The sequence below is a fragment of the Lissotriton helveticus genome, chromosome 1_1 (genome assembly GCF_964261635.1).
Source record: "Lissotriton helveticus chromosome 1_1, aLisHel1.1, whole genome shotgun sequence".
NCBI classification, from domain to species: domain Eukaryota; kingdom Metazoa; phylum Chordata; class Amphibia; order Caudata; family Salamandridae; genus Lissotriton; species Lissotriton helveticus.
Window position 1 is genome coordinate 1,990,105,432 of NC_136057.1, and position 72,089 is coordinate 1,990,177,520.

The following is a 72,089-nucleotide window of genomic DNA, read 5'->3' on the forward strand; positions in this document are numbered from 1 at the left end:
CGAATGGACTTTAAATTCTATGAAACGTCTGTCCTCTTGACATATATTTTGATGTCAGATGCTATTTTAAATGCCTTTGTCTATATACCTATCTGAATTTAAAGCCAACAGATTGCAATTGAAAAGCTGAGGATGATAGGTGCAATATGACTAAACATTGAGAAGGAATGCCTTTAATATTCTGTCACATACCTGGAGAGTGGGCCCAAGTGTAGCTGTCATTTGGGAAATAACTCGTGCATGAAAACTTACTTTAGAACATATACACCTTGGAGAGTTTAATCCTCAGTTTAAAACACGAAACAAAAAAAACAGATTCCAATACATGATGGGATTTCGACCGTGGAGTGGGGCGCATATGTGCTAGTTTTGTTTTAGTCCTTTTGCTTTCTTCCTTTGTAATCCTAACTGAATACTTGACATCAGGCATCCCCTTAAGAAGGGGTGTGTTTTTGTGATGTAACATGGCATTTCATATGTCCTCTGGAGTGCTAGTAGGTCAGGTGTGAAGCTTTCTATCTCTGGCTCGTATTTTCCCAGTCTACTGGAGGCCATCGAGTGTGGAAGCACTTGTATAAAAATGCCAAAAGAACAGCACATTCTCGTGATTCAGAGTGTCTGTTCATGTCTGCTTGATACACTTGTGGATGTTTAATGTGATGCCAACAATGTTTTGGTGGTTTTGTGAATTTTCATATTTAGAACTCGACTATTATAAGTTTTTGCAGTCTAGTTCTGATGTCTCAATGCCTGCTGCCTGAGCCAGCAGCTGAGGTGAAAGGCAGGTCAGGTCATGGAACGTAATTGAAGCAGGTGTATAAAGCAACGAAAACAGAATGTTGCTTTTCTGTCTTCTGCTCTATTTTTAGGCCGAGCCTGGGCTGCGCATGCACTGCTCTGCAAGGCATGCTGTATTTGAGTATGGAGTTGAAGCTCCATCCATTCTCGGCCCATATTTTTGATTGGCTTGTGCCATTGTCCTTTGTAAATGCTGGTTTCTGATTAGTTAATAGGCTTGTTAGTCCCTCCTTAGTACCGCTTCGTCTTCATTTGTAACCTCCCTTGAGGTATGGCCCTTTTACTTCTCTTACACGGTATGTCTTATTTAGCCTGTGAGCACTATTTTCTATAATGAATTTCTTCTACTGCTTGCACGACCTGCTTTCCTGCAACATTCAGCGTGCCATGCGCGCTTTCACTTTTTAAGCAGCCAGGAGGCTGCTTCTTTGAAATGAAATGGGTCTTGCATTTACATGAGTTTCAGCTATTGGCATTGTAAATGACAATGCCTTTTGTTTGCGTGTTAATTATCAAAACAGATAAATAAAAGGCATTGTAATTTACAAAGCAAATAGCTTGAACTCTGGCACATACAAGGTCTATTGCGTTGCAAATGCTTGTTTTAGCTTACAATGACTAGCAGAGAGAACATGTTTATTTTTTGCACTCATTAGATAGTTATGGAAATGATACAATGTTTACGCATGTTTCTACACATTACAAACTAATGCAGCTTTTTTTTTTAAACTGACTTCTATTGAACTGTTTCTAATATCTGCTTGAAATAAATAACTAATAGGTTTTTGGTGTGTTTAATTTTGCACTACATGTTTTATTTTTATTCTTCATGTTCAATCAATCAACCAATCAAGGTTTGTAAACCATGGCAAATCACCTGTGAGGGTTTCAAGGTGCTGGAATAGCTGCTTCTTCATGGTAATCTATTGATTCAAATAGTCAGGTCTTGAGTCCATTCCTGACTTGCTGCCATGATGGGGTGCTCCTGAGGTGCAGGGGAAGGTCGTTCAAGGCTTTTGCCACCAGGTGTGAGAAGGAGCGTCCTCCATTGTTGCTTCCGGAGACCCAGTGTTGTCAGCGCAGAAGAAGGAGGCGGATCCCTGGTGGGTTGGTGGAAGGTCAAGTGTTTGTTGATGTAAACTGGACCTTCTTTGTGCAGGGCTTTGTATGCATGGGTCAGCATCTGGAACTAATATCTTTTCTAGATCAGGAGCCTTAGTAGCCTCTTGAGGTGGGGTTTGATGTGGGTACATCTGGGTGAGTCCAGGGTCCTTACAAACATGCTCACTCTTTCATATGAAAAAGCTACGCACCAAGGTTTAAAGTGGTTTGTGGGAAAGGTAGTGGTGTGACTATGTATTTTATGGGTTAAAGTACCCCCTGGCATTCAAGGGTATTGCAAGTCACCTCAGAGTTCCATAACCTTATAAAGGAACTATTCCAGAGATTCTGCAGAGTCACAGAACTGTGCTTGGGATCATAGAACCTTAGTAGGCAGGGACTGTGTCATCCAACCACCTAAGTACCCATGAGCCCGGGGACCGACAAGCTATGGAGTCTCACTTCCCCTCCCATGCACTCACAGAGAAACAAGTGATTAGGCACCCTAGAACACAACACTCCCGACCTTCTCAGGATTCGAGGTTGCAGGGCACACCCTTTTCCTCTCACTCTCAGAGACACTAGAAAAGTTTATAATGTTTATTTTAACTAACAAGCTCTAGAATACAGTATACATGCCACAACAAGTAGACAAATGCCTAACAAAAATACTATTTGCATAGCAAGTAGTCCCTAAATCATAAAAGGTACTGTCATTGTATACAACTCTGGGGCCTAAACCAACCCCTCCCCATATTATATATTAAAAGAGATCTGGGTGTTTAGCAGCAGACCCCGTACCTCAGTCTATAGATGGAAAATCTACATCACAGGGGCTGTCACATTTCCTTCTCTGGAAAGATCCCTCTCTAACTATGTGTTACCCACCTGTGTGTACCTATTTGACTAAAGTACATGTTCCCAAACAACAGCTGCATATGTGTGTTAGGTGCCAGGACCTGACCAGAACAGAATAACAAGGGGCATTGTTGTTCGACATTGTCTACAGTGTTCAGACTAAATCCCAGGAAAGAACAGAAAGTAAAAACAACAGCAGGCTCAGTGTGAAAGTTGCAGTGTGGCACAAAGTAAAATATGGTCGTATAGTAACATGCGCAAAGCTGAGGACAATGTGCCATGGGCTCATGCTAACATAGGGAAAATGACAATGACCACCTGGACCACGTGACAGAACTCGGCCTACGGCCACGTTCCTCTATATGGTTATGAACCTCATGGTGACTTGCAATATACCTATATTGTACAGCAATGGGTACTTATATACTCAGTGACTTGTGATGTACCCAGTTGCTGATTATAAAGAAAATACATCAGAATTTCACTATATCATTTATCACAATCGAGTTCTGATGGCACAATGCGTGCTGTCAAAGCCAGCAGCTGAGGTGAAAGGCAGGTCAGTTCATGGAGCATAAGTGAGGCATCTGTTTAAAGCAATGAAACTGGAATGTTGCTTTTCTTTTTCTGCTACATATTAGTAGCTTGCAATGACAAGCAGAGAGAATTTGTTTATTTTTTGCACTCCTTAGATAGAGAAATCCTAAAAACTTTCTGCATGTTTCTACACATTCCAAAATACTGCAGCTTTTAAAATAAAAGAAAAACTGACTTGCATAGAACTGCTTCTAATATGTTTGTGCAACAAATATCTAACAGGTATTTGATGTTTTAATTTTGCACTAAATCTTTTATTTTGATTATTCATGTTTGCAAACATGCTTGCTCTTTTATGTGAAAGTGCTATACACCAAATTTTTAAGTGGTTTATGGAAAAGGTAATGTGTAACCATGTATTATAAGGGGATAAAGAACCCCCTGCCCTACATTATAATGACATTGCAAGTCACCTTATAAGGAACATAGCCTTAGGTCTTGTTCCTCTATATGGTTATGGAATTCCTCAGTGACTTGCAATGTATGGCAGTGGATATTTTCTCACTCATATAAATGCCGGCTAAAGTCGTCAAAGGCTAGACAGCCATTCCAGAGTGCCTTAAGTCTCTGTTCTGAAAGGGACTACCTAATTTAGATGGTAATACATGCCTAACATTTGCTGTAGTGCATCCCTTCACTAATGTGTATTTTTTTCATCCTGCAAGGTGAACGATCCGATGACTTTAGCCAGCAATTGTTTACATTTAGTGATTTTGTATACACTGCATTCATATACATCATCTTGCTGTTTAGTCAAAATCTCACTTCTTGTATATGCCCACTCAGAGGCTAATTTCTGGTGTAATTAAATAAACCTGCCAATCCACAGGTTTTACCTGTTATGTAAATATAATTATCTAGGCATGCCGGTACATTGATTTAAGGCACCACCCCGAACAGATATCCTCAAACAAATCAATTTTGGAATGCCTATTGTTGGTAATTTGCTAGTGATACAGGACTGCGCAAAAAGTTCTTTTTATTCTCCACATTGGATAACCTCTTCGAAACCATTACTGTAAACGATTTAGGGCCAAATTGCGATCTAATTGGTGCCACCACCAGCCCACAGCAACAGTGGTCAGGAGAACCCTGACAAGCCGGGGGCATCCCGACTGCTGCATAATAAGATGACCGATGGGCTGGCAGTGGAACTGCGGTGATTCCATGGCGATATCATGCCTCAGCTCATAGAGAGAGCCTGAAGCACCATTTGTACGTCAGGTGCACTATGTACTATGCACCATGTTGTGCCTGAAACACCGTGCACGCACGACAGTGTCATGTCCCCCCATGCACAGTCTTCAATGGCCAAATTCGCCCAGGGGTTCTATTTGGGGCCTCTTCCCTGCCCTTCCACCAACCTTTCGATGGAGGGATCCCTGCCATGAAAAAGTTGGTGGAAAGGCAGGTTGTGATACAACATAGTGGTGCAAGCATGGCCATCGCCTCCATGGGCCACAACTTTCCCCACTGTCACGGGATCCAAGATCCTGGTGGTGGTGGCTGTCTTGTGGCGGTTCGACTGCCATGCTTATAATTGAGCGGTCAGACAGCTGAGGAGTTTATTTATTTATTTATTTTTAACATTTATTAAGCGCGAACAATTGCCCGCAGGCGCTGTACTTTTATTACTCTCCTGTGTGATCTTATAATTTTCAGAGGTCAAATAACCATGTCGATTGGAACGTCATTGGCAGTATGGCAGTATAGGAACTGCCATTCTTGTAATCAGCTCCTTAGTTACCACTCTCTAATATATGCTTTTGCTGGTGCGCAAGAAATTTCCTCCACACACATTAAGATTTTTGGGAGGATCAGCTCTGGCATATCAATTATGTAAGAAACGTAACTGGGAGTGTGTGTTGCAAGGGCTTCACGTTCTGTGTTGAATAGGAATAGAAACAGGGATTAAAGCTTGGGGACCTCACCCTGCCCCAAGAACATGATCTGTTCTTCAGATAACTAAAATACCACAGAGGTAGCAAGAGGTAATTCACATAAAAGATATCTGCTATGAGGGTTGTCCATCCCCAGTACTTCACAGCAAACAAAAACTGAAATCACCAAATGAACATGCATGAAATAACTGAAGAGATCTGTCAGACACTTCTTGACAATTCTGAGGACTCAATTTAGTCTACCCTTGAAATTTGCAAATATCTACATACTGACCACTTCTTTACATCTCATATGGGATGATTATAACAATGCTCATACGAATAGATCTCTCCAATTTTCTCTCAATCTAACTATGCCAGCCCAGGACCACAACTATAAACACAATTTCAGATTAGGCAACACAGTGCAGTACTCAGCTAAGCAGGTTATAATCATAGGAAATACAATAAAGGTACCTGCAGAGCTGTTCAAAGATGCCAGCATAATGAAAAACACAAAAATGTGTGTCTGTCTCTCAAACTTCATCAGCCACCACACAGCCACATGCTGGATCCCATAACACGATAAATGCACCTTGGTGGTCTTCACACATGATATGAAATACTTAGGATAAAATCAAAGACAGCATCCTTCTAATCACACTATCTATATATTCTAGCGTGCTACTCATGGAGGAAAGGGCTTCGTTGTCACACAGAGAGGTAGTAAGCACAAAAAAAGATTGCAGTACAATACAATACAACACAATAGTTCCAAATTTAAAAACAAGAAGTCATATATCTTTTTGTACAATTTAAATACACGGATGATTGCGCTACAGTTAAGTAAGACCCCCATTGCAGATGGGGGTCTAGGACTAATATGACTCCTACCCGTCTTGAAATAAATAAATAGCGCAATATATCATAAATTTGATTTTTGTAAACACTGGATCACATTCTCAAACTGGGCAAAAAATCTCTAGTTATGATTATGTCATAAACGAATTTGGCCATATGATCCCTCAATAGTATCGTAATTGCAATACTTCTTTCAGGTGGAAGAACAATACCGACAGTCAAGTGGTACAAAAATTATGAAATGATGGCATATTAATATATGAGTGCCATTTTTAGAGGACACATATTTTAAAGTGCATGCTCGTGTCAAACAGGTCAGCCACCTTGGTGCCAATAAAAAGTCTTTCTGTGGTATATTGCAAGCTACTTGTGTTATTTGACCATCCAATGTGCACTAAACTAGTGTGTACAAAATTGATACTTGAGAAGAGCACAGGCAAATAAAATCTAAATTCATGCTTAAAAGAAAATGAAAAATGCATATGATAATTGTGGCAGGCATGTTAATGAAGTTAAACTCACTTTTAAGCACTCTGGTCAAGTCGGATTCTAGCAGGATCTTCTCTTGAATGAGAACACAAAACTGTTCAGTCACATGCCGCCTGTTGCCAGGATAAAGGACTGACCCTTGCACCATGGACATAGACAAGGCCTTTGTGAATGTCTTGACAATGTATTGTAAATGGTCTGTTTAAATGTAACTTTTCATTTATAAGAGCAGTTGTTACTTTAAAGAAATGATGTCCCTGTCTTTCCTACTGGTGAAAGGGTCATGACAGGGGATCTCTGTTTTACTTCCTGCTTTCCCTTCTGATGTTGGAACATTAATATATAAAATTAAAATAAAACAGCAAGTGGCTGTATCAGATCTTGAAGTGCTTGAAGGTACAGAGCTCATTTTAATCTCTACATTCTGTCAAATCCTGGATAGTTTCCCCAATACTGCTCATGTGCACTGTAGGTTATCTAAAGTTGTATGTAACTAGAAGGTCAAGTCAAAGGAGGAGCCCTTGGACACTAAGTTCAACGGACGATCACTAAGGCAACACAGAACAAAATAACCAGGATGGTCTGATTAAACATTTAGCAGCTTGGCATGTGTAAGGATTGGGTTTATTGGTTGAGGAAGGTGAAAACCCTACTCATTCAACAACCACAATTTTTATAAGGGTGAACTATCAAAAATCACTGAATTAACCTGTGCTTAGCTCTCTGACACACAAGCAAACAGACCTAACTTTGAGGTAATGTGTTATGTAATTATGCAGCGCATAAACAGTAATAAAGCGAAAACACAACACAATAGAAGCCCATCACCAATTTAGAATAACAAAGAACACATTGATGAATAAAATGAGACAAATATCACTAAAATCCATTCAGTAGTACCAGAGGAATGTCATTTTAAAATTGCAGGTGTGTATAGCACCTACAAGGGGCCACTCATGTTCATCTGGTTGAGTTAGAATGAGAAAAAGTCACAAGTTCTTGTCAACTGCCATGGGGCGTGGGCCAGACATAGGGACCAGGTTAGCCTGCTGAAAAAGTTACCTTCTCAAAGTCCAGTACAAGCAGTTCAAAACGTCACGATTTCACAGGAGGAGCTCAACTGATGCCAGCCAAGGTTTCAGGACCTGGGGAGCGATCTATTGAGGATCAGGAACCCACTCCAGCAGAGGCCAGCAGGGCTCAGATCAGTCCAGCTGCAGGTCGAGTTGCAGGACCAGGCAGGGCAAGTTCCAGGTCCAGGCAGGGCAAGTTGCAGCAGGTCAGCTGGGCAGTTGCATCGTCAGCATATAAGAGGACTAGTAAAGCTAAAGAACCCATCTGAGGGGATCTCCTTGTGCTTCCAACCAGGCATCTAGACTATTGACATAGATGGTTAAAATAAAGGGGGCAAAAATGCACCCCTGTGTCACACCTCTAGTGATGGGGAATCTTTAAGTGCAGGTGCCATCTTCCCTGAATCTAACAGAGGCAGACATGTCCATATGCGTGTCTGCCAGAAAAGAGTCTAAGGCTTGCTACATCCCTACAGACAGTCACAGTGGGCACAGCTTTGAATGGTTCACCCAATTAAAAGCCAAAGAGAGATCAATAATCCTAAAAAGTGGGGACTTCTTTTGGCCAATGTGTATTTTTGAATTAGAAAGTGTAAGTTCAAACATTGTTCAATTGTGCCTTGACTAGGCCTGAACCCGTACTGAGAGTTAAAAATGATGTTCTTATCTTAGGTCCAGTTAGAAAACTTTCTAGGACCACCTGGCCCAGAACCCTGACTGTAGTGTCGATGAGTGAAATGGACCTATAGCATTTTGGGTCTATTTGGTCACCTTTTTTAAATACTGGCACTATGATGGCTTGGGACTAGGAACTTCAGGGGCCGATTGATGTGGCAGTCTTTAAGATGTTTGACAACAAGGGCCTCCAGATTGCTACATTAATCTTGGAAAGTTCCGCTGGCAAACTGTCTGGCCCAGGGGCCTTATTACAGGACAGGCGCCTGGTAGCACAAGTAAGAGAGTAAAGGTAAGCTTTACCTCGGCACAAAATGCTGAGAAGGTGGTAATAATGTCCTTACGACAAAGGTCTAGGTTAGGACAGCCTTCCACCTTTAGGCTTAACCGTCTGGAAAGAGTCCCACAAAGTTCCTCTGGAATCATTTTATAAACCTCAGGCATCCACCACGAGCCGCAGGAGTCAAATTTTGTAGACTAGGGATTGATGAGGGAGAGTGCTGACTCTGATATTTTAGAACTAGCACCAGAGGCTTAGGGTCACTCCACCCTGAACGTTTAATCTGGTAACACCCGAAATGACTAGAGAGTGTAATGGAAATCAGGATAGAAATAGATTCATTCATTTTACCAATGTAAGTGGGATCTACCTGAAAACTGGGTATAACCAGGTGCTAAGAATGAATCCGACAGTTTAACTGTTCCCCTTAAGGCAAGTGTTCAAAGTGGCAAAGTGGGAACTCATTTTTGACAAAGGGGACCTGATAAACATAAGCAGTGTCCTCTACAACTGCGGATATTAAAATCGCCCATTACCACTATTGAGACCTTTTTAGCTGTTTCAGTTCATTGGTGGATAACAAAGTTCTTAAACATCTCTATAAACAGAGCCAGCAGCCTGAAATGGCATCAGAATGAATTGAGTGACCATTAGGTGTGTAGGTATTCAAAATTAACATCGGAGAATGATCTGAAAAACTGACTGAAGCCACCCCTATATATGACAGTTTATCTTCAGCTCAGTCGCTACACAGTTTAATGCCAGGGAGATTAAAATGCACAACCCAGCCTTGGCTTGACCAGAGGGGTAAGTTATCTCAGGCAAAAAGAAGTGGGCAACATTGTGTAGAAAGTGGGTGGTTTTAAGAGCCCAAGATTCCTATAATGCTAAAATATGAAATAATACAATCTAGCCAGTCTGGGTCCCTAATCTTGGCTTCTAACCCGGCTATACTCCAGGAAAAGGACCCAAATGGTTACTAGTTTGAGACTCTAGGGAGCCACCCCCCACCTCTTCTTCTGCCAGTTTCTTCTCAGCCCAGAGTTCAATGCTGGGTAGTCAATCTATCCCCTCCAGGGAGCTAAGTATTTTAAATCTATTAGATGAATTGAAAGGGACAAGGGTCTCCCCAAGGGGCCCACAGTAAGACACTGTGGGATCCTGAGAGCCTCATAATGACGGAGGTTGTTGACCCCTGGACCAGAGAAAGATCCATATCTTTCTCCCAGGTGGGCTTACTGTGCGTAGCTTGAAAAGTATGAGGCACCCGGTCAATTTGAGGGGTCACTCTTCGCAGATCTATTTCCTGGTTTATAAAAGAACCCCAACAGGCACACCTAATTCTCAATCCCTCTAAGCCCTAGAAGGAAGCAAAACTCTTGCAGCAGCCCACCTGTTATTAGAATTCACCACAACAGATTCTCACTTAGACAACTTGGGGCTTCAGCCCACCCACCGTACTCTACCAACCATATTTATCTGTGTGTGGATACTACCATGGACAGCCAGTGGGACACCTTGTTCTTGAGCTGTAAGAACTCCTCAAATGTGTTTGGATTAAATGGAGGCACATGCACTACGACCACCACGGAGGGACTACAATTAGGCGGAAGAGCTTAAAGATGTCCCCTACAGCAAAAGGCCCCGGGACTGCTCTCCATCGGTGGTGCAGGGTGAGCCTTAGTATAGGTCGTAGATTGAGTGACCCTAGTAGTGGCATGTCTTAATGTTAAAGGGTAAGATACAATGTAGTCATTAGGGTTACCCATGTCTGAATTATCGGAGCTGGCGTTCCTACTCAGTTGGGGGCCCTCGTGTCTTACTGGTGTGGGGGCCGAGGCAAGACTTATGGAAGCCGTTAAAGCCACGCTCATGAAAGGGAGCGAATGGTCCCTATTAGCAGGGACATCCAACTTTGAGTCCCCAGGGCCCGGGGTGAGGGGGTGTAGTTGTTTCGGAAGGTGATGCATTAACACAGAGATGATTGGTACAAGGCTCCCTTTCCTTAAGCTTTACCAATAGACCATTATCGATTCTAATAAGATTCGACACCCTTGAATCTAAAGAAAGGGCAACATCTTTAACAAGCTTAAGTTTGGCTCTAAGAAGTACAAAAAAGCTCTTGAGACGGTCTGGACAATCAGTGGCAACAACTGCATAAACCAATCCAGATCCCTAATGAGTACTAGAACTAGTAAAATCAATAGAGGCAGGGGCATGGTAAGGAGAAGGTATTGATATAACCTGAGAATCTGGAGCAGACAGCGTCCCAGCTAACAAGGCATCAGTGGCAATGTTGGATGAGAGGTAAAGGGGTGCAGTCACAGTCCCCATAGATCCTGACCCTTTTCCCAAATTAAAACAGGTCCAGAGAAGTCTTTGTCACATGGGCAACCTTCCGATGCATTGTCTTTCCCCCTTATAACACTGAGTGATCTTAGTTTTAGCTTTCCTAGATACAGGCATGGCCAAGACAGATCTCCCACTACTAATCATGTCCTTGACTTCCACAATTAATTTATCAATTACTTGAAGAGGCAGTTCTCAGCTGCATGCCTCCTTGCAGATTTGGACTCCTTCCCAGCACCTAGAGAATTATCAGATGCTTTTAGTTTGTCCATATTGTTTAAGAGGGGCACAAATAGTAGACAAGGGCAGAGGCAAGACACATCCAGCCAGTCAGGCAATCAAGCAATCATGACGGATCAATTGAGTCCAGTGGAGAGAGATGGGGCCACAGAGAGAGTGCTTACCAGGCAATGGTCAACCGATGTTGTGAAAAGAGCCAATTGAATTGGCCCTGCCCTGCCTCTTCCCGGAGCTGATGGGTACAGGACTGGCCTACCCTGGGCCCAGGCTTTTCCTGGGTGCGAGCCATGCAAGTCCTGCTCTGCATGATTGCACAGAAAGCATTTCAGTGCATGGCTGACCATTCCACCTTTGAGCAACACCCTGCAGCTGCACCTTCTGGTGCATTTTGCGGTGGGGATGGACTCCCGTTGATCAGGTAGGGTCAATAGAGGCTGGGTACCCCCTTAATGTGAGCCAAAAAGCCTCACACTGCGGGATTGCAGGGAACGCTTTTCAGTGCATGGCTGATCCCACTCCTTTCCGGCAACACACTGCAGCTGCGTCTCCTGGCGCATTTTGCAGTAGGGGATGGAGTCCTCTTGAGCAGGTAGGGTCCTTGGAGGCAGAGCAGCCACGCTCTGTGTGCCGAAAAGTCCCATGCTGCGGGATTTCAGGGAGCACTTTTCAGTGCATGGCTGGCCCCACCCTCTTCCAGCAACATACTACAGCTGCGTCTCATGGCGCATTTAGAAGTGGGAAATGGAGTTCCCTTGAGCAGGTAGGGGCCCTGAAGGCTGTGTACCCCCTTACTGTGTACCAAAAAGTCCTATCAATCATGAATATATTAGGAGGAATGTCGACACAGTGCTTTGGCGGGTTCCAAGGTTCACCCCACCTTCATCAGTATATATATATATATATATATTCACTGAAAAAACCATAGGTTATAGACCATATATAGTTAGGAATTAGCATTTACAAAACCTTGAAAATTCACTGAAAAAACCATAGGTTATAGACCATATATAGTTAGGAATTAGCATTTAAAAAACCTTATTTTACTCACACAAAACCATTGAAATTCCATATATAGTTAGTTGCACTAACTATATATCGCGCACCCGCAATCCACTGCTGATCATGTCACATATTACATCATTCATGACATGGTCAGTGACATCACTGATGACATCACTGATGACATCTCAAATGACATCACTGATGACATCTCAAATGACATCACTGATGACATCATCTAGTGTCTGTGTGTTTTTGTAAAGTTTAAATATGTTTTACATATTGAAGAATGAGTGGATGTATAAGTGTCTGGATGAAGGATTTAGTAGGTGCGTGACTGACTGTATGAGTGAGTGATTAAATGTGTCTCACTGAATGCATGGGTTAGTGACTAAACTGTCTTAATTTGTGCATCATTATGTCTGTTGTTCTGTAAACTGCTGCATGTGTTGATCATTAGCTATACGAGAGGCTATATGTGTTATTAATTGGTTGCCCAAGTATTTCTATGGGAGATTGAGTTTGTGTAGGGGTGGCTGGAAGGTGTGCGACTCTATGCATAGATGTGTGAGCAGTTTATTCACTAGGTGTATGAGTTCAAGAGTGCATGTGGAAACAGCTACATGGGCAGTTGACTGTGTGCATGAGTGTATTGATGAGTGAATGGATATCTCAATGCTACATGTCATAGTAAGTACATATGTAAAACACAGTACATGTGAGAGTTGGCATATATAAATAACTGTGCATGAGAGCCACTGAATGAGTGAGTAGTTGTATCGATCATTGTGAACTTGTATCAGGGATTGTATAAGAGAGTAAATATGTGTTAGTATATGTTTCAATAAGTAAGGTGTGTTTAACTGTATAGTTGAAGAAATGGAGGTGAGATTGTTTCTTTGCATGACTGACTGGGTGTGTGAGTAACTCCATGGATGAGTGGCAGTGTGTGAGTGTCTGTATACACTGAGTGTATCTAAGGTTATATTAGAGTCTGAAGAGGTTTATCGTATTAGCACAAGAATGATGTCAAATGAGATGTCATCAGTGATGTCATCAGTGATGTCATTTGAGATGTCATCAGTGATGTCATCAGTGATGTCACTGACCATGTCATGAATGATGTAATATGTGACATGATCAGCAGTGGATTGCGGGTGCGCGATATATAGTTAGTGCAACTAACTATATATGGAATTTCAATGGTTTTGTGTGAGTAAAATAAGGTTTTTTAAATGCTAATTCCTAACTATATATGGTCTATAACCTATGGTTTTTTCAGTGAATTTCAATGGTTTTTTAATAGCAAATATCATAAGCTGTCGAATGTCAAGTACGTGTGAGAGCATATTTACAAGCAATTTGCGCCACATAAATCATAATTTTCTCCTTAAAGCACACTATTCTCTATCTAAATTAAAGAAATATTTTCTCACCTTAGCAAATACTTTGAGTTTGAAAACAGTCTAAGAAACACACCAATTTGTCTTCAGCAGAGCAAAAGGTATGCACTCCAGAGTCTGCAGCTATCAAAAGCACAGAAATGCTGTAATTCTTCACACATATTTCTCATGTCACCCAATCAAAACTCTTCCCTCACTTTTTTTCAAATGAAAACCCTTCCCCCTCTGCCCTTTCTGCCTATTTTCCATAGCAACCACCTCTTGGAAAAACTCTGGTGTTTGCAAGTTCACACAACAATGTTGCAATTGAACTCTGAACTCTCAGTGCACCTGCATATCCAGTGCATTCTTTCATTTAATGATTTTTTATTGACCACTCAAAATACATCTTTCAAAGAACACATCTGTGCACCCTAACTTTCTGTTTTCATCAATCAAAATCCACCAATCACTGTTACTGCTTCATGAACACAGAAACTCCACAGTTTTTTTTTCATTTTACACTCTCATTTTTTCAACTGCCATTTCATTGCCACACTTCATCTGACTGCAGGAGAACCTTCTCTCACCATGTTTTCTGTCTGGATTGTTGGTCATAGTTATATTCACTGGGCTCATAGGTACGTTGAAAGCAGGAATTTACCTAACCTCAATTTACAAGATGTGGAAATTAAGTGGTTTGGCCACAGAGGATTAAAATGTCACCAATTGATACCATTGGTGAAAACCTTTATGCATTTGCCAAAACCTGACCTGTTAATTGTGCACTGTGGAGGTAATGACTTGGGCACTTTGACTGGTGTAGGTCTGGAAATGCTTTTAAAGGACACCTTTGAGCAATTAATGGCACTTTTTCCTCAGACTGCCTTGGTATATTCAAATATATGCCAAAGACAGAAATGGAGGTGGTCAAACCAATTTTGTCCACAAATTGAGAAGTCGAGGAAGCATGTAAACAAATCTGTTTCAGCTTACATGAGAGACCATGGAATGGGCTCCCTGTACAACAATAACTTGCGTTACTACATGCAAGATATCTACAGAGGAGATGGAGTTCACTTCTCAGATGAGGGCAACAGAGTTTTCACTCTGAATTTAAGAATGTGCATTGGTACCTACTTATAAGTACCTAAATGTACCATAAACCCAAAAGCTCTTCTCAGAGCTACCCTACATCTAATCACTCACAATTATTATTTTACTCTAACTTTTTTCACTAATTTTCAACAAAGTACGCTCCCTGGGGCGCTACCCGGTACGCGTACCGGGAGCTAACCTCGCGAATTTTTTTTTAAAAAATGTTTTTTTTTCGCACATATAAACCTCCTCAGCCACCCTCAGAAAACCTAGGGGGTCAAGATAACTCTACCGTGCCCCCTTCTACCCATTCCGAACATTAATTGCCCTCCATCTTGTATCTTAATTCGACCGAAACACAAAATGGTGGACTCCCGGAACGCTTAAGGTCCGCGAACCGAGGCGCTCAACGGTTCGCGTACCGGGTCGCTCCCTGGGAAGATAAAGGAAATAAAAAATAATCAAAAAATCCAACAATCAATTAACATACAGCATTTGAAAAGACTATCATTCATTTTTCATTGTAGTACGCTCCCCAGAACGCTTCCCGGTTCGCGGACCGGGCGCTAACCACGAAAAAAAACAAAAAAAAAATTTATTTTTTTTTGCCCCGCGGGGCCCCTTTAAAACCTCCACATTAAACCTAGGGGGTCAGCGAGGATCTACTATGCCCCCTTATAGTTATTTCCCCCTTTGTTTTGGCCTCCTCTTGTCTCTCGATCCTACCGAGAGACAAGATGGCGGCCGCTCCGGACTGTTTAGAATGTTGACAGACACCGGAGAGCCAATCAGCTTCGCTACGCGAAGTTCCGGTACGCTTAAGGTCCGCGAACCGGGGCGCTGCCCGGTCCGCGCTTACAGATATATATCTTTTTTTGAACGTTAATTTCTCAAAATCCACTGCAGCACATATATTGAGACCTACAAAAGGCACATCGGGCTACCAGTCCCTACAATTTTGCCAAGTTTCGTGCAAATCCATTCAGCCGTTCGGGCTAAAAGTGAGGCTAACCGCCCTATGGAAAACTCAATGTTAAAAACACGTTTTGGGACCCCCCTTTTTTCTCGGCCCCCCCTGGACGAACCCCCCCCAAATTTTCAGGGGCTCCTCAGAAACAAAATGTTCCATTTTCCAGAAAATTTCAGCCAATTCCGTCCACAAACGCCAAAGTTATTAGACATAGAATTTTCAAAAATCCCATAGGGAAAAAATCCTAACTATATATACCTACTGGCGACCGCCAGTAGGTAATATATATATATATATATATATATATATATATATATATATATATATATATATATATATATATATATATTGATTAAAATGTATTGCACACAGCCCAGAAGATACATTTGAGGTGTGTGTGCTGTTATGAAGGCCTTTAATACTCACTTCCTTTACTTTAGATTATTTTGCATGCCTGGAGATGTATTTTTTCTTTGTTTATACGTGTTTTCTCCATACTCCTTCCACCTCCACTAGAGACAAATGCATTTCTGAAATCCCCCAGCCATTATGCAATCAGTAAAAAACATACATCTGTAATAGTGTCAGTGCGCAGTTTCGCATAGCAGCAATTCTTCTGTGTACTGAAGGCACCATGACATTTTTTAATACAAAGAAAAGTTGCAGTAGTTTTACAACACCTAATATAAAGTTTTATTCGCAAACCACTTTTGTAGTAGGTGACACGTTTGAGTAAGTTTACTACTTTCTGATATACAAAAGCTGCACTTTTGTATTAACTTACACTTTTGTAGTAAATTACACTTTTGTAGTAATTTACACTTTTGTAGTAAGTGCCTTCCTCCATTTTTTCTATGTAAGAGTGTTGCAAAACCAATCGTTGGCAATGTGGAGTGCTGGCCTTACTACAAAAGTGGAATTTATAAAAAAAAAGTGCAGTTTGTGAATATCAAAGAGTAGCAAAGTTACTCAAAAGAGTAAACTTACTCAAAAGTTTGTTACGTTAGCGAATTAGGCCCTGATAGTTCTTCAACTCTATTAAGTTATGCAACACTGGGGTTGGGTCTGATCAAAGAGGCACGGACTCTACGAATGCATGAGCAGATGCTGTTAAAGAAGGGCAGCTTATTTGGCCTCAAATATTAACACATTTACATTTTAAAATTAATTCTTGTGAATACATTTCTCCTCCTCGAAAAAGTTGCCATTGTCTCTATTTTCAAACAGTACGTTCAGATTCACCCCAATATAACTAGTTGATCACAATCCTAGACTATGTTTTAGTCTGTAAATACGTTTTGCAGAAACTAAAGAGTGCATTCACTAAAAGCAAAATCTTACTGTTGAGCAAAACTGTTCTTACAAAACGCCATTTTACTACAGGCAAGTTTGAAGTCTTAAATAGAGACAGTAATAATTGAAAAATACACAGGTATATATCCTGGCTCTTTAGGCCTCCGCACATTTTATAAGTTTGCTGTTAGTATAGGAAGTTAATCCCTCTTGCAAGTCGGGTTAGATACAAAAGGGCAGTCTTCAATGAAATTCCCTCTAGAAAATGAGCATACACTGCCTTCCGCAGTAACACACTGTTTTCAAATTTATGCATGTCCGATTTGTTAGAGCCCCATTGAAAATTTCTGCTTTTCCACCTTAAAAATAGGATAATGTATACATTCAGATATTGACATATGCTGATGACACATGATATATCAATCACAAAGCTAGACTGGAGAATTGATTTACATTTTTAGAAGAATATTGTGTCTTAAATAAACGATGCATGAATTATTGGAATAGTGGTATGCAAACATTATGACCAAAGTCTTGAATTAGTGCATACAAATTTAGAATCCATTTGAACTCAAAATTATACTGAAACAGGTGGAATTTTTCAGCTAGCAGGCACTGGTGGCTGAGAGCATACATGCCTTTTTCTGATTCCCTATAAGGCGCACCATATCTCAGTTAATATTGACCATGTTATTACATATGCATGAAGCCATTATGTAAACTGCTTGAGCAAATATAGATATTGTAAAACGAACAAAGGGGCATATTATCAAGAACAACCTTAAAATTATCGCTGGTTTAGCGGCAGAAAACTGCCGCTAAAGCGGCGATAATGGGCTTGATAATTTGCCCTTGAGAATTCCAATAGAAGCCCATGTTCACACCAGACCATGGATTTCTATTAGAATTCACAAGGGCGTATTATCAAGCCCATTATCGCCGCTTTAGCGGCAGTTTCCTGCCGCTAAACTGACGATAATTTTTAACGCCGTTCTTGTTAATATGCCCCAAAGTTTCCGATCGGTCCACCTTGGTTCATTCACTAGGGGGAGTTCTATTGGTGACAGAGGTGAACATAGGGCTGGTGGTGCTGGCACATTTTGCATTATAGATTAGGTGCCAGGCTACTGCTCCAGCCAGTGAGAGCACCTATTGAAGACTATGTGGCAGGACTTTCAATGACATCTGCATCCAGAGGAAGGCCTATGAATACTCCTAACCTCCTCTCCCTGTTTAGGTAGGGGCTACATTCACAATGTGCAGTCAGGATGGAGACGCTATTGCAAGAAACAGAAAACGGCTGGGGGTTGTGGTGCCCATAGAAACTCCGATCACCCCTCCCCCCAGCCCCCTGTCAAAAAAACTGTGCATGGCTGCTTTATGATGCAACTAAGGTGGGCCAAGCTTATTTGTGGAGTTTGTGTGCTTAGAAGAATGAAAAGCAGAGCTGCGTTTAAGAGGCGTCGACTGCAAACCGACGTCACTGCTACTGATGACTGCTGTTTATTGGCATCAGACTTAGCCAATGACAAGGACCAGGCCAACCTACTCTCAGGATTTCTGGCCGACACAAGAAGATGCCCTTGACCTCTTCACCCTTGAGCTGGATGCTCAGGGACAAGATATTTAATAGGCATTGCAGTGTCAATCTTATGTAGAAGACACCGGAGGTTTCCAGGTGGTCCCTGTAAACATGACTCAGTGGGCTAGTCAACACACGCTGGCTAAAAATGCATACACTGTACCTTCGGAGAGAAATACAATTTAAACCAATAGAGTGGAACAAAATACCTGGATTATAGAGGAGTAACAGCTACAAACCTCAAAGCTAAAGAGGCCCAGCACAGCACATGATCAAAGCAGGTATAAAAACAAAACATGAGAAGAGACAAGAGTCGTGCATGATGGTAGGCAAAAGTGGCACTTTTTCAATTCAGGAACGAGACATTTCTTAGAAACTGAAGAAAACACTAACTACACAAGATAAGTAGCAGAGAACTCGATTTAGCACGTAAAATATCACTAAGAGAGCAAAACAGCAAAGAGAACACAGAAATTGTTGCCCTTATTTGAGTACTGCCATTCTACTCAATGAGCACACATCAAAAGGCGAAACTTCAAAAATACAAATGTCAAACTAGCAAACCAGCAAAGTTCCTAGTACAAAGTGAGTAAAGGAATGTGATGCTGAAAAACAGGGCACTCATGGGAAGTATGTAAGGGTAGCGCAGTTCACACACACACACACAAGGGATCAAGAATGAATGAAAGAGGAGAATTACTTATTGCTCGGATTACTTACTGGTAACATTCATTTACTGTGCACTGCATTTACCATAATGCACCTGAGCTGCACCAACAATGGTGAACACTAAATAAATTTACTGACGTGAGTGTTACTATAATGATAATGCATCTGATCGAACTGAATTATGCGCTGTGAGGCAGTGTACTCCCTTACATCTTTGTATGCTAAAATTGTCTATAGTTTGCGTCATAAATTGTTGCAAAAATCACAAATTTCATACAAACGAGTTAAGTTGTGGCGCCTTCATTAGAAATATGCACCTTAACACAACACATAGACTAACATTCAATTGCATACTGTGAAGCAAAGTACAGTATATGTATGTACTCATTGCTTTACTGTGTATGCATTTTTCTGCATAGATATGGTGGACATATGCAATTACTTCTAAAATACGACACGTGTCACAATGAATTGGCCGCTTCACCATGCAGCCTGGTAATCTTTCACTATCCCTCACAGGCATATCTGAAACCCCTTACATTCATCAATAGCACCATCATTCGACAGGCTTTCACCAGGGCAATGCACAGCTGTTTTGACCATTGACGCACGTATTTCACAGTAAGTCATGCATCAGTGACACTTGCACAGCTAGGCTCAGCACCATAATCTCCGTCCCATCATCCACCGCCAGTGTGGCACTTCTCTATGGCTCAACAGGTGGATGGGTCAGAATCTTGGTCTGGGCTTGTACCAGTGCTATTTGACTGCACTAACATTGACAGAGATGATTGAATTATATAGATGGAACAGGAAGGGTGTTGAGGCGCTAAACACAGTGACGCAAATGGCACCAAAAGAGGCTTGGACCTCAATTTTAAATTGTCTGTCGTGTCTAACGGTAGCTTCCCCCTACAAGCAGTGCTTCACTAGTCCTGGATGTCAATTTAGCACTGGGATGTTTAAACCCAAAATGGCGTCACAAAATTCTCAAACAAGATTTGTCTTGAACTTGCTTAGTCTTCAAAGGCCCTTGTCCTGTCCTGTTGCAGTAACTTTGATCATGGTAATGTACCTGTTTCCTAACACGGTGAGATGTGTACCCATTGTCAAACAAGCAAGTGCACCATAGAAGATGCAAAGCAATAGACGTGGTTTATCAACAAACATACCTCTACAGTTATGGAACTAGCCAATATCAACAACACTGTATTCTCCTATGGCATGAACAGCAACACAAGTAAAGATACTCCATTGTAAATCAGCAGTGGTGCCAAATCAGCTATTCTGTAACTGTACATAAACAATTAATAATGTATACAAAAGTCACTGATTCCTACATGCTGATTGTTCTCAACTGTTCAGTGACACCTTATTTCTAAATAGGAAAAACGAGAGATATTGTTGGGACAGAATACCTTATGCAAGGGTTTACAATTGTGTTCCCTGCCCTGAGTGTTATTCTATGAATATCTGGTATACCAGTTTTTGAACTTTGGCCCCAGCTTTACATTCATCTAGTAGGTATGTGAAAGGATAGTTTGCCCTTTGACACGAGTACGGCCCTAAACCTGTCCTGGGCCTGAAAAAGATGCAGAAAGTGTGAATTGATTTGTAGGGCAGAGGAATAGTGCATATAGTGTGTTGATAGCAAACTATGTTTTGTAAATCAGTAGTTGTAACCAAAACGTTGTATCTGTGTCACAAGACCCCCATGTGGAAGGTACTGCTTCTACAGGCTAACCTGGGTTCTAGTGTTAACACCCCCGTGCATGCTTTTGTGAAGTGTATGTGTGGCCCGGGTGGCACCTAAATAGCCTGTATGAGTGAACCAGAGTAATGAAGGCCTGTCGATTCCATTTACGAAGCCCCTGGCCTGTCCATGTATACACAATGAAGGTAAGGTTGTTTTCCCATGCAGTCATATATAATGTATTCCTGACATTCCTGAAGATGGAGGGAGGAGACCTAGACAGTAGAATGGGCACAGAGGAGACATCTCCTTTTGGATAATTAGTTAGGTAATTTTGCTGCTGACTAGTCTTCATGGGCTCAGCCATTTGATTGTTGGTGGCAGTAAAGTGTGGACCTGTGTTGTTTGTTAATTAGGGTGTTAAGGGTCATTTAGCAGAGGCCTGCACTTTGTCTCTCATGTTGATAGCCAGATGTAGACAAAGCTACACCTCTTTGGGGAAATATCCATTAAAACGCAGTAATTACATCACAATGCCTTTACAACACAACTTTTACAATGCTAGTGCCTTTACATCGCATGAGATCACAACGCATGCCATTACAATGCATGTCATTACAGTGCATGCCATTAAAACGCATGCCATTATAACGCATGTCATCACAACGCATTATAAGGTTAGTAAAGGAGAATTTTAAGTTTTAGGGTAGGTATGAGTTTGGGGTAGTTGGGAATAGTATTTTCTGCCCCTATACTACCCAACACTTTCCCTACTGTTGCACTCACTGGAGTGGGAATAGTAATTGTTATCCCTACACTATCCAACACTTTTCCTACTGTTGCACTCACTGGAGGGGGAATAGTAATTTTTCCCCCACCCTATCCAACACTGTTGCACTAAAAGTATTATGCCTTGTAATGGTAAGTGTTGTAATGGAATGCGTTGTACTGGCATGCATCATATGGTATTTTTAAAAAGTGCTTTGTAATGGTATGCGTTGTAAAATCATGCAATTTATTGATAGTTGCACTGTATAAAACTATGATGTAAAAGCAAGCGTTATAATTGTGTTGTAACGTCATATATTCCCTCTTTATGCCTCTGTTGTAAGTGCTTCTACATGGAAACAGCCCTTTTGTGAGGCGCATCACTCTGTACAAAGGCTAAGGGGTCCATTAGGATGGCGGGTGGGCTTTGCCCGCCTGCCACCCTAACGGAGAAGTGGACTGCCCGCTAACAGTGCGGGGGTCCCGACGATGGCATTAGGATGCGCCCGCCACACAGGCGGGCGCATCCTGTATGTTTACCATTGCGGCCGGCGGAGCAGGAATCTCCGCCCGCCACTATGGTAAAAGTGCACGTGGTGCCTGCCATGTTGCACTTTGAAATGCGGGGGGGTACCTTAGGTAACGCCCATGTGCACCCCCCAAGCCACGGACTCCCAGGGGGCCCGCAAGGGGCCCCCGCAGGGAGTCTCCGCATGCCTTTCCGTGGCGGCATTGCTGCCACGGAAATGCATTGTGCAAAGCCCATTGTAATATGGTGGGCGGTGTCTAAAAGACACCGCCACCATGTTACTGGTTTTCCTCCCCGGCCGCTAGGCGACCGGGGCGGAAAACAGGCGGCCGGTGTTTCACACCGCCGCGGTCCCTCCTGCCATCCAAATCTGGCAGGGTAGGAATTGGGCTGATGATGTCGGGTGGATTTCCTCCGCCAGGCTGGCGGTAGCCACCGCCAGCCTGGCGGAGGAAATCCGCCTGACATCATAATGACCCCCCAAGTCTAGAAGACAGCCTGGAAAGGACACTTCAATAGAGAGCTCTCCAAACTTGAAAGAGCATACACATCCCTTGTTTGATGTGTGTGCATAAAAGTAAGAACTATTAACCCACTTGTTGTTCCAGTTCCAGATTCTGCCATACCAAGGATGGGTGTGCTGCACAGAGTACACAGGGGACTGCTGTTCAACCAGAGCTGGTGTCTGCCTGACAGACAGCTTCCCAGAGGTGAGGAGACATCACTTGAAGTTTGGTGTACGAGCTGTCTCCCTTCTCTGAAGCACCTAGAGCTGACTTGCCTGAAGAGAAGGGAACAAGTGTTCTAATCCTACAAGAGGTTTCTTCTACCAAGATGTTCAGATCAGCTGACCCTGGAGTGTTGGCCAGCTCCTCCAGAGAGTCTCCAAAGAGAGCAACTGGTATGCTCCCAGAACGGAGTATCATCTCAATTGCCTACAGTGGATATTGCACTACCCTAAAGTGTGCCTGAAGTGGATTCCACCCTTGTGAGGTATGGCCAAAGTTATGGTACTGTCGTGAAGTGTGTCATGAAGTGTAGTAAATTACCCCACCTTTATCAGAACTGCAGCAGGTGCCATTCACTGTCCTTAAATGTGCCACAAGAGAATGAAAATTGTATATGTGCTGGGCCAAGTTCCTATGAATCATAAAGCATGGTGTTGCATAAGGGTGCCACACTAAAGAGGACCAGAAGTGACACTGGTGAACTCTGACACCCCTCCACCCACTCCGGCTGTCTGACGTGATCCTGCAGCATTGGAGACATCCGCAACCTTAATGCCTGCCAACTGCCAGACCCATGTGACAGCCCCTGCAGCTGCTATGCATCCGATCTGAGCCAAAGTGCCACGCACTAGCAGCAGGCGCTCTTCTTTCTAGAGGAAGAGGAAGTACTTTATGGGTGCTATGGGCCAGAACACATATGATGACGGTCTAAGAGGACTTGCTTGTGGTGAGAAAACTCTTTTGACACAAACTATGAGACTGATCGCACAACTCTGAATGCCAGAGGGCAGAGGTAACACTGCACCTGTGCCTGATACCTGCTACATTAGACCTTATCTTACCTAGAGAGGAAGTGAAGACGGGAATGGACACCTTACACAGGATACAGTTATACTGCATGAGTGAAACAGTACCTGCATTTTGCAGTGTGCAGCATTTCGCTTTTATGCGTATTTTTAAAAAGTTTTTTTTACAGAAGGCAAGCACAGGGCTGGGTGATCTGTTAATGTGTTGCTGGATAACTGCTGCATTTGGATTCTGAACTTGTTTCACCCTCACACAACCTCCCTACCTATGAGTGTTCACCGTCACTACTACAGAAGGTGTTGTACTTGACCCAGTTTGCAGCTCCCTAGTTGGACAGACCAAGGATATCAGAGACAATTACCTTAGCTTAACAACTGTGGCCTAGTATCCCCTACTTGCCTCGTGCCCCTGAACAGGGTCTAGGAGACATCCATTCAGAGTAATGGCAAACACAGTTGTGTTTCTTATTTAGCACTGCAGGTGTAACAAGGGAGGATTACCTGCATTCAAGCATTCATAAAAACACTTGCAGCAGCTAAATACATTTATTACATTTATGTGTTATGTACTAGTATCAAAGAGTAATCACATAACAAACAGGTACCGTGAATAACCCTTAACTGCCCCCATCAATAACCCAACAAACTCCATATGTAGTTAAATATTATGTTATGTTAAAAATAATTTATATAGCGCGCAAACACCACATGGTTCCATGGCGCCTATAGAGAAAGTGAACTGCTGCTCATAAGATCAATTTTTCATAGGCCTGAGAAAATAACCAGGATTTCAATTGTCTCCTAAAGTAAGAGTAGCATGGGGACGATCTAATGTTGAGACAGAGTGAATTCCAGAAAGAGAGGGCTCATACCAAAAAGCGGGATCCGCCAGTTCTTTTCCGCTTATAAGAGGGAAAGGCGAACAGTGACAGATGGGAGGACCAAAGGGCCCGGGTGGGAACGTATCTCTGGTGAAGATTGGAAATAAATTCCAGCGATGTGCCATTGAGTGATTTAAATATCAGGCATCCGACCTTGAATGCACAGCGTTGGGTTACTGGGAGCCAGTGCAGTTTCTTCATGAGAGGAGTTAAAGAGGTCCACTAACACTGTTAATGCATATAGCTAAATTATATGACTTACCTGACACAGTCTCCACACAGCTTTCTTACTTTCCTCCTTCTAAACACTTCCACGTAATATCCAGCATGTGGCCTCAGAGGGAAGGCATGGTCAGTCCGTCAAGGATACTGGAGTCAAAATCCTCCTCGGTGGACACAGTCACCCCCACAACTGCACTGAAGTGTGTGAGAAATGAGGCTGGATTAATATGAAGCCATTGGTGCAAAAAGATGAACACATAGGTACAGATATCTTCAAAATTGATGGGTGTTTTGCTATGCCACTATGTGGGAGAATGTATTCGAAAACACATCCTTGGAGCATATCACTTGACTTTGCCCCAGAAGAAGCAGATATACAGTCTCCCTAACATCTCAATGCCATAGTGTTGGACCTCAAGCAAGCATGCATGGGCTCTGGAGCCATGTATGTCACAGCTTGAGTCTTGGCTTATTGCCAGTGTGGTGTTCATGGCAGTCTAGGTGGGCGATAGCTGGGGTGTATAGAATAAGGGTGCGTTAGGTGTTATTCTCGTGGAATTTTTTTTGTGGACCACAGCCATTGTTTTATTTGCAAGCACACTCACTATATTTTGGATTGTTCAAAAATGTTAATGTGGGTGAATGTAAAATTTAAAAAATGACCAAAGGGTGAACTAGGTACATGGTGAGAGCTGTGGGATTTAATTTCACTGTTATGCTTTATGTGTTTCACAATGCACCAGATGTTCAGTGGACCAACTGATTCCAAAATGTGATGCTTCCGTCCTGGCAGTAGCACCCATTGCATCACCTCAGTGATCCCACAGAAGATAAAAATACTGATGCCCTCCTATTCCCCCTTGGCCACGTTCTCAACTCACTCACTCTTTTTAAGGTTGTTTGCGTTACCAGCACTTACGAACCTAGTAGATGTGATGGTGTTGTTTGGAGGGCTGCTTAATCCTATGTGGTTTGACATCGCTCATTACGAAGTATAAGCGATCCTTACCCAATTGTGCTCTACCAACCTCCATTATACCACACTGCCCTGGAATGTGCTTTCCGTAGCACAGGAAAATAGGACTGAATCCAAGCTAGAAGCTGCTTCAGTGGAACATGGCTCAGTAAAAAATGGTATTGTAGTGTAGGAAAGCTGCCCTCATCCAATCCCTTTATCTCTGACATGCTTATATTTAGGAATACATGTCTGGACAGTTTTGATTAGCTTTTGTGACTTTGGCAAGGTTAGCATTACTATTTACATTTGAAATGGGAATTATGCTTATCTGACAATTGAATATCAGACTTTGGATATTGAGAAATGCAGTTACATTTGTCATCCACTATTTTCCTCCTAATTTACTGGATGACCACCAGGAAGAACAAGTTAGATGAAGGCACAGGGCCTCCAGAACACCTTGGTTTTCCACCAACACCAAGTTGACCACTAAGTCAGTTATCAGCCACTGAGCAACCAGACCATCTACTTACATGGGAAATTTCAGGCACATAAAATGTTAACGGGGAGGCGTTTCACAAAACTGGCTATCACCAAGAATCCTGACAAAAGTGTGTAAATTAGAAACTAACACAGTTCGGGTGATACTAACCTGCCATAGAAAAGAATCAAAAATCAGAGTAACAATTGCTGAAAAAAGGTATGCAAGGTAAATAGGGGTTTTGGGTGGGGGAGATTGTTAATACCCAGGTATTCATTTTAATCCTCAAGTACGTTTTCAAGTACCTTTCCGTTAAAAAAATACCTGAGTATTAATACAAATATAAAAAAATAATCAAAAAGACGGGGAAAAAGAAGCATACATTTTGAACATTTTACAAAAAAAATACTACCTCAGAGTCAAAAAGAGATTACACGTACAATCTTCTTCGAAGAACATAAAATGCAAGTCCTTCAACTATTTTCATTACACTCCCTGTGCCAGCAACTACACAAAATGACTGACATTCTGAGAAGGAACGTATAAACGAACATTTTTACACCTGACAAAATAAATATACATTCTGTCAGGTTGTGAATCACACAAAAATACTGTTTCCAATACACATTTTCTTTTAAATTGTTGTTTACCCTCAAAAACGTATAAAAGAAGCTGACCACCATTTTATGCTCAGTGGTAACCTGACTTCCGAGGTGACCATACACAGCAGGAGCAGCTTGAGAATATTGCAGTTTGGCAAATTGACCAAACAGACAAAAGTAAGTGTACGTTTACAATAAACATATAAATCACAAATACTCACATTATAATTGCACATTAAATTACAGGATTTACACATTTTGAAAATCAGCCAGAAATCTAAAGCAGACATTAGACAGATTATCATAACACTAAAAAGTGACTAAATTAAAAAAATACATAAATGTAAAAAGACCATACAGTAGATAAAAAATGAAATTACATTTTACTTTTGAAATTGAGTGATTTTTGGACATAAATCAACACCAAATACCAAGCAGGAAGAAACACACATTTACATAATCAAATGTAAGTAAACTGTTAACAATAATCTGTACAATACAAGAAAAATAATAATCCTAGAAATAAAACATTAGCAGATAAAGATCAGAATTATATTTAAAATTTTACTATTTTATCTACTTCATGTTTTTAACTTGGGAAAACAGGCTGATGGAAATTTACTATTCCTACTCCGACTTGTGCTTGCCTCAGGGAAAGTGCTGGATGGTGGTGGGGACAAATTTACTATTCCTACTCCGACCTGTGCTTGCCTCAGGGAAAGTGCTGGATGGTGGTGGGGGGGGGTAAATTTACTATTCCTACTCTGACCTGTGCTTGCCTCAGGGAAAGTGCTGGATGGTGTTGTGAGAAAATTGATTCTACTTAATGTAAAAAAATTACATTTTTACCAGTAATTTTCCTATTTTCTTTTCAGTTATTTGTCAAGCATACTGTCAAACATTTTTCTTTTCTTTTAATTTCTCAACAGATTAAACCATAAAAACAAGCAAGAATAGCGGAACACATTCCTCAATTAAATTAAATTCAAAAGCCCATCACCATTGGAAAAAACCAATGAATATACGGTGGAAATATTAAAATGCTTTTTTATTTTTGCAAGTTTCAAGTACAGAATCAATTTGTTTGAAAAAGTATCATTGCAGTAAAAAAGTCGTCATACACACAACAGCAAAATAATTTTTTCAACGTCAAAAGCACTAATGAATTTATTAGCAGGCTAACTGCAAATCGAAAAAAACACCAAAACACAAACTATAAACATTTCTCCACTTTTTACAGAACCAAACAATCCAAACCACCAAACAAAACATAGGGGCCTATTACGATGGCAGGCTGACATAGTCCGCCCACCACTGTAACAGAGCGCAGGAACACCCGCCAATGCCGCGGCGGTCCCGCCATGCACGTCAGGATGCACCCGCCACACTTGTGGGTGCATCCTGTGCCTTTTCCATTGTGGGTGGATCTGATGGCTGCAGAACCACCCTCACGGGAAAAGGACTGTGCATGGCACTGCCATGCACTACGTGGCAGGCTCCACATGGAGCCTGCCACATAGTGCATGGCAATGAGGGTGGTACCATAGGTACCCCCCATGTGCACCCTCCACCCCCCTTCACCCTGGAGGCCCTCAACGGGCCCCAAAGCAGGCTGTCTGCCTTTCTACAGCGGCAATGCCTCCGTGGAAAGGCCATTGACTGCCAGCATTGTAATATGGATGGCGATGTCTCTCAAACACCGCCAACATATGCAGTCACTTTTTCCGCCGGTCGTCAAGTCAACCGGCGGAATAGCGGCGGACGGTCTTTCCGTCCGCCGCGCACGCCCCAGCCATCATTTTATGGCGTTCGGGTCTTTGCTGTGTGGATGGCAGGCTGATCGCCCCTGCCAGGCTGGGGGTGACTACCGCCGGCCCAGCGGGGGCGATCCGCTCGCCATTCTTATGGGCCCCATAGTTAAGAACAGCAACAAAAACACCAAGTAAACCAGCAAACACACCAGGGGGTTGATTCCGATCCGGTAAAAAGCGCTCCGAATCGTTGTACGGAGCGTTTTTTCCCCATAAGAATCGTACCTGTAAACGTCCCGTACGTACGACGAAGTACGATTCGTACCAGGAGCCGTACTCCGTACGAGTCGTATAAGACACCGTACGACTCTAATCTCTGTACGATTCTCCCTCGGAACCCTCTGTACACGACATCTGTACGGTTCGCGGCTGGTTTTTACGACCCAGCAAGTACGATACGTGTCGGGTACGCACCGTACGACCATTTTTCTACGGGAGCTGAAAACAGACGTAAAAGCAGAGTTCGAGCCGAAACAGGTACTGAACGCCCCCCTGGGTACGGTGCATACCCCCATGATCGCAGGGGTACGCACCGTACCCCTGCGATCATGGGGTGTACGAGCCGTACCCCCATTGTACGATCGGTGTATGAGCCGTACCCCCATTGTACGATCGGTGTACGAGCCGTACCCCCATTGTACGATCGGTGTACAAGCCATACCATGTACGATCGGTGTACGAGCCGTACCCCATGTACGATCAGTGTACGAGCCGTACCCTTATTGTACGAACGGTGTACGGCTCGTACACCGATCGTACATGAGGTACAGCTCGTACACCGATCGTACATGAGGTACGGCTCGTACACCGATCGTACAATGGGGGTACGGCTCGTACACCGATCGTTCAATGGGGGTACGGCTCGTACACCCCATGATCGCAGGGGTACGGTGCGTACCCCTGCGATTATGGGGGGTACGGACCGTACGGTGTGTATGTGTTTGTGTGCTTTTCCGTACGACTCGCCCTAACCTGACGTGGACCGTACGAATCGCGTCCTCATACCCCGGTCCGGATTGTACTCGTCAGATCGTACGGCATGTGTATGAGTCGTCCGGTATGTGTACGAGTCGTACGGTTCACGGTTTCAGCCTTGCAATACGTACGGATCGCGACGATTCGGACGGATTCACGGAATACGGATCGTACTTCGCGACTCGGATGGACGGGTACGATTCGTACGGAGAGGGCTCCGGATACAAATCGTACGGACGTTTTTTTTCCCGAATCGGAATCGACCCCATAGTCTTTTCAGCAAGACAACAGAAAAACCTGAAAAAAGGTCACCTGTACGAGTCGGTAAAATCGAACTAAAATTAACCTTTTTTTCCACCCAAGGAACAAAAGCAGGAAACAATTCCAACAAAACGTTATCAAAGCAATTGAAAACTGGTACAATTTTGCAAAAAGTTAAAGCTGTAAAATAAACAATGTGTAATACCTTTTCACTTACAGGCAAATTCGTTTTTAAAAAACCATACTTAGGGGCCCATTAGGATGGGGCGGACACCCTAGCGGTGCTGGGACCGGCTGCCAGTGGTGCGCGGTCCCGCACCGCCGATTAGGATACCACCGCCACTGTGGCAGTGGCATCCTCCATTCCCAGCATTGTGGCGGTGCTCACGGCAACCACCCGCCACAATGCTGGGAATGCACTGCATGCATTGTCATGCACAAGGTGACAGGCACCGTGAGGTGCCTGCCACCATTGTCCATGACAATGCAGGGGGTGCCATAGATACCCCCCATGTGCACCCTCCACCCCACCAATACCCTGGGGCCTCGCAACAGGCCCCCAAAAGCAGAATCCGCTTGCCTTTCCATGGCAGAAAGGCACGCTTCCACCCCCATGCTAATATGGATGGTGGTGTCTAGCAGACACCGCCACCATATTAAACCCTTTGCCGCCTGGTCGACTTGTCTACCGGGCGGAAGAGTGTTGGACGGTCTTCTCGTCCACCGCCTTAACCCCCACCATACTAATATGGCGGAGGGTAAATGGGTGGCCGGTGGAGAAGGATGTAGGGCGGATCGCCACCGCCATGCGGGCGGTGGCGATCTACCCTACATCCTAATGAGCCCCTTAAGATCACTAAAACAATCCTTTTCTCTTTTTCTTCTCTCTACAGAGAATGGCAGCTAGAAAAGAAGCCTAATATATTAAATCAAGTCGTGGGAATAGACTGTTAAGTCACTGTGGCTATGTTTATTGTAAGTAGAGATTAACTGAGCCCAGGTGTTATTGGAGGTGTATGAATTATTACTCATCCCATTGCACAGCCAGAGCGGTTACTCTTGGTGATACTGTTGAAAGGACCACCGAGCATAACCACTCTGCCTCTACAATGGCGAAAGAAGTAAGAGAGAATATAAAAGAAATTAAAGCCCTGGCATCCACCTCCAATGAAACCTGTGGCTCAATTTTGAAGGAGGTGTCCGAACACATTCCAACACATGTAGCAAGTTGTATGCCCACAATGCCCAACCTACGCAGAATTATTCAGTGTAAAAAACAGGCAAGTAACCCCCTACGTGTAACACCCCAAATCTTTTCTGACATTAACATTCCACCTGAACTTTCTGTAACCGTTACTAATGAACCCTTTCTTTTGCATGACAACAAAACCCTCTTAAAAGAATACTAATCTTTAGCACACACCATAATCTTGTTAAGTTGGAGAGTTGTGATATTTGGATGATGGATGGGACATTTAAATCCACACCCCGTCCTTTCACCTAACTATACACTATTCATGCCTACATTAATCAAACAGCAGTGCCCTTAGTGTACAGTTTACTCCTAGATAAACAATCCTCAAAATACACTTTATCAGTGATAAAAGCTAAAACTATGAACAAAAGTCCTAGAAAAGTGTTAATTGACTTGGAATTACATATGATTAACACACTTACCAAAATGTACACGGAAACCCAAATTCAAGGATAGTTTTTTTCACTTTTCACAGCCATATAGGCAAAAAATTAAAAAAACATCCCTAGTTGAGGAATATATATCAGACTTTAAACTACAATTTGAACTAAAGAAACTAACTGCACTTTGCTTTGTTCCTCCTGACAGTGGGATGAATACTAAACAACTATTACTGAATCTGACTACTTTACTGCAAACCAGGACAAATTGCCACCCCTTCTAAATTACTTTGAATACACATGGATTTGTCATCTAAGCAGGTCAGGCCGCAGGAGGAAACGACGTTTCAATGAGAAGTGGTGGAACAGCTGCTCGACCTGCTTAGAGGGAGGAGCAAAAACAAATAATGCCATTGAGGGATGGCACAACTCCTTCAACAAATCTATTGGTAAACCACATCATAACTTCTATAATTTCTTGGAAATTTGGAAGAATGAGCAAAGTTTCCAAGATATGAGAGTTGTGCAATCATTAACTGGTAGTCTGAATCTACGAATCTCTAAAAGAACAAAAGAAATGTCAGAGAGACCATCGGGTGCAATTCAACAATTTATATTGATGGTGGCTTCAGACTACCTAGATAATATTGCACACATCCAACATTTCTATTCTACACTAACTCCTAAACCACTTTATGTGCCTGTTTGACAAAGAAGGCCCCTAAGAAAATTTGCATTTAAAAAAACAAAAATGTAAATTATTTTTAAACAGTCAGATTTCTTATCTTCAGTTGCCTGCTTTTTTCAACTTTTGGGGGCTCATTAAGATATCGGGCGGATCACCACCGCCCGTATGACGGTGGCGATCCGCCCTCAAAAAACCACTGCCCGCATAAGAATTCCCCATGCCACATAACTATGGGAGGTGGACCCCAGCGGACGGAAGACCGTCAGTCAGTTGTCCGCCAGTAGTCAATCTGCCCGATTGCCTACCGTGCAGAAAAGCAGTTTATATGGTGGCGGTGTCTGGTAGACACCGCCATCCATATTAGTATGCAGGCGGGGTGTTGCCTTTCCAAAAGGCAGGCAGTTTTCACCATTGGGGGCCTGCAGTGGGCCCCCAGGGATTCTGGGGGGTGCACATGGGGGGTACCTTTGATACCCCCCTGCGGATCCATGCACAACATGGCAGGCACCGCGCGGTGCCTGCCACTTTGTGCATGGAAGTGCAAGACATGCCTTCACGGCATTGCGGCGGGCGGTGCTAAGAGCACCACCCGCCGCAATGTCAAGAATGCAGGATGCGCCTGACATGTGGTGAGCGCATTCTAATGTCACCAACAGGACCCCCGCACAAATTGCGGGCGGTCCCGTTCCACGAAAGGATGGCGGGTGGACAAAGTCTGCCCGCCATCCTAATGACCCCCTTGGACTTATGTACAATCCAGCCTTTCACCAAGAGTCTTGAGCAGTCCTTTAATCCATTGCAAATAATCCATAATCCATGACCCACATAAAACTAACTGAAAAGGGCCCAGTTCAGCAAAGTCATATTTTAACAGCAAAAAATTGAGCTGTAATCTATACTGTGCACACCTACAAAAAAACGCACTAAAAAATCCCCAAAAATTATTCTTGTTTGGTAAAAAGCGCAACAAGATTCCATCAATGCAATCCTCTGTCAATGGAATTCAAGTTTAAAAAACCATGAAAGTCATAAAGTTTCGGAAAAAATCACCACACAACAATCCATAGTTGAATTCCTCCCTCTACCAAAGTCCACCAGAAGTCGCAAATCCAGATAGCAATGGTTTACAAATGGCTCAAAAAGTTTTTTTACAACCCACAAAGTCTTTCTCCATTTTCCTTTGTCCTATCCGGAAAACCGCGGTGACGCAATGACAAAATTAATAAAAACCCGCTGCAAGAAAAACATGTATCAAATAAGATTACTTTTATAACACTATTGTTTAATAGAAAAAATAATCAAATGTTTTAAAGTAATCCTATTAAACAAAAAGTGTTACGAAAGCCATCAACCCGATGTGGGCCTACAACTGCTACATGTTTTGGAAAAGATATTTAAGTTAAAACACACAATAACATAAAAATACAACTTTCCTAGTTCTTACTACCTCCCTCCTCTCTCCTTACAATAAACTATACCACCCGTAATCTATTTTTAATAATTTAAATTTGCATTACCTGGACGAAGCTCTCCCTTGCTTCTGATCTGTACTGCGACTAACCTCGAAATGAAGAAACATACGTACATGCGGCAACGTCATCTTTTTCCGTAAATAGGAAAAAAGGACAATCTCACCCGTTGAATTCAGTAGGAAACCGTGGGAAAACATACAAGGAAAATAAAAAATGTATGTTATAATACATACAAAAACCTATGTTTATTTCTATGAAATAATACTTCTAATAAAATACTTTTACAACATTTTTTGCTTATTTATTTATTCTTCTTTACATTTTTAATAAATACAATACAAATATTTATAATACTACTAATGTGTCTGTTGATTGTTTTATTAAATATTTTTTTATTAATGTATTACTTCTACAGATGTTATATGACTATGTATGCATGCTTATGTTGTACACTTATGCTCTATTAACTTTTACAAATATCCTAATTAACTTTTAAGAGATTTTTATTTAAAAAATTCAAATTAAAAATATTAATTAATTTTTAAATTATAAATTATATTTTTTCCTCTACATCAAATTACTCCTATCCAAAATCTCCCCAAATTTATTGGCACCTTACTTTTAAATGTTTTGTTTAATAATTAATTTAAAAGTTTAACAATTAAAAAACGTAAACATTAATTAACAAATAATACTCAAGTATTAAAATTAGAACACTCCCACACCCTATACCCCTGTTTCCCTTGTATACCATTCCAGAGGATAGGTGCAAATGCCTTTTTAAATATTATTATTTAAACATTTTTTATAATTAATTAACAGAAAATCAACATATCAATCAATACACTAGATGTAAACAAATCAATCCTGGGTATTAATACACTACCCTACCCAAAACACATATTTCCCAGATTTTTGATTCAATCGACTTTTTAATTACATTACTTTGAAATTATTTTTTAAATTATCCAGCATTAAAACTAAATTTCTATTAAGTCTCAAGTATTAATATTAATACCTGAGTAGTAATACATTCTACCTCCAAAACCAAGTTCTATAGAAGCATACACAGTTTACAATTTTATAAATTATAATAATATAAAATATTGCTTTCAGTATAAATAAAAATATATTTAATTTTACAAAAATATAAGCTGAGTATTAAAACATTCCCCCACCCAAAACCACTACTTCCTAGAGGATTTGTGCCAAAGATTTTTTTATTGATAATAAAAATTAATATGACTAAAACTAAATAACATTAAAGTTGCAAGTATTAAAATTAATACCTGAGTATTAATGCACTCCCCCACCCAAAACCCTATTTTCCATACATCCCATCGCTGGGAAAAAATGCAAAGCACATTCAATATATTTTAATTTATTATAATTAATTATAGATTTTTTTAGTTTTTTTATATAAATTAACTCCTAAATTATTCTTTAACAAAACTCTTTTTTTTTTACCTGGATATTAATACACTACCCAACCCAAACCTATGCAATTTAAATACACAATATGATATATATTTTTTCAAACTATTTAAAAATATTTTTTTAACTATATAAAAATGGGTAAAATAATACTATTAACTATTACTTTCCTATTAAAATAAAAAAATAAAAAAAAATAACAACTTACCTCAATTACACCTATTACTTACCTTACAATGCGTTGTAATGGCATGTGATGTAATGTCACCTGCGTTGTAAAGGTTGCATTGTGAAGGCTTTACAATGTAATGTTTGCGTTGTAATGGATGTCTCCCAAATCAAAGTATGTGAGGAGGCGGGGTGTAAGAGACCTATGCGAATAAGTGTAAATTTCCATAAATAAAAAACAAAAGAGTGAAGCCATTACAGTGAAAATCAAGATAAACACACTATTGAAATCTCTGGTTTGCTCAGATGTATTTTAAGAGTGAGCTATATATACAGACCATACTACACCAGCGTCAGCTGGAGCTGAAAATATATAGAGACATACAAGATGGTGCCAGCTCCCTTGCAATAGTTTGTACACGTCTTAAACCGGTTGACTCACCATCAACGGGAAGATAGACTAAAAGCAGTAAATTTACTAAAGACCACAACTCTTTTGAAGCTATCTCTACTGACTCATGGTAAATGGCAAGGAAGATGCTCCATTCATTCCCACATTACAGAGTGTGCAAATGAGCTCGAGGACAGAGAGGAGTAAAATGCCTAAGAAATGGGATTACACTGTGAGGAGTCATTTATAAGTCATGTGTATTAATTTCCCCAGGCACCACTGCATTATATTACAGTTCTACATTTAAAGGAATGTCTTTGTGTTAGAATGTAAATACTTTTGGGAATATTGAACTAAAAAATGGATCAGATGCCGCAGGAGGTAACTGATTGGGGGCTCTTGCTTAACTGGTATTTTACTAACTTTTTATCTTTACCTGATGAATAAACTTCTTTCCTACTAAAGCTTTTCTTTTCCATCTTTAATAGATGATCCATGTTGAAACAAGGAATGTTTTCACTTTCTCTTCTCTGCCTCCCCTTTGCTTTGCATGCCCATACCTGTGACCCATAATAGACCAGCTGCTCTTCAGCATTGCATACATTTGGGCGTCGATTCCAATCCGATAAAATCACCGTGCGTACGATTCGTATCCGGAGCAGGTTTCCGTACGACTCGTACACACACCATATGACTCGGCGAGAACGATCCAGACCGGGTGATCAGGACGCGATTCGTACGGGCCACGTCAGGTAAGGGCGATTCATACGGAAAAGCACATTCTCATACACACCGTACGGCTCGTACACCTACGATCATGGGGTACGGCTCATACACCCCATGATCGTAGGGGTACGGCTCGTACACCTACGATCATGGGGTACGGCTCGTACACCCCATGATCGCAGGGGTACGGCTCGTGCCCCTACGATCATGGGGTGTACGAGCCATACCCCATGATCGTAAGTGTACAAGCCGTACCCCTACGATCATGGGGGTACGCACCGGGGGGGGGGCGTTCCGTACCTGAAAAAGCAGCCACGAACCGTAGAGCCATCGCGTAAAGCGGGTTCCGAGGGCGAATCGTACGGGGATACGATTCGTACGGTCTCTGTACGATTCGTACGGAGTACGGCTCCTGGTACGAATCGTACTTCGTCGTACGTACGGGACGTTTACGGGTACGATTCATACGTGGAAGAAACGCTCCGTACGACGATTAGGAGCGCTATTTACCGGATCGGAATCGACCCCATAGTGTAGCCTCCTACCCCATAAAACTGTGTCAAAAGTGGAGCAACAAGTTGCGCAGCCACACACCCCTAACTAAGCAACAATTTGCGCAGCAAAGCTTGAGATGTGATGACATCACTTCCTCTGCACTTCTTCTATCATGAAAGTGGAGATGCCCTGGCAGCCTCACACAATAACACATGTTGACAACGTCCCAGGCACTGCGCATACCAGTTCACCACGCCACAAGTTGCTCTCTCCAATGGTCCAACACGATGGCAATAGTGCTGTTGCATCCCACAGAATTTGACAGTAGCTCCAGATCACTGTGGAACACGCCAACCACTGTTTATCTCCACACCCTTACAATGGATGTCGTTGGGCAAAAGAAAAACCTGACCTGTCAGGACGATGGAAGAGCACTGTGTTAAGGCAGAGGGGAACTCTCCCAATATCCAATTCATTGCCATTATGAAATTCACAAAAGTGGCCTCGGTTACACATGGTGATCAAGGCTTGTGACCCAAAAACCGTAACATTTCCCAAAAATCGGGGATTTAACTGCAATTTTATATCAACAAAGTGGCAAATAATCACATCGCTCTTCAACATGGAAACGCAAATGAGGCACAAAGCAAATAAGTAAAATTTAATTTTTAAAACTAGCACAATACCTCTTAATAAAAGTGCTTACTTATAACAGCTGCTAAGTACCTTTGCTTTGGAACACCCAATTAATGTGCATCTCACTGTTTTCAGTTGACCCTCTCTGAAAACCAAGACATGAGCCAAATTTGCCGGGACAGCTGTGGAACACAGGGACTGTCCATGCAAATCGAAAAACAGTAACACAAGTCAAGATAAGGCTGTGTTAAGACACCAGTGAAGCAAGACTTTCCACACAACCATCTCCTGCGGTGGGTGGTCCGATTGCAAATTCAACAGTCTCAAACCAGATATATAGTCCAATACGAACACATGCTCTTAAGAGTAGCAATACTTGATTTATTTAGCTCCTTTCCAAGCACAATGTGACCTCGAGCTAAAAATCAAAAACACCTAAGAATCTAAACTAAAGGGAAGAGATATCTTCCTGAGACTAGAAAGAGAAAAACAATGTGCTTAGTCTGTGATGGAATTGTTAAGGTTTTTTCAAATGAGCCATAGGAAGATTGTTCCCTACTTTCTGAGCTAATATAGAGAGGGCAGTCCTCCCCACCTCATCTTGTGATTCTGGGGTAGTAAAAGAAGAAAGTAGTGCTTAATTTGTGCCAGTTGTTGCCTGTTTGGCCCTGGCTCATTTTTTGGACTGCCGCTTTTTCTTCCAAAACTTTGATCCAGAACAAGGGAAAGAAAAACACAAAAGAGGAAAAGAAGCAGGAAGGGAAAGACAGTGACAAAGTGAGAAAGAAGGGATGATATGGATCAGGCAAGAGTGAGATGAAGAGGCAGGGAGTGTCTGGGGATTGAATAAGGAGGCATGAGGTAAAACTAAGACTGTGCAAGCCTTGGTATTCTGCACCTTTATCTTCAATAGCACAGACAGAGGCTTCTGAACAAAACTTTGAGCTCTGTCACAAATTAAGCACTGGAAGAAAGGCAGGTGACCTCAGGTTTCTAACTGGACAAATAGATTCAAAGAGTTCACAAATAAAGGCAAAAGTGCCATGCGCAGAGCCATGAAAACAGCAAGTTTTTATTCCAGGAGCCAACTAAGAAGTTTGAGATAAGATCAAATATGAGCTTTTCTACTTCGGACAAGGTAAAGCTTGGCAGTAGAGTTTTAGATTTTAGTAAAATATTATGGCTTTCATAATAGGGAGTAACAGCAGCCCAGCCTTGCCATTATTTAAGACTGAACAATTGTCATCTTGTGTTCAGAAGGGAGAAGAGAAAGAAACCTTTTTAGTATTTTTAGCAACAGGGAACAGGCCGATGAAAGTTTAAAGAGTGTACTGTGAAGCTAAAATTCAAGTCAAAAATGTCAAGCTCCCTTTCAAGAGTGGGTCGGAGAAAGATTTGGGTATCAGGACCTAGCAGAAATGGTGGAGCCAAAAGTTAAGACTTCTGCTGCATTGGCGTTTGGACAAGCAAGGTGAATCGAAATCACAGGAGTGCTTCTCTGGACAGCACATGTGCGGAAGGGAGATGCTTTGGCAGACGCTTTGGTGCTCACAGTCCGCGAAGTCCGCGAGGTCCACGAATTCACAGCCTGCAGCCTGCATCTGCGCCACCGGAGCCGCCCGCCCGACTGTAACCCCTGGTAGCTACAGCCGCGCTTCGGCTGTCTTCTTGGGGCGGCTTCAGGGCCTCGGCGGCGGCAGCGGAGTTCGGTTCCCGGTGGGAGCGGCTCGAGAGCAGTGGTCCGTTGACCAGAGGAGGGAGCCAGAGAGCCATAGAACGCCAGAAAACGCCATCCTCCACCATACGGAGACGGGAGACGGGAGCAGGCCACTTGTCTGCCACCTTGCCACCTTGCCATCTCCATCCCATCTCTATCCTGTCACCATCCCGTTGCCACCCCGTTGAGCTCGCCAAAGCAGGGGTGCAAGAAGCAGCGCAGCGGTACGAGAGCGAGAGCGAGAGCACCGGCAGTCCAGCGGTAGCAGTGGCAGCGGCAGTCCGATCACAGCTGACCGCAGCCAGTAACCGGTGAGCAGGAGTTGAGGGCGGGTGAGATTTTGCGGAGCAGGCGAGCTGCAGGTGGGTGTGAGCGGGTGTTAGCGCTGCGCTGGGATAACAACCAACACCGTCTCCACTCTGCTGCCGCCTACACCACCGCCATCTCCTCCCAAATCATCATCAGAATCTGTACCTCGAGCCCCGAGCCACGAGTCCTAAACCTCCAGCAAGGCGCCAGCTACCGCAAAGGCGCCGAGCGCCCAATGCCAGCCCCCGTTGCTGACACGCCGGAGCGCAGAGCCCCACGGCGGAAGGTGGAAGGGGAGCCTGTCCAGCCAAGCTAGCCTTGCCCAGTTCGCCTGGCCCCCTGAAAAGACTCCCAGGGGGGGGGACAAAAAGCCGATCCGGTCCCCTGTAGTCGGAAGCTGAGGAAAGGCGCTGGGGGGACAGCTGGGGTGACAGAGAGCATCGGAGCCAACGCCATCGCCGAAGTCAGAACCGGAGGACAAGTGGATCCACCCACTCAGCCACCCCAACCTGCGGTGTGCCAAAACAGAGGCATCCAGACAGTAAGCACCTGCCGGGGACAGGGCAGGGGGGTACTCGCAGCACACACACGCAGGCAGAGGGAGATCAAGACAAAGAGCGAGAGCAAAGCTTACTCACCCACAAAAGTCATGCCGATCGGAGAAGTGGGCTAAGAGCCCTAAATCGGGGGACAATGAGGTCAGGGAGAACTCGACGACCGGTGGAAAACAAGAAACCCCCGAAAAATTCAAAGAAGTCAAACGTAGCCGACACATCTTTGGGGGCTCAAGCCGACCAAAAGGGAGAGGTTGGTCTCAGCGCCCACCCCCGAATCAACGTCAAAATTCGCAAGAAAGTCGGGGCTCCTAAAATTCTTCTATTTAAAGGATCCAATTGCAGCAATCTACACATCAACAGCTGAAGCCAGCAACTTACCAAACCCAATTTCCCCAATCAACGTTCTACCCTCTCTGGACAAAAACAAGTCAAGCATGAGCGACGGGCCAAATCCCTGTATACAATCCAAGGGTCCCTCACCCAAGGGAAGCACACTGACAATTACCGCACAAGTACACCATCTAAACCCCCACGCAGGGGAAAACGACCACACAGAAGCTCAAAAGCACACCTTGGCGGATGCCACCACAAAGGACCACAGCCGGAAAACAACTGACAGTATAACACCTACCGATGTGGCGGAAGTAAATGATCCTAAAGGTCCGACAAGACCCAAGGAGGGCTCAACAAGCCAGGACAACCTACACGCCGAATCCCCGTGCGATAGTGACCCATGGCACAAACCATTGTTTTTGTCAAACTATTCTGAATTTGAAGAATTGACGGAAAGGATATCAATGTACCTAGAAACCCAAGGCAGAGCATTACGATCTGAGCCAAGTCCGAAAAATCTACACCCGAGTCTAGGTCTGGCGATGTCTACTCCTCGAGGGCCAGTAGAAAAAAGAAACCAGCAAAACCTCACCATAAATGACAGTAACAATATGACAATAAACGACCCTCACATAAATCAAACTGCACCAATAACCATCTCGTCGGGCAGCTCGATGGACATTGATACGAAAGTTCCAAATAAGTCTCAAGAAGACCAGTCGACCATTTGGATCAAGACCTTACTAAACTCTTTAGATCAAGCCATAAAAGTTCTGAACCTTCAATCGAATAAAATGGAGGTGCAAATCGACCTCATCACTCTAGTGGCAGGCCACATTGCGGTCTTAAACTCAAAAATGGACGCACTTACCTCACTATTAAAAAATCAGGGGAAACTGGAGGCCCAATCAGAGTTTAATAAACACCAGCTTTGTTGCGGTTGTGGCTTAAAAATTGAAAAACTAGCAACTTTGCCTGCAATTCTGATGGACATTTTACGGGAGGTAAGACACCCTCATAATTCAGTTGGAAAAATCACAAATCTTACCCAGGAAAAATTACACTCCCCCCACAGGTCAATCATAAAGGAGCATGCAACCAGTAATCACTTAAAGGACCTAGAATACATCTCGAAGGAAGTGGGGCTAGAAAGATCAGCACAAGACCAGGAACCAGCATTGCCCCCCCAAATTTTAGTTGAAGAGGAAAAAATTGTCGCCAAGGAGGAAAAAACAGCAACCAAGAGACAAAAGAAAAAGGGCAGGAAAGCCAGGTTAAAGTATAAGCAGCAACAAACTTCAGACCCAGGGAAGCTGTTTCCGATCTTTAACGCAAACACCGCTCAGGACTCCAATTCCGATTGTCCCACCATGCCCCAAGACGGCAAGGTCGGTCTCATTCAGACGCCAGTGAATTAAGAGTCCCAAATACCCTGGAGGGAGGACAAACCTAGGCAGAGCGCAATAATAACATCTGGTAACCAACACAGCACAATGAACTTGGTACCAGCCGAAGCTCTTAGCGGTCTAATGGAAAAAACACCAGTACCAAAGAACATCCAGATTCACATGGAAGGAATCGCCGATTTTATCCGGATTACCGAAAAGGGAGGCCCAGAGCAAACAAGGCCCAGAGAAAACACGGGAGACTACATAGGGGGACAAGGTCTGTCAAAACCGGCTGACAATAACAGTCCGAAGTCCACCGGAACACAGCCCAGCCGCCAGAAACCGGAATCCCTCCTAAATAAAAAGTCAGGAGAAACTCAAGGACCACAGTTAAAAACTGTACCTACCCGCATGTGCGTTACCGTTTCGGAAAAGCAGCGCACCTGTGCCCTACTACAAACTTGGCAAAACTCTTTTTCAAAGGGGCATCACAATCCAGGTCCAAACCAAAGTCCAACTAATCTGACGGCGTCAGCAAATACAGACCGGGAGCGAGACCCCCCCTCTACAATTCCCAAACTCAACGAAATTACGAAGCCTCAACAGCCTAAAGATTCCAAAGACATCCTTCATCATTCTGAAACGACACTCCACAATCTAACATTCATCCCGGAATATCCATCAAAGGGGCCTCAGGACTTCTTAAATCGAGGCAACCTGCTAAAATTATTCCAGGAAATAGAGGAGTTAAATGAGATAACATCACAGGACCTCCTGACAGTTGAATTCAAAAGAATCCCCCATCATACAGAATCTGAAGTCACCGTCACAACGTGGGCTTCAAAAGCCATAGCTGACAAGATATTATCCACAAAAGATCACTTCGAAACATGGGGAATCTCGCTTGTAAGAAACACAAGCTCAAGATATCCATTACCGCTACAAATAAACACCCACACGAATTAAAGGGTAACGGAAAAAACCGTCCTCCGTTCTCCTGTCTATTAGGAGCACGTGCTACCTCTCCAGCCGCTGTAAGCGTAGCGGAAGGGGTAATCTTGATAGATTCTAACCATCCAACTAGGCAGCACGGTCGGGACAAAACAGATTGGTCCTGGGTCTCAATGTTCCTGTGTAAAAAGGGACCCTAACACGGAGAAACATTTCTCCTCGTCTCCATGTAGGAGGGAGGAAACGCAGAGTGCCAAAACAATCTCAACAAAAATCTCAGTATGCACATGGAACGTACATGGTTTCCAAGAAATGGAGCTGGACCATGAAACACAATTCTTTTTTTCCAACCAAGACATAATCCTGATTCAGGAGACATGGAAATTAGCTCCATGTGTAATACCAGGCTTTAAGACCCACCACATCCCGGCAGAAAGACACTCAAACTTTGGGCACCCCCGGGGTGGTCTATCAACTCACATCACTCAAAAATTTAACCGGTCATCAGAAACACTGGATGTAGGCCTCAACTGGGTACAAGTGACCAGAATCACTGAATCCATGTCAGCTGGGCCCAAACAGTGGCAAATCATAATCCTCAATGTCTATATCCACCCGGATCGGAAGTTACAACAAGAAAAACAAATGTGCCTGACGTCGCTGATTAAAATGATGCAAAAAACCTACCTAGGATGTCCACTATTAATCTCAGGGGACTTCAACTGTGATCTTATCTGTAAACATAGGGCAAAAGGAATCATGCGACAGCCCAAAGGAGGCCTCAGGTTAGCCTTCGATCCAAAAGTCCTGGGTCTGACGATTTTAAACGGCAACACGACGGGGGATAGGCCGGCAGGTATTACGTACCTGAGTGGAAGGGTCCACTCAACAATAGATTACACAATAGTAAGTGACGACTTAATTCCATACATTGAGACCTTCAAAATCGTCCAACGGCCAGAAAGCGACCACTTCCCCCAAATAACTTCCCTAAACACTGCGCCCAACGTGGCACCGAAAATATCAAGTCTGCTTCACCAAGCCTTTAAATTCAATTTAAAGAAACTAAAATGGGGAGGAGAAATGCTGGAAAAAATCCAGCTTGCCGCAACTGCTCGAAAATCCGAGTTAGGGCTGCAAAAAAAGGAGGATCTGGTAAAAAATTGGGAGCTATTGGTCCTGGACCTTCTTTACAAATTTCCAGCAACTTCAGGTGTACCGAGTAAGTCTACCCTTAAAAAGGAGCCCTGGTTTTCCAACGAATTAAGAATAAAAAAAAGGAGGGTAGCAAATGCGGTCCGACATTTAGCTCGGGAAAAAAAAACTGGGGTTACAAACTAACAAAGGAGATCTGACAGAAGCCAGAAGCGCTTATAGGTAGTCTCTAAACAACGCAAAAGCTGCCTACAAGGAGAAGCTATGGAATAGATTGCTATGTGCAGGAAAACACCCCAACAGTCGAGAATTTTGGGGCATCATTAACGACCTAAATAAAGGACAAAAACTCTACCAGGAAGCGGGAGTAGGAGCCGACACTTGGTCTCAACACGTGCAATCCCTTTACAGTATAACAACAGCAGGCCTCCCAAACAACACACGGGTAACAAAGACAGTAGAGAATGGCCAGTTGGAAAATTACAACCCAGGTACAGTAGGACCGGTGATTAAGGATTGCTCAAAAGAGGAGATGACAGTCCCAGAATTAACAACTAAAGGAGAACTCTGTAAAATCATCACAAGGCTAAAGGCTGAAGGAGCACCAGACCCGAATGGACTGCCCAACGCCATCTTTAAACATGACCCGGAATTCTGGGCAGAAATCCTGACGCCACTGTTTAACCAAATCTATCATGACACACAGGTACATGCATCATGGAAGGGAAACGTGATTCATCCAATATTTAAACATGGCGGCCATGGCAAGCCAACAAATTACAGACTCATATCGCTGATAGACGTTGAAGCAAAGCTCTACGCCTCTTGTATCCTCCTAAAGCTGCAAGACTGGATCGAAGAATCTCACAGAATCCCCTGGTTCCAGACAGGATTTAGGCGGAATATGGGGACTATTACCAATTTAACTTGCCTGTCACTATTAATGGACAGAACAGCAGTAAAGGGCGCACGATTATACGCCTGCTTTGTTGACATCAAATCGGCCTTCGACAGAGTTAACCGAGAGCGTCTATGGGGTAAATTGCAGCTTTGGGGGACGCCAACAAAATTAATACAGGCAATAAAAGTTTTGCATGAAGATACATGGGCAAAGGTCAAATTGGGGAATGGAGCTTACACAACAAGGAACATACCAACATACCAGGGCCTAAAACAAAGCTGTGTTTTAGCACCCACCCTTTTTAACCTTTTCCTTTCCGATCTCGCAACAGTGCTGGACACAGATGAAGTGCACCCTCCTTCATTGGCAAACCGGCGAATTACCTGTCTGCAATACGCAGATGACATAGTCCTGCTGAGCAAAACCCCAGTTGGTCTACAAAGAGCTTTAAACATCTTATCAGTGTACTTAAGACAAGAAGGTCTGGACTTAAACAAAGAAAAAACCAAAGTGGTCCGTTTAGTAGACCCAAAAAAACTTAGGGGCATATTACCAACAACTAGCGATAATTTTTGTCTCTAACTTGTTTAGAGACAAAAATTATCGCCGCACATCGGCGATTTTTATCGCAGATAAACCTTGCTATTAGCAAGGTTTATCGCAAATGCGATAAAAAACGGCCGCAATGCATGAATATCGCTGAAAAGTCAGCGATATTCATGCATTATCGAGCAAATGCTCTTAGCCATGTTATCCACCTCCCATTGGATAACATGGTGAAGAACTGCTCAGGGCAGGTGTTAGCTTTTGGAGATATTCGCGCTTAGCGCGAATATCTCCAAAAGTTGGTAATAGGAGATAGCGATGTTAGCGACTGTTTCCAGTCGCTAACATCTTGGCACGCCCACTTTGCATGTCATTAGTGATAAATATCACTGACATGCAAAGCGGGGCCCAAGATGGTCGCTATCTCCTATTAGCTGTCACTAACTGGTGTTAGCGACAGCTTGGTAATAGGGAGATAATTTTATCTCCGCTTTCTTGGCTTTTAAAGCCAAAAAAGCGGAGATAAACCCCTTGATAATATACCCCTTAGTTACTCATGGACGTTCAACGGGACGAAGGTGAACGAACAAGGTTCATATAAATACCTCGGAGTAACAATTTCCCAGGGAGCAAAACAAACGGAGCATATAACTGCAATACGCGCAAAAGCTCAAAGTCTAATCTTTGCTTACCGGTTGCTAAAAACAAAAATGAATTGCCCGAACTACAATCACCTCTTGAAGGTCATGTCGGCACAAATTTTACCATCATTGTCTTACGGTCTCGTCACCTGGTGTGGCAAGGAAATAGACCTACTAAACGAGCTCCAAACCAAAATCTGTAAAGCAGTTTTTAATCTTCCAAAGAGTGCTTCAGCCCCGCAAGTAAGGCTGGAATTCGGTCTGCAAAACCAGAAATATAGGAGCATGAGCGGCTTCATAAAACTGTGTCACAAGTTAAGATCTGCAGATCCGGATTCAATGGATTGGTTAAACTGGGAAGCCATAAAAATCAAGGAGTGAAGGGAACCCTGTGCCCTTGGGCAAAACATTTGAAAACCTGCGTAATAGAGCTGGGGCTGGAAGGAGCATGGGAGTCTGTGACGGATAAAGCAACCATAAGTAGATTAACCAACAAGGCAGCAAGGACGAAATCTTTCCAAGATGACAAAGCATTACTTCTCGAGCGGCGACATGGTTGGACCATAATCAACTCCTTCAAAGCTGGACAACCTCACGCATACTTAACCTCTCACTTCAATGTGTACATAAAAAGAGCCTTTACAGCCTATAGGATGGGTATGCACATTTCGAAGGACTTAGTACCATCCTGGAAAGGTAACCACCAGACCGAGAGTTGTAGACTTTGTGGCTACAAAACAGAATCACTAGCTCACTTTTTGGGCGTCTGTCCGGCTCTCCTGGTACAACGTCGTAGATTACTAAAACAGATCTGCAACGAGTTAAAAATCCGCATCTGCAGGCAAGCGGTAACTTGTTGGCTGGGAGGGAGCTCAATCATTTTGGCATGCCGGGGAACAAAATTCCTGGCAGAAGTGAAAAAACGCCTGAGTCTTGTGGAACAAGGACAGGGTGAAAGAAGCGGGTTAATAACGCTGCCTTGATCCCAATGACTGGTAATCCTTGCACAAACATGTAATAACATTCTGACCTCCTAACGCCGGTGGGAGTTTCCCCGGAAGAAACCCTTTTTAAAATTGTGTTACATCATTTTAACAAAGGAAGAGTCTAATCTTTTTAGTAAGCATTTTTTGTACCATAACATTAATATGTGGAAATTGTAATGATTTTAATTAATTATGCAATAAACCTTTTTGACTTTGACTTTGACAAGCAAGGTGGGGTACTAATCCACTATGAGTCAAAGGCGCTCCTTATAGTGATGTTGATGACCTTTAAAATCCCCAATTAACTAAATTATTATACCATAATTCACAGGGATACAAAGGGAAGACAGCGCACAAACATTGGCAAACGCAATAATTTTGGCTGTTTAATAAGCAGAATTGTTTTGTTATGGATGTTACATTTTTTATTTGTTGTATATGAATGAGTGAAGGAATGAATTGGTTGATGATTCAGTCAATACATGCAACTGGCCTTGCAGGAGCTCTTTCTCTTGCATTTCATTCCATTTTATAGGTTGTCTGATAGATTATTGATTCTAAAAATGTTATGTCGAGAGAATATTGTGTCAAAAATATAAAGGACGGTAAGTGCAAATAGGTAAATATAAATGTACTATCTTAACTCCACATCTACATACCTTGAAGATATATACCATGAAGATGAATATAAGCAGAGTTAATACCTTCACAATATTTTTGTCCTCAATATTATTGACAACATATTTTGTCCACAGTATATTTTGGAACCAACTTTTTGTATAAACACCCATTTTATTCAAAGTCAGAGGCAGTGAGACAGATGAGATTTATTGTGCTTATATGAACTCACGCTTTCGAGGTACATACATGGTTCTTGGATGCTATTCATGTCTTGCCTTTGACCCTCAAGCCTCCTTCATAGGGATTGAGGTTGTTGCTAAGGGTAAATGGCAGGGGCTTCTAGAAACATCAATGCATTCAAACGTGGATGCTGCTGATTCACCAGCGGCTTCAAAATGTTATTTGTGTGCCTCACACATACAGATCTAGATTTACTGAGTCTTTGATTCACCCTTGCATTGTGCAATGTGATGCAGGGCTACAGAAAACTGATTTGGTATTTACATAGCCATGCAAGTCTTGATTTGCGAAGCCTTGGGTGGCTATGTTAGGAAATGTAATGCAACACAGCTGCTTGTGCTACGTTACATTACATTTCAACTTGGGAGGCGATCCATTGGTGGAGCCTGAGTGTACCCCAGGCCTCCACCCATGAATTTCTAGCACATTCCCAGATTTACTAAAGCAAGTAAACCTGGGAATACATCAAAAATTCTATGTCGTCCCCAGTAAGGCGTACCGAGTAGAAATCTCTTCGTTTCTGCCTGTACTTTCTTCTTTCCACGTGTGCTGCATCTTGCAGAAGACATTGAAAGAGGAAAATGCCTGTAATCATTGTCTGTGTACAGGAAGGTGTCTCACTTCCTGCACAAAAACAATCATGCCTGTAATGCTGACGCCCTTAGACTATAGTGCAAGGGTACCTGGGTTTGCACTAAGCAACACACAGCATGCCAGCACAAGGAAAGAGCAGAAATGCTCAAAATCTTTGAAAATGTGCAGCATTTTTGCTCCCTTCCTTTCACACAATGCAATGCAGCAATTCTGCTGGATGTGCTGCGTTGCATGAAATATTAGTAAATATGTGCCATAGCTTTTGAGGATTAGCTGAAAGCGCAATGAGTTGTACTAAATGTTCGCCATACAGGACCGAACAGACCTGTTTTTGCTATTGGGGACGAGGCAAGCATTTTGAAGGACACACCTATCTGCATCAGAATATGAAGGCACTCAGTTGCTTGCAAATAGATATGAATATGTAATTCCTGATATCCAATACTGCACTGAAGAAAAGAAATAGAATAAGAGGACTGCATCCGAATCTTTGTCCTTGAAGCAGTCCCGCTCATTCTTTGCGAGTTCACATACATTGTGCAACTATAGCCAAACACACATACATTTGGATATGCAATAAAACCATCCAGTGAGTCTCATCCGACCTCTTGGATATTTATCGTCCTTCATAGTTTATTTTGGTTACATCCATGACGTTCCTAAAGAAGGTGCTTTTGTCACTGAAACGTGAGTTGATATGATCCCACCAAGAATTAGCCACGTTTTACACCTACAGACTGTTACGTAATTTGTTGTTTGATATTGTGAAAACATTATATATATTTGTTTGTAATCTGTTTATACATAGATCCTATCATTACAAGATGAAGAAATATGATGACTTACTTTACACATAGAATAGGACTCGATTCGAGTCATCAATAATTTGTCTTGATTTTAAAATGTATATCTTTGATAATAAAAAAATAATTATGAATGTCATATGATTTGCCTGGCTCTATGTACCTTCCTATATTTTAAAGAAAAATAATAATCTGCCTAAGGTCTTTATACACACTATATTTTCCCTGCCTTGGGAGCGTTGAACATTAGCATGGGCTCGTTTCTTTTAAAGTCACATACTGAATAAATATGCCATGAATGCACAACCTTTAGGATTTCCTGCTTTTCATCCTCTTTGTGCAATGTCCCCTCCTCCGAACATTCTGCTGAAGAGCATGCCCTACATGGGCTACACAGGGTCATGGATAAGAATCCTCTACCAAGATCTTCTCTCCTTGGAAGAATGTTGCAGTGAGTAGATGGAAGAAAAGCAAGTGGGTTGTCCCTAGGGATACATGCACCCAAACCTATGTTCAAGGACAGGGTAAGTAGGAACTGGCAGATAGGTCACAGCTTCCATCTGGTAAAAAGGAGGATGCTTGTGAAAGAGGAGGGGGAGAATAGTAATAGGACTGATTATCTAAAATTACAATATATTCTTGAAGGCCCTTTAGGCTCTAAGTCAGCAGCTCTTCGGTCAGAGAGGAACAACTTGGATGAGGAATGAGGCACAGCTCCTGTTAAGCCAGAGAAATGGGTGCGACTATACAGGCACTTAGGACTTGCCAGAGCACCCAGAGTTGGCTTGATCGGGTAGCGGCTAAGGAAACTGGGTACAGGCCCACTGCAGCAGCAGGGTGTGACTGTTAAATGAATGAGCTGAATGGTGACTGAACCTGGTCCTGTAAGCATATTGACCACTCAGCTCACTTGCACTTGTAGCGATAGTTCTTAGGCAGCACTCCTCTGGGGTCTAATGAGGAGTAGTGTCGGCGTCAAAATGCTCTTTTCTCTTCAGTGCCATTGGATCTTCAAAGGAAGAGTTCAGACTTATTTTTTAGCCAGAGGGAATTATTCCACACTATCTTCCATGTTGTGAAAACACCACAAAAAGTACAGGTCTTTGGGCAGGACACTGTAGGCCAGGTCCAGCCTACGAGCTATGACCCATCATCATGCCGAATCATTTGATGCTATAGGTTCAAACTTTGCACCAATGAGAGAGATTCACTCATCAGAAAGGCCTTTGGGGAAGCAGCTTCCCTAATTGCGATGGAGTGATCAATTCCTATCAGCAAATGACTAGACTGGATTAGACTGGCCTATAGAACAATCTGACAGTGCCAATACTCATCCTCCATCTGCCAGCTGTCATTCTCACAAAAACAAATGTTTCCAAATAGCTTGGGGTAACGGCACTGACAGGTACATGGATAGTTACCATTAAGCATTTACCTTTTGCGTACATTCTGATGAAGGCAATCAATATTACAGCATTTTATGTTCATAATATTATTGAAAAACCTGAAAATATAAGAAAAACAAGCACAAAGAACCCCCTTTGACTACAAACACTTTGGACTAAATTTGCAGATGGCGACCAGAACCAGCCTGCCCTCGGTACAGCTATTACACCCCAAACCCTATAATATACTTCCACAAACCAGGTGTGTATAAACTGGGCCAAGAGTGGCCACTCCCTTGTGGATACAGGGCTAGGAGATCTCCTTCTCAGGTACATCAAAGGAGTGCAACAGAGGTCCACGATTTCACAGTTTGAGGGGTCGTCAGGATCAGGGCTATCGCCAACCAATGCAAAAAATCAAAACGACTGGAAAAAGTCTAGAATTTGTCGAGGATAAAGAAAAACTACAGAGGGAGCCCAGCTGCACAGTCTGGCAGGACTATCATCCTTACAGCTGTATTTCCTGAAAAACAACGATTCAAGGAAGTTTAGCCTTTAATTTAGTTTTAAGTGTAAACCAGTGTCCGATTTGCAAGCATTTTGCTCTTTTAGAGATAACTCCGTTTTTCATCATATTGTGAGATTAGCCAGGTGTAAAGAAGTGCGTGCAATTAAGAAACTCAGACAAGTTTCTATTGCACAGCTGTTTACAACTGACCTTTCAAAATCAAAATCAAAGTGCTCTCTTTATGCGCTAATCCTAAGAGTTGAAGAAGGGTAATGCTTGCAATTCAGCACATTCAAGTACATCTTCTATTACATCGACACATACTATAACATAAACAAACATTCGAGTTTTTACTATATCAAGCAACAGCCTGTGATGGCGTCTCTTGCATGGGGCTAGGTATTGCATTGGGTTGTAATACTACAAGAATATAAAGCACTCTGGGAAAAAAGCAAGATTAATCTGTCCCTGCAGCTGCAATAAATATTGATGAAATATAGCGATAAGCCATCAGGCAGTAGGCATGTACAGTTAAATTTCACGATTAATCTAGATCCCTTTGCAAAAAACACTGTTAAATAAGTGGGTTATTGTGGTAGAAATGTGTTTTGAGGGTAATGTTAAAAGTGGAATATAATTAAGACTAATGAAGTCGGAGGTCTCATTTGCAAGCAAATAGAACATTAGAGAAAGGAGTTTCAGGAGCAGATGTGCGGTGACTTAAGTACAGATATTATTACAGATATTATATAGGGCATGTGTTCTGGTATTTATGCGGAAATATTCTGCATTACTTATGACATGAGAGACTTAGCAATATATGCTTTCCCTGCATATTAGTTAGACTATAGATCAAAATTATTTTGCTCCCGTTAACAGAGGGATTTATATGAAGATTTGGGAAAGCATGGCCCAGAATCACTTTCATATGCAAAAGAAACTATTGATGGACAGAATGCTGGAAAATGTAAACACTCACCCCCATTCTCAAAGATCTGGGTTTGACCCTGCTCCTTATGGGACCATTCCAGCCCGAACTGCCAAGCCAGGTCCTCCATCGACCAGAAGCAAGCATCCTGGGACCGGTTTCAGTGCATCATCCTTCATCAGCCAGGCTAGCTTAAATCCAGTGGTGTAGTGAGCAAGGGACCCACGGCTGGGCATACCCTTACCACTTACGGCGACGTATGCAAAATAAATAATTGATTGAAGGAATGCTGGACAATGCAAACACTCATCCCCAGTCACAAGAACCTGGGTATAATCATTCTTTTGCTCACCACACCACTCCAGTTTGGACCCAGCCATATGCAAATCAGTCTTGAGCCTGCTCCAAATGGGAACAGTCCAGCCGGAACTGCCAAGCCACTCCCTGGACCGGAAACACGCATCTTAGGACCCGTCCAGGGCAATACCCATCATCAGCCAGGCTAGCCTGAATCCAGTGGTATAGTGAGCACGGGACCCATGCTCTCCATGCCACTGGAGTCAAGCTATTCTGGCGGGGGGTCATCGCGGGACCAAAACAGCAGTACAGGTTGGTGCGATCCATCACCCCCCCTCCCCGCGGCAGCTACTGGTTCTCTGGCTCTCGCACTCCTCCAAATCATCCCGCACATAGAGCATACAGAGCATAGCACAGCGCACTCCCGCCTGTACCCACACCCTCCCGCCCGTCCGCAAAAAGAAAACACAAGAAGCGGCAGCAGGAAAGCAGCAGGAACGCAGCACAGAGTGCGTAGGGGAGGGGAGAGGGTTGATACCCCAGGAGACCCTGAGTTGACCCACGTTGAGCCGAGCACTGGCTTAGAGAGGCGGAGAAAGGGAGGCAAGAGTGAGACAAAGCAGGTGGGAAGCAGACGTAAGGTTCCCTCGGACTTTCTCGGACTCTGGACCCTCGGACCCCGGCGAAAGTCTGATCACTGCCGAGGCCAAGCACAGCCAAGCCAAGCTAAGCCGAGTAGAGAATAGTGCGGGGAGCACAGAGCAACAGAGCAAATAGCGCAAATTTGTCGTGGGAGCCCCCAAAGCAACATATAAACCACCTAAGCCAGCCACCCTGCCCTTAAAGGATGAAATCAGGCAGGGTTAGGAGGTCACCAAAGCAAAAAAAAAGAACCTCAAAGGCGAGGAAATCCCCACTAGCCGACCAGTGCAACGCAAGCCAGGAAAAAACGTCACTTAACAACACAGATATTAAAAAAGGGCTAACAACAGTGTTACACACCCCACTTATCTCCCCAATTGCAACAATGTTCAAAAATAAAAAGCAGGACGGAAGAGAGAAAGTTGAGTCAAACAAAGCTTTCTTTTTTCTGAAAAATCCAGGAGCCACTCTCCTTACTACCCAACAATCTCTTCCAGGTCTCCCCACGCCGCTAACCCCCGAGAAGGTCGCCTGTAATGAAGGCTTAACATCTATATTCAGAAGATTAACTCCCCATGCATCACGGGCAAACTTAACTACCTCATCTCGCCAAAGTCAGCATCAGGACGAGACAACAGTAATGGCTCACCCGCAGGAAGAATCTGGGGAGCGCCTCGATCGGGAATCCACCTTGCTACAAAAGTGCATCACAGGAGCAATCCCTATCCAGGGCCAGAGTAAAACACAGGTGACTGGAGTTATAACAGGGGCCACCCCAGACAGTAAGAGGACGAAGGAAGAACGGACGTGTGTAGAAAAATCAGCATCCAACGCAACACCTATAACACCTAAAGCAGCACTAACCTTCTTCACATAATTTTTAAAAATTAAATCACAGAGCCCCCCACAAAACCGCAAACAAAGAAACTACTTGATAAAGAGTCTCAGATAGCCAAAGTCCAGGTACATAGGTAAGAAAACACAAGCCAAATGGAATCTATTCACCAGAACACCTCTGAAACGTTATGGCTGAAGTTACTAAACTTCACACCAAGCCCAATATCAAACAAAGAATTGATGCAAGACACAAGTATAAACAATTACAAAGGGGAAACAAACCCGGTGGAAAGAAAAGCATTAAGCCTCATATCAAGCCCAATAATTAACAAGGAAAAGCTGGAAGACACAAGCAAAACGAATCTTAAAGGGGGGAAAAAACCCAGAGAAAAAACTGCGCACTATAAACGAAGAAGGGCAACCTACTCAGCCGCGAAGCCTAGAAAAAACATCGGAAAAAACCAGAGAAGGAAGAACTATAATTCCAACATCTGGCAACGTCTTGCCTCGCCAAGAGCGCGTTTGACCTTCTATTCAATGAAAACCTCGAACAGAGCGCTAGTGCAATCCATTCAGGGCTGCTTCTCTCAGTAATAGAAACCCTTCAGTCATCAGCAACGGCTTTAAATTGGCAATCCAATAAAATGGACACCCAAATTGATTTAATGAATACCATAGGCCACTACATTGTGGGGATTGACAACAAACTTGATAAATTAAACAACCTGATATTAACAGCTCAATCAAAGTACACACTGGAACAAAACCCCTGCTCCTGCGGTCCAATCATAGACAAACTGATCCTCCTTCCCAACCTAATAGAACAAATACTGGCTCTAAAAGAATCAGACCTGTATCCCCCCAAAGTGAAATCATCTAAAAACATTACAGATCATAATCCCGCCAAGAATTCAGAAATAGACACACATAAAGGAAAGAATATGGCAGAAGTAAGTCCAACGTTAAATACATCAACTTCAAACAAAAAAATCACTTTAACTAGACATAAAAAAAAAACGGGAAAGTAAAGCAAGGAACAAACAACTAACAGGGTACACGGAGGAAGGGGTGAGAATGTTCCCCATATTCACCTCAGCCAAAAGCAAAGAGGAAACACTAAACACGACAAGACAATATGACGATCCAACTGACCAAACACACTATTCATCGAGACAACAGCTCTTAACAAAAAAAGGAAGGGAGGTCCTACCCGCAGAGGTCACAAGCAACCCTGGCACATGTACTGGAGTAGCGCCTACAGATGAAACAAACAACAGAGACGCATATCCGAGGCTGGGTTCGGGCAATTTTACACAGACAGACGACACTGCGGAAAAAAGCAGCCGCACAGAAAGCGGGAATTTGTCATAACCAATTGGCCCCCTAGGGCAACCTATTACTTCGGAGAAAACAGCAAAATGCAGAGAGGTGGCCGAGAACAAAAATCAACACCGGCCGGACAAAAAGCCGTCGTGAATCCGGAAAATAGGCCCGAAGGAATTAAACGCTGCCCACAAGGCAGAGAAGAATTTAACCCCAGACAAAGCAGGTCTCAAGGTACGTCATGCGGGACCATCAAGCAAGACCAGCTTGCTAATGCAACTAACAACCAAGAGGTACCACCTAAAATCACTGAAAGAACCCCAAACTGGAAACTCCAGGTTGGGGGCAGAAAAAGCTTACCCCCTATCGCGGACATAAAAATTCTACTAAGTTGCGGAGGCCGAAGTGTAAATTTGAAGAGCGAGGAGGATGCCAACTCAGAGAGGGGGACAGAGATGGAGCCCCCCAGACTAGCCCAGTCATGAGTGGAGGTTTGACGAAAGAGAGCAATCAGATCACAAGGATTACGATATCCCAAAGCGCACAGGCAACCGGTACGCACGGAACACAAATATCCGCCGGGACTGGGCCTTATTGCGGAATCAGATCAGACAGCAGATTAGAATCGGGGAAAGGCTCTGGGAACTGGTCTAGCAAAGACGATTTACATCTCAAACAACTCCTCTTCACCCCAGAATACGAAACTCAGGGGAGGCACGACATTCTCAACAGGGGCAATATATTTAAACTCGCCAACACTGAAGGGCTACAACATCTAACCATTGCAGACTTACTCGCAGTCAAATTCCGCAAACAAGATAATAATAACTTATTAGAACAAACATTAACAACATGGCGAACAGCACAGATCGCTCAGTTAATACTATCCTTTAGAGAGAGGTTCGACTCATGGGGTATAAGGCTCTCCAGGCCGGCAAAACCACGCTATCCAGACCCTCTTGAAGAACGTCCGGCGATAAAAGAAAAAAAAGAAAATCTGCCAGAAAAAAAAGATCAGGCAGTTTCAGTACTACGGAATGCAAGAGGGAATAGTCCATCACCGGCTACTCGTCCTCTGTTTAACACAGGCAATCAAGCAAACTCCAAAGACGACGCCGATTACTGGCGCTGGCTAACTGACACATTGAATAAACAGAAGAAAAACTGACCACCCCAAAAACCCCAAAAGGATAATAGTCAGGAAATGTTCCACTTACTGTCTTGGAATATAGCCGGGTCCAGGAACTGGCTGGAAGATGGTTTGCCACCCCACAATTGGACATCATGAGATATCATTGCCCTTCAAGAAACATGGGCACTCGAGGGGCTACCTCTTGTTGGGTATACACACTTTAACATCCCTGCAAGAAAAAACTTCAATTACGATCGACCAAAAGGGGGACTATCAGTTTATATATTGTCTGATATCAATATTAAATCAGAACAAATAGCCCCGCAAGGGCCAAACACGCAATTAATAAAACTATCTCGACCTGGCAGATTAGCTCTGGTACTATTGGTTAATTTCTAAGCACCTCCAAAGGTGAAAGAGAAACAAGCCCAGCTGGATCAGTTAGTATCCACAATTAGGGACATCCGAAACAACAATACCACCTGGGAAGTCATCCTAACAGGTGATTTTAACTCAAATTTAATCAATACACCAGAGGAGGACGAGATGCTAGCAGCTCAAATGAATTCTGGAATGTTAAACCACAAAGCCAGCTTAAAATAGAGCGCTTCGATCCAATCGGCCAACAATTGGTAACAACCTTGGAATTCCTTGGGCTGCGGTTCCTCAATGGAAGAACTCCAGGTGATAACCCGCCGCAGTACACCCATCTAGGAACCTTGACCACTTCAAGACTCGACTACACAGCAGTTTCACTTTCACTATTGCCATTTGTCCAGCAATTTTCAATCGAATACACATCAAAAAGTGATCATTCATATCAACATACCTATTTTAATCTAAAACTCACTAAACATCGTAGCTCCAAGTCAGTGGGAGATAGTTCCTCTTCCACCAACCTGACACGACTTAATTGGACAACGGCCAACATTGAGGAGCTGCAGGTAAACGTACAGAGATTAAAAACGGAGAGTGAGACAACTATAGGCAACCAAATACAAAAATGGGAGGACTTCACGGAAAAGCTAACAACAACTATGTCCACCCCAAAAAAACCACGGCCTCCAACTTACAATACTCCACTGCCAAAGAACCTGGTAAAGCTCAAAACAGAAATAAGGAGAAACGCCAGAGCATTAAAAAAGACAACTACGTCCCCAAAAGACTGGGCTCAAAGACAGAACCTTAAGAAAGAGTATAAAAAGAAAATGTGGGAACATAAAAGATCGCTGAAGGAAGACTTCTGGGAAAAATACTCTGCACGGCAAAGAACAGCAACTCAAACGCATTCTGTAGGATCATTAACAGTTTAAAATATCCTTCAAACCCAATAACATCTAATGTCCAAGAAGCGGATTGGGCCGCGCTATTAACACAGAGGTTCTCGGAGGCAACACCTGACCAGCCCAATATAGAAGCAGACCAACAAAATACCAACAAAGGGGCCAAACAAAGAAAAGCGAGCACCGTAGCCAATGGTGAACTCAAAACCCCTTGTACGCAAACTCCATATCCGAAGGAAGAAGGCAGAGTAAATCAATCACCAGACGGGGATCTCCGGACAACAAGGCTTCACTGTGACGCGGTTCACCCACGGGAGAAGAAGGAGACAACAAACAAGTCCAGACACACATGGTTTTGTGAAGAGGACATAAGAAGAATCCTAAGGAAGACACGTGGCAGCGGAGCTCCAGGGCCGAACGGGATTCCACCAATAGTCTTCAAAACTGATCCGGACTTCTGGAGCGGAAAATTAAAAAAACTATTTGATGAGATAGAGAGCGAAAACCAAATACCATCAAGTTGGCTGGGCTCCATAATCTCAATCATCTTCAAAGGAGGAGACAGAACATCCCCAGCAAATTACAGACTGATCGCTCTCCTGGACGTGGAGGCGAAGTACTTTGCATCCCTAATCCTGGAAGATCTAACAAATTGGTCTGATGCCACAAAGAGAATACCGCCCAATCAAACAGGCTTCAGGAAAGGGACCGGGACAATGACAAACATTCTGTCTCTCTCAGTGTTAGCTGACAAATACCTACGAAGAAAACAGCCCCTCCACCTATGTTTCATAGACTTATAGGCGGCCTTCGATAGCGTAGATCGTAACATCTTATGGAGGAAACTGCGCAGCTGGAATATCCCGGATAAAGCACTGAGAGGAATCTTACTCCTTTATTCCAACACTTGGATGGAAGTAAAACTGGGGAATGGAACACGGCTCTCAAGAAAAATCAATACTAGCAAAGGTCTGAAGCAGGGCTGCATTCTAGCCCCGCATCTTTTTAATCTTTTCATGGCAGACCTAGCCCCAAGCCTAAATAGGATCTCATCCCACCCACCCAAATTAGGCTCCTTATCTCTAACTCATTTATCCTACGCGGATGACGTGGTATTGTTGAGCCTAACGAAGATTGGCCTTCAAAGGTCACTAGCAGGGCTAGCGGAATTTATAACAAAAAACAACCTGGAGATAAATACAACAAAAACAAAAACAATGCTCATCACCAGACGACGGTCAGCTAACCCAAACATCCAACTGGAGGGAACAAAGCTAGAGGCCGTGACCAACTACAAGTACTTGGGCTTCTACTTTGATAATCGACATAACCATCAGCAGCAAAAGACGTACATTGCCCAGAGAGCAAACTCACTTTCATTTGCCTTTAGATCCTTAGCTAAAAAGCTGACGGGGCCATCATATAAACCTCTATTGGCAACGATAAAAGCAAAAGTGCTTCCTACCCTGTCATACGGCAGCGTAGGATTGCACAGGAAAGACGCGGAACTGCTCGATAAAATGCAGACAGCCATCTTTAAATCCACCTTCCAAATTCAACAGGGAGCTTCACCAGCTCAGACGAGATTAGAATTTGGAATAATAAATGGAACAGTGGGAAGAAAGTACGCAAATATCAAGTACTGGTACTGCTTGAAACAGAACACGGTAGCCTCAGAACTGCACCAAGCACTGTGGGAAGAAATAAAAACTGATGTTAAGTCCCCATACAATCAGTACCTTGAGAAGGCCATAACTGAGACTGGAACAAGAAATCTTTGGGAACTCAATCTGCCTTACCCAGCATTCAAACAAGCCATAAATAAGTCAACAAAATTCCATTCTCTTTTACTTGACAAAGCCACCTTCAGCACAAGAAAACACGCTTGGATGGTCATATCAAACTACAAAACGCTCACTGCAGCTCCATACCTAACAATTATATTCCCAGTTCACAGAAAACAAAAGTTAATGGAGCTCTGTCTGGGAAAACTTCCATCAACCGTGGACCAACCAATTTGGATGCACGACGGACCCAAAATCTGCAGACTATGTGGGAGCAGCAAGGAGGACTTTATTCATCTTGTTTGTATCTGCCCGAATCTAGCCCAAGCTCGAGCCACCTTTCTAAAAAAGGCTATGAACGAGCGAGGCATAAGAACGTGTAGATTGGCGATTATGGCAACTTTGAACCCAACAGACACCCGTTTGAACTGCCTATTATTAAAGTTCCTCGTGGCTCATGCCCAAGCGCTGAAACATAACTTGGTTCCCTGTCCACAAAAGGACAACAGGACTGCGTTTGTTTTGGAAGAGGGCGCTTTTGAACTTAATAAAGTATAATACCAGAACTCTTGGAACTATAAGCTACACGGATTGCTCGATCATTTTTAAATAACAAATTCTTGCACTAGACTCAGAATGTTTTAGAATGAACTAACAGAGAATATATCCACATATTAGGACATTTTAAATGCAGTAGTTGTTTTTGCAAAATGTATTGTTATGGTTTTAATTAACTGAAACAATAAAAAAAAAAATCATTTCATTTCATTTCACTGGAGTCAAGCTATTCTGGCTGATGAGGGGTGAAACCCCAAAACCGGTCCTAGGATGCTTGTTTCCAGTTCAGGGAGGACCTGTCCTGGCAGTTCGGGCTGGACTGCTCCCTTTGGGCGCAGGGTCAAGACTGATTTGCATATGGCTGGGTTTGACCTGGAATGGCATGGAGAGCAAAACAATGATGGATTTAGACCCAGCTCTCTGTACTGGGGTGAATGCATGACATTGTTGGGCATTCTGTCCATCAATTGTTCTTTTTGCACCTGAATCAACCTGAACAGGGGTCCTGACAAGGAGCTGGGTGTTCGGAAGTTGAGCTGTGGGCAGAAATTGAGGACAAGCTTAAACCTGTCCATGGGGAGTAAAGAAGCCTACTCCTCCCACCATGGTGATGCAAGGTCGACCTCTGCAGGAGTTGGCAACTGCCTGCAAAGAGTTTGAAAGTTGCAGATATGGCAGCAGAGTTCCACAGAGAACACCCTGAATGAGGAAGGAATTATCTTCATATCTCCAAATTGTTGTTTTTTTTACTTTATTTATTAAGTTTTTCTTGGTGAACATCACATAGAAGAAACAACCAAACAGGTTACACTGGTACATATCACAATCATTGGGATAATATATAGGCACTTACACACGAGCGTATGGTGATCACGGACAGGCCATTGTCATACAGGAGAACTTATGTAGTACATTGGGGCAAACAACATACAATAATCAAGCAGTCATGGACAGTCCCATAAACATGTAACATGGGTAGCGGCATCCAGCGGTCAATCAACAGGTAACAGCTGTCCGAAATCGTTGCAAGAAAGCAAAGCCTCCTGCTATCATGGCATGAAAAGTGTAGTGTGCGTGAAAACTTGAGTAGCCACTCATCCCAGTCACGGTCTGGGGCGGGCCATTACCTCCCCGCAATTATATTCCCCACAGTGTCTCGCATAAGCGTACACCGGTGTGCCTCCCAAAGTGTCCTCCCTGAGTGTCGCATCTAAGCGATAGCTATAGCCGTAGCACTCAACTGTCAGCCTCTGAGTCTGTGGCTGCTGCTGTGTTCCGTAACAGATAAACCTTCAGCGGCCCCCAAATATCCTTCGGCCTGCTCTGTACTGGTGTCAATTCTGCATAAATAGTATTCTGATCCTGACAATAAACCAGGTCATCAAGCCATTCCTTAAACTTAGGTGCCCTACCTCTTCCCCAGCGACAAGCAACTCGCCTCTTAGCTAGTAATCGTGCGACATTTGTGAATTTTCGAATAGATTTAGGCACATCCCGAGTGTATCCCAATAGCATAATTAGCGGGTCTCTGTCAATTGCCCCGGATGTCCTACCCCGTGCCAACATGGCGTGTTAAACTCACAGTCCCTCACTTTTGTATATGTGTCACAATGCGTTAAGAATCAGACTTGGGTGATAAAAAAGAGTGTGCACACTTACAGTGGCAGATTTTAATGTACAGTTCTTATAACTATTGTTTCTGACCTATTTAAGGCATTTCGCACAGTATAGCCTCCAATTCCAGTCTCCATTCACATTTTTTACCATTCCAACATGGTGCGCCCAATATATAGTCCTTCATTTGTGTTTGCTATTTCATTTGCGTTCATAACTTCCCCTTAGCGAGTCATTTCCGGCCAGTTCTTTACCACACCGGCACTGCTGAGCACTTGCATGAACACACGCGTCTACGAATAACGGTAAGAACACCTTCTCGACTTTGCACTCAGTCGCCTCCGTTTTTATTGACAAGAGACAAGTAACAGCCCCGTACTCTTTGTTTTTTACAGAGAGACATTCAAGGAAGTCAACGCGGTAATAGCGCATTTCAGTCTTTCAGCACGGGTGCACATTAATAATAATTTCGACCATAACTGTTTGGGTTAATTTATCCCCCGCAGGTTCTCGATTTCGGAAAGGTTATCGTCCGACACTTTGAACGTTTCTTGCGCATTAAAAGTCTCTTGCGCATGTAAGTTTATGTTTGCTCCTCACAGACTTTCTCACTCGCTGGACATCACTCCCGTTTTTTTAAAGGTTACGCATGGCATGATGAAAACACTTAATGTCACTTGCGTGCACAGAATGCATGGTGTGAAACTGCACGTTATAAGCACAGATTAACACAGGCGAGGCAATCCCTCCCAAGGGCTCAAGTACGGGATATTTTCCCCTGTCATTCTTTCTTACGCTTTAGCATGTGATATTGCGCACTTAGAATGTGAGGTTTAACCGTTTATGTTCTCTGGGTGTTTAATTTATGCATGGAACGAGGTCATGCTCTACCAATCCTGACCCCTCCCTAATGTAACCCTGTATACTCTGCCGCTATGAGAGATTTAATACCATGTTGTATTGTCCTGCAGATTCCCCTGACGAAGGGCACAACACTTTGCCCGAAATGCATTGGGATGCGCTGTATAACAATGCTGCTCAACATTGATGCTTGTGAATTGTCAAACAACATATAATGTTTTTTCTAGAAAAATTTCCACAGGAACTATAAATTGAATAAAACAAGAATGTTTTGAAATGTCTATTCATGCATGATTACAATGCTTTAAGTTATGAATTTGAGTTGAACAGACTGTAAACTAGTTGAACTTCTGATTTACACTCTGTATGAGTGATTAGAGCAGTGCATCAGTGTCCTGGACAGCGTCCAGGAATTTCAGTATAACCTGTAACGCAGCATGTACCTGTGTCCAATATTCAAAAACTCCTGGGCACTCCCAAGCTAAATGGAGGAATCCCGCCCCTGCTGTATTGCAGCGATCACATCTATCGGTGTCTGCCAAGTGAAAGCGCAGTTTCCTCACAGGTGTATAATAGAAACGTTGTAGAAATTTGAAATGAATGATCTTTAGCCTACTACTAGACGCAATATTAGCCGTGACAGCACAGCAGTAGTGCCACTGGTCGTCAGTAATATCCCGGTCTAAGTATACAGTCCAATGTCGCCGCGCCGAGCTCTTGGGCCCTTGGCGCTGTGTCCGTATGGTATTATATAGTCTAGAAACAAGATGGCGGCCGTCCGACAAAATCATGGTATGCAGCGGCAAGACCACTTCCGGTCCCTCCGGGAAGTTGGGTAACACCTCCCTCAGCCCCTGTCTAGAGCGGATGTAGTAAAACACCTCCAGAGGCGTAGGTGCAACTGCACAAAACAGCTGCTCCTTGGTACGGAACCGTCCGTTGATGAACACGTCCCCCCATACGGAAATTTGCGTGCGCCTACAGATCAATTGGAATCCCGTTTCCTGCAAGAGTGATATGCGAGGGTGTTACGTGAGAGGAAGTGCCGGGGAATATAAGTGCGGGGCACCGACTAGCTTTACTATCCTACTCCACGCGTCAATGGTGCAGGTTACCGTGGTGAACGGCGTTTCTATGTCTTTGACCGTACCCAGTACGAGGCCATTAAGAGGAAGAGGACGCGCGATCCAATCCTCTGCGGCGATTTGCGGCATGCATGGCGTGGGTTTCAACCAATGAAACGCATATTGCACCTGGGCAGCGACGTAATATATTTCAAAGTCCGGCACATCAAAACCACCTGTCTCATAGGGCTGGGTAATGACGTTCCAACGCAGCCGAGGTTGCTTGCCTCCCCAAAAGAGACGTAAGAGCTCCGAGCGCAATTGTTTAAAGAAAAAAGCGCCAGGGAAATATGTTACATTTTGGAATAGGTACAAGAATTGCGGCAACACCACCATCTTTATTAGCGACGCCCTCCCTGCCATCGACAGCGGCAAAGCCTTCCAGCGCGTCACATTATCAGCTAATTTCGTGATGGCCACTCCATAATTCGACCTGAGTGTCACGTCCTTGCCCAGAGATATCACGATACCCAAGTATCTAAGATCTGCGTCACACCATTCGAGCGGATAGTCCAGTTGGAATTTCGTAACAGCACTAGTGAGCGGGAAAAACTGGGATTTCCTCCAATTCACATGCACCCCTGACAACCCACCAAAAACAATGAACTCCCGTAAGATAGTATTCAGATTGGTTTGAGGATGTTTCACATAGAACGTGATATCATCTGCATACAGTGATACCCCAATTTGGCGGTGAAAGCAGTGAAAGGCACTGGCTCTGTGCAGCTGACGGATTCGACATGCCAAAGGCTCGATCGCCATAGCAAAGAGCAGAGGGGAGAGAGGGCACCCCTGTCTGGTGCCCTTCGTTATCAGCATTGAGGCCGACAGCAATCCGTTAACCACTATTTTAGCAGTTGGCCTGGTATATAACAGCTCGATCCAGTTAATAAACAGTTTGGGGAACCCCATCCTATGTAATATCGTAAATAGGTACGGCCATTGGATTGAGTCGAATGCTTTTGTGGCGTCTAGAAAGACAGCAGCAACAGGCAGTTCCGGGGCAATCGTCTGAATCAAAGAGAACAGCGTCCTAAGATTATGGGTGGTAGCGCGGCCCGCCACAAATCCAGCTTGATCCGGCAGGACTATTTTAGACATAATCAGCGAGAGGCGGGTGGCCAACACCTTGGCAAGGATCTTCGCATCGCAATTGATGAGAGAAAGCGGTCTATAGGAGTCCGTGTCTGTCGGTTCCTTACCCGGCTTCAACAAGGAGGTAATGACCACCTCCCTCATCGATCCCGGCAATTCCCCAACTTCCAGCGACTCCTCATAGACTTCCCTAAGGACCGGTGCCATGACATCGATGTAGCATTTATAAAACTCCGCGGGGAGTCCGTCTGATCCCGTCGCCTTTCCATTGGCAAGCGACATTATCGCGTCTCGGATCTCATCAGTCTCCAATTGTGCACTAAGGAATTGTCTATGCACGTCGCTGAGCCAACACAGCGCAATGTCATCGAGAAAACTTCCCATATCCACCTCAGTGGTTTGTTGAGAAGTATACAGCTGTTTATAGTGTAATAGAAATTCCTCCTGAATCTCTCTCGTACCCTGACAGCGTATGCCGGTTTTTGTGACAATTTCTAATATAGTGTTACCGAAGCGTGGCTTTCTCGTTATCGCGGCCAGTATCTTGCCTGGCCGTTCCCCTTCGCAATAACGCCGCGCTGTCCAATACTTTCCCTTAAACTTTACTTCTCTTGCTGCTTCCTCTTCGTACTCGGAAAGTTTTTCTCTAAAGGTATGATGCAGTGCCGGATCAATTCTTCTTGTCATCTCAAGTTCAAGCCCCTTAAGCTCGCGCTCCAACCTGCCCAGCGTCCCCTGAATGTCTTTTAATATCCCCCCGCCCTTGGATATGCAAATACCCCTGACCGTGACTTTGAATGCCTCCCACACCATCTCCACACTATTAACTGAGTCCTTGTTCCTGGGGAAGAACTCCTCGATTTCATCACCCAGCTCCGTTCGAAAGACTGTGTCTAATAGCATAGTCGGGAGCAATCTCCATGGGGGTCTTATTCTCTCATGATCCGGAATCATCAGGGACAACAACACTGGGCAGTGATCTGAATATGTTCTGGGCAAGTGTGTTACCTTACCTATACCCGTACAAAGTCCCTTAGACACAAAACAGTAATCTAATCTAGCCCATGAATTAGTGTAGGACGTAAAGTGCGTGCCCTCTCGAAGCGCATGATGTGTGTATCTCCAACTATCCACTAGCCCCGCTTCCTCTATGATGCCTACTAGCACATCCCTCGCTTGCCTGTTATATTGACCACAACCATCTGATCTATCCATGCCTGGCACTAGTGAAACATTAAAGTCTCCCCCCCCAAATAATGTGTGTAGCACCCGTCCCCAATACATGTCCCCAAATCGTGGTGAAAAAATCTGGTGTGTCGACATTCGGAGCATAGCAGTTTACTATAACAACAGTATCTATGCCAAATCTACCCCACAATATCACAAAGCGTCCATCATGATCAAGAATCTCTCCCAACATCTGAAAGGCAATTGACTTCTTGATCAGAACAGCAGTACCTCTAGAATACGAAGAGTAGGAGGAGAACTTCCTGACCGAGGCCCATTTACTAGCATATTTTGGATCAGTTCTGGGACAGAAATGCGTTTCTTGTAATAAGGCAATATGTACATTATGCCTATCCAGGTAGGCAAGGATATTTCTACCTTTTCTAGAATCGTTAATGCCTCGCACGTTCCATGACATTATCTTTAATTTGTTCCCCGCAATATCTGCCATCATCAATGGTATCAGCCGCAACAATGCTCACCCCCATCCGCGCCTCCCATCGCCCATACGTGCCAGCCCACATATTCCAAGTACTCTGCAATTTCGTGTCACTCCTCTGTACAGTGCAACCAAACTCCCACGCTTCCCTCCCCTTCCCCTGACTCCCCCCAATTAGCTCAGGCATACCCCAGATCAGTTCCCGGTCCAAACCAGACACCCACTCAGCACTCGCGCAAGCCAACAGCTTCCAAATATTTTCCCTGTCAAACGAATATGGCCCATCCCACCTGGCCCACCCAACCCCGTGAGTCCAGCTCTTCGTACTCTGCAACATTTTCAGCCGACAGGGACTCAAACCAGATACAACCCCAATCACTCCCCCCCACCCATCCTGAAACAAACTACGTGTAACATTTCAAACTTCGAGCCCGCCCCTCCCTCCACCCACTGAAGTAACCCCAATCCTCCAGAATTCATAACCCCCCCACCCATCACCGCTAGCAAACACCCAACCAGCCGCAGTGTATCGAACAATGTCAATGGGGCACACCCTAGTAGGGTCATCTAAGGTACACACTTTGGCACCCCCCGCTCCTCGTCCCCAGACCGAAACCTCCCTTAGTGGGGCAAGTCGAGGGAGGGGGGTGTCGCCTGGCATACGTTACCACCCATAGTCCAATGCCATCTTCATCGCTCTCGATCGTCCATATTCTCAGCACCGCATTAGAGTCTCAAGTGTGGTGTTAAGAAATCAGCCCGCGCCCCCATCCTAAGCTGAAGTCACAGTGGGCCAGGAGAGTTCTCAGCAATACATACACGCAGATCAGTCCTCCTCATTCTCTGGCTCCTCCACCACAGGACGATTTCCACGCTCGCGTCTCAGTGTTTTAAGAAAATCTTCCACTTGCTGCGGGTTTAAGAAGAAATACTGTTTCGCCTGATGTGTGATCCGAAGCTTAGCCGGGTACAGTAGAGCATAGTCTATTTGTAGGTCCCTTAATTTTTTCTTCACTCCCAGAAACTTTCTCCTTTGATCCTGGACAATAGGCGTGAAGTCCGGGTACAGCGAAAAAGTAACCCCATCACATGATAATTGTTTAGCAGTTCATGCAGCACAGAGTGCAGTATCCCTATCCCGATAATTTAGTAGTCGAGCTATTATCGGTCGAGGCGGAGCCCCTGGCTGGGGCTGAGGACCAAGGGAACGGTGTGCGCGCTCAACAATGAACTGCTTGGAAAAAGCGTCCGCTCCTATAGCCGTTAGGAGTATCCGTTCTACATATTCCTCCATACGTCCAGTGTTCGTAGACTCCGGCACACCCACCACACGGACATTATTGCGGCGACTGCGCGCTTCCAACTCCTCGTTCTTTGCAGGTATTACCTTGAGGATGTTATCCATCCGCGACAGTCTAGTAGCATGGGACGCCGTGGTATCATCATTGTCTGAGATCCTTCTCTCCGCCTCCGTGAGGCGTTCTTCGTGCACATCCATCTTCTGCACAATAGCGTCCATCCTGGAGGATAAACGGTCCACCTTATCTACCACCGTCGCGAACCCTTGTTTCATTTCCTGCAGTAGTAGATGCATGTCCGGTGCAGCCGCACCGCAGCTAGGCCCCGCTGTGTGTGGGCTCTGAGCCCCAGCCTAGTCCGTTCCCGTCTTCACAGTCTTCTTCGATGCCGGGGCTGAGTCAAAGGAAATTTTCGTTGTCGAGCATCCTGTCGGCCCATGGCGGAACCTCTCACCGATCTCCCCGCAGTTAGCGAATCCGTTCGTGTGGTCCCTCCTCGCGGCGACTCAGACGTCCTTGACATGTATCGTTATGATCGCAGCGTCCAGCCTGGTCACACACTACCCTCGCTGCTGAATACCGGATATCCGTCTTGCTGCAGGCCCCACCACGCGCTATTATTGTTCCAACTCCACGCGTAGCCTCCAAGCATTCACACCTCCAGCACACCAGCAGAAAGCAATCGTGATGGTCACGCTATCATATTTCAGGTGCAGTGCCAGTAGTCACAGTCAATCTGGCGCCAGGCTGCACGAAATATTCTTGTCCCGGCCTTGCGTGGGCCCGCTCTTTGTACGTGCCAGTGGGCCTGCAGTGTTCCCTATCAAAGCGCCAGCCGGAGAAGTCGTGAGCACACACCCTGGATCCGATGCGCAGGTGAAATCCTAGCGTAGGACCTACACTTCATGCACTAACAATGTCGCAGTTTATTCCACATCAAGTGGCCGCCGAGTAGTGATTGTGAGCATAGCCTGTCCCTTTCACTCACTGCGTCAGCCAGATCCCTCGTAATCGTTGAACACAAAGTGTAGTTCCCCTCTGCGTCGCCTATTATATCCACTTCCCTCGGCCGTCCCAGTCCCTCATTCAGCAGCAGGATTACCCCCGTCTGCAAGCCTCCGCCGCTCACACAACCGGGAAGGATGGGGGGGGGGGGCCTGCAGGCCGCCGGCAATGGCGCGAAGTCTGTTCACCAGCGCCAGGCTCGTCCACTCCCCCGGCTCCTCTCACCGCAAACCTCGCCTTAGGTGAAGCTGGTCCGCTCACGCTGCTCTGAGTCTGCACCAGAAGGGGATCGCGGTAGTTCAAGTAGATAGCGGTCGCGGCCTACACTCCTCATGGGAGCACCGGGGTCACGTAGCCACTGTGTCCCATCCCGCACCTCACAGGCTCCGCCGTCACAGTCGGTGCTTCACTCACATCGGAATAACTTCGCACTCCGCCGGCCGAATCGCTTCAAATTTTCAGCGAGTGACAGGTCAAGGGTCTCCAGCAATCGCTAAAAGTTTCAGCGGCATTGGAGGTGGTTAACACAGTATAATTAGCGGATGGTGGCACAGGCTGCAGGAGCCTCACAGAGGTGTGGCCATGCTGCTCGTGCGCCCTCTAGCGCACCATATCTCCAAATTTTTCCTGTTGGCAGACCTGGGAGTTGGTAAAGGGAACACATTTTGGCACTTACCCCAGATTTTCCTTTAAAAATTCTGTAAGCATTTGTTGATGATACTAGAGTCTGTGGTATAATGGTCATTGCCCAATGATCACTGTAACATGAGTTCCAATGGAGAGGATGAAACAGGATAAAATAAATCTGAATGAGGTGCAGGTTACATTAGCAGTAGCATTGAGGTTACAGCAGGCAGATCTCAGGTTGCAAGCAGGAATACATCGGGACAGACTAAAATGAGTAGTTTGTGGAGGGCCTAGCATTTCATGGACAACCAGCCAACGTAGAATTTGAAATGGGAGGTTAAAGTGTGCCTATCACAATTAAAACAGTACTATGTGGTACAAGTTATGCAAGCAATTATTAGGGGCAGAACCATTAGGGCACTGGTATAGAACTTGTTTTTGCTCCTTACCAGGCTATTCGTTAATGGTCAAGTGTTGTGGATAGGATGAAAGATGTGAAGGGTGAATCATTAAAAAATTGAAGGCTGTATCAGTAATATAATGTGTGTTGTTTCTGATTGATTCCGGCATGAGATCCTAATGGTATTGCAAGAACATTTAAAGTTGAAGAAGAAAAACATAAACTGCATAGTATCTCAAAGAAAATCCTGAACCTCAGAAACAACCTTAAGAAAGGTGACTGGGTGTCAGGAATCAATTTAAGCATAGGGCTGCATACTGTATTTATTTATTTATTTATTCAGTGTTTTGTATAGCTCCAGCTTGACCCCAAAGGGTATCAGAGCACTTCGCAGTACAGGACATGATAACTTTTCCGGTACAGAGTTCTGTATAGCATTTATTATATTTAAGTCCAGTTCAAAGTTGTTACAGCTACTTCTTTTAATAACTACTTTAGCACATTTGCAGGCTGTGAGACTAGAGGAACTATGTCGTCAAAGGAAGCGAGACCCTGTAATGGACAAATGACATTAGTTCTTGATAAAAAGCACTTGTGTCTTAAGTGAGAGTATTTGGGCCAGTCATGTGTGGATGCTCTGTAATGTTTACAGTAGGAGTTTGCTCATTCGGAAGAACTTGGGGCCAGATGTAGGTGGCCCAATACCGGTCGGTAACAGCCGAAATTACCGAATTTCGGCCATTAGCGACCAGTATTGGGCATTTGGGATGTAGGGGAGGATTCGGTAAATAACGAATCAGTATTTACCAATTCGGCATTTACCGAATCATCATTTACCAATTTGGTATTTACCAAATGCCCTTAGGGCATGTATGTGTGCCACATGTGCACACAAGCACTATTCAGGGGTGCAACAGGGTGTCAAAGTGACACCCTGCCACCCTTGACTCTTTCCCTATTTTACCGAATGGGTAATTACCGATTCGGTAATTGACATTCATTCCTATGGGCCTCCAGGCCCATAGGAATGAATGGCAATTACCGAATCGGTAAATACCGTTTTGGTAAATACCGAATCTTAACGATTCGGTACATTTTACCGAATTATTAGCTACATAGGATTTACCAATTCTAAAATACCGAATCTGTAATATTCGGTATTTTAGAATCGGTAAATCCTATTTACCTACATCTAGCCCTTGGTTTCTTTCTTGAATCTTGCGTGGCTGGGTAGCCTTCTCATGTTATGTTATGTTATGTTATGTTCTGATTTTATTTATATAGCACACGGCTACTCAACAAGAGTGTCCCGGCGCTTTAGAGAGCAGCTCAACGGTTTAAAAAACATAACAGAGAACAAACAAGGAAAATCAGAAAGTGAGGTGCAAAAGAAAACAACCTAAAGATTAAAAAGCCAGGTCTTCAGGTTTTTCCTGAACAGAAGCAAGCTAGGGATGCTGCGTAGAACAAGGGGCAAAGAGTTCCACAGCTGGGGGGCCTTGAAGCTGAAAGAGCGACCCCCCAGGCGAGCCTTCCTCACACGGGGCACCACGGCCAGGAACAGGGATTCCGACCGCAGGGAGCGGGCTGGACGGTAGAAGGCCAGTCTGCGCTGCAGATACTTAGCACCGGAGCCAGAAAGTGCCTTGTGCACCAAAGTCTGTAGTCATGTCTGGAGGTAGCGATTTCCATATTCTTGGAGCAGCAACTGATAACACTCTGTTGTACATTTTTTTTTAGGAAAATCTGTGGTTGCAACACTAGGGGGGTCATTAGGATGGCTGGCGGAATGTGTCCGCTCGCCATCCTTCCATGGAATGGGAGGTGGCGATCTGCCCGCTAATCTAATGACCCCATAGGTCTCTGGTGCTCCTTGATTGTTTGTTTCCCCCCAAAATCACCAGTTTCTGCTCTAGGTATCTCGGTGACTTGCAGTGTAGACCTTTGTGTGTTATATACAAATGAAAAGGGAGGTCCCCTCTACAATCCAATAAGGGACGGGGGTAAAGGATTTCACAAATAAAGGGAGTCCATATCAGGAAACACAGGCTATTAAATCAATTATGCACACATTTAGAGACTCAGATAGAAATGCAACTGCCACCAAATCACTACACCGCTGTGAGCAAAGGACATATCAGAAAGACATATATAAGTTTCTCTTAAAAATCATCAGCATTTTATTAAGTGCAAAATACAATTATGACACACAAATTCATAAAAAATAATCGATTAAAATCACATAAAAAATGGCATTTCATAAATATTGATTGCAGTATTCAAGAAGTAGTTGTCGACGCAGCGTTTCAGCTATTTACAATAAAAACACCTTCTTTAGAACAATTCTATATAACAAGAGAAAACATATAATTACAAACATGTAATCACCTATTTAAAATGAATGTGGGTCCTAAAACCCAACGTGA